The sequence below is a fragment of the Fundulus heteroclitus genome, unplaced genomic scaffold, assembly GCF_011125445.2.
Source record: "Fundulus heteroclitus isolate FHET01 unplaced genomic scaffold, MU-UCD_Fhet_4.1 scaffold_83, whole genome shotgun sequence".
NCBI classification, from domain to species: Eukaryota; Metazoa; Chordata; class Actinopteri; order Cyprinodontiformes; family Fundulidae; genus Fundulus; species Fundulus heteroclitus.
The window spans coordinates 498947-571035 of record NW_023397285.1 but is presented as its reverse complement, the minus strand read 5'-3'; positions in this window follow the sequence as shown (position 1 = coordinate 571035).

Here is a 72089-nt window from a genome sequence, read left to right as displayed (position 1 = left end):
TGTCCGACATCCTTCTCACAAATCTGGAGATCACTATCAGTCATTTTTGAAAAAAACTTAGAGTCAACAGGTGCAGCTAAAACATTTGGTCTCACACTTTCAATTTTAGCTGGAAGTACAGACTCCACTGAAGGCAACTGTGAAACACTGGCTAAAGCAACAGGTTTACGATGATTCTGTTTACTCCTATCTGGTCTAGTTTTGACATTAAGAGGACACTCATTTTTCCAATGTCCCTTCTGGCGATAATAGTTACAGTTTGAGTCTGCTTTAGATTTTAGTGTAGGTTCCACTCTGGTCTTACCAGAGAACCACTCATGATGAGATTCTTTGAAGCTATGGCCATTCCAATTGTAATCCCTCACAGCTTTATGGGTCAGAACGTACTCATCTGCCAAGACAGCGGCTTTAGCAGCAGTTTTTACCTTTTGTTCATTAACATATGTGGCAACCCGGTCTGGTATAATGTTTTTGAACTGTTCCAACGCCAATAAATCACAAAGGGATTCAAAATCATTCACACCTTCAGCTGATAACCACCGACAAAACTGGGTGTTTAGTTCTCTGACCAGATCTATGTTAGTCTGTTTTTCAGCCTTTCTGCAGTTCCTAAATTGTTGTCTGTACTGTTCAGGAACCAGTTCATAAGCCTTCAAAACAGCTTCTTTAACAGATTTGTATACCTTTCTTTGAGCTGAAGTTAATGAAACATAAGCTTCTTGGGCCTTACCCACCAACACACTTTGCAGCAGAATGGAACAATCTAGATCACTCCACTCATGGTCCTCTACCATGTCCTCAAACAAAGAGAAAAAAACATCAGGATTGTGTTCATTAAACTTAGGTAACAGCTTCAACATACTAACCAAGTTGTGTCCAGTAAACCCATCACCACCTTGAGACACATTAAAAGATCCACCACCACCTCAACTTCAAACGCTCAGCTTCCAGAGATAATTTCTTAACCTCCAACTCATGTGCTAGCCTTTTCTCTTCTTGTTCACGTACTAGCCTTTTTTCTTGTAAAGCTAATTTTCTCTCTTCAAGCTCATGTGCTAGCCGCAATTTTTCCAACTCGAACTGCATTTCCATCTCAGTTCTCCTAGATTGAAACTGTAACCGAGACTCTTGAGATACTATCGGACCTGATGAGTCATCATCCAATTTTGAGGCACCAGTTAAAGAATCCGTACCCTGGGACGGTACATCTGTCACATCAGCATCTGTAAGAGAAGCAGTAAAGACATTTAGTTGTAAAAGTTTGTCTTCTAAAAAATTCCTCAATTGAGGTTTCCTTAATCCTTTTGCAGCTTCAGTGTCAATTTCAAAGTGTTCAGCTACTTGATGCATCTGCTCCTTAGTAAGCTTTTCCAAAAGTTCTAAAGTTGGGGTAGCCAAAAAAGAACACAAAGTATCCATTTTCAAACAAAAACAATCCAGCAAACCAACTTCCAAGACAAACTAGTTATTCTTTTTTTTTCTTTTAACCAACTATCAGGAAGTGCATGACTGGTACGACCAAATGGCAAATCTCCATTTACCTACAGCTAACTAATTGACAAAAACCCTGACTAAACTTAGCCTAGTCTTCAGGCCTTCCTCCAAGAGCCAAGGCACTTGAAGCACCAAAATACCGCTGGCAGCAAATCCCTCCAGGCCAAAACCTCTCAGGCAGCAAACCACGGCGGTGCCCTCAGCCCAGAGTCCAGCCCAAAAATAACAAACTAAAATAATAAACAGGGATGTCTAAAAATGGAGTTGCCAAACAACAAGCACAACATAGCACTTACCCAATATCAAACAGAGACTTCTCTCTCTCCCCATCTGACAAAAGTACAAAAAATCCTCATGGACCTCCAACAACAAACATATGGAACATGAAAAATTTCCAAAATCTAGTAAGTTTCCAAAACCTTAAACTAGCCCAAAAAAACCTACACATAACCTGCCACACAGGAAAACCAAAGTCAGGGGCATGTAACTGCAACCTGAACACAATAATGAGGCCAATCAAGCATAATTAGTCCACATAAATTGGACGAGCCCCCACAATGTTACATCCACCAGGCCCGTTTGGTGGGGTAACATTAATGGAGACCACACAAGGATTTTATGATTCAATGAAATTGGAATTTATTAAATTATATTAAAGAAATAAAACTTGGAAGAATGAATAACTGAAATGAGAAACCAAAATAGATTAATACAAAACCTTTAACCAACTAGAAATAAGCAAATGTCAAAACAAACCTAGCAAAACCCAATCACAAGATACAAACCAAACGGGTTCTAAGGAGGGAGAGGGAAGGAAGCTCTCTCCTCTGCTGCAGCACGGCCACTTTTTAAGCTGCAGAGAACTAATCAAGGGAAAACACAACACCTGCAGAAGGCCGGTCTCCAGGAAAAAGGCAGGGAACCACTGCAGCCGTAACACTTAGCTAAAGAAAAAAAAGAACTGTATTCTTTCTCTGGCAAAAAAAGTTTTCATTTTAGATTATAGTAAAGCTTCATGCTTCCTTCTGCTGTCCAACTTTATGTAGATGTTTAGGGCATGTGTCCAATGATATCAAACTTAACTATCTTAATCCTCATAGAGAACCATCGGGCATTGTCAAAGGGAAGAGGGTAGACAGTAAGAAGTCTGAACATCAGCATTACCCCCTCGTCCTGCAGCTGCATCAAGTGACCTTAAAGAAGGTCAACATCAACAAGGCTGCAGGTCCAGCCATGGTATTAGGTCATATGCTAAAATCATGTGCTAAACAATTAGCAGGGGTCGTTCTGGACATCTTCAACCTCTTTCTGCAGCTATTCATGATCCCTGCCTGCCTGAAGTCCTTTGTCATTGTGCCTGTTCCCAAGAAAACAGCCATCACCTGACTTAGCAACTAACGTCCTGTTGCTCTGACCCCTGCCATCATGAAGGGCTTCAATTCAGTTCAATTAAATTGTATTTATATAGCACCAATTCATGAAACATATCATCTCAAGGCACTTTGCAAAGTCAAATTCAATCAGATTATACAGATTGGGTCATATTATACAGATTGGTCAAATATTTCCTATAAAAGGGAACCCAGTTAATTGCATCAAAGTCTTGACAAGCAGCATTCACTCCTCCTGAAGAAGTGTAGCAGCAATCCCTCATACCGAGCAAGAATGAAGTGGAAAGAAAAACTCCCCATTAACGGGAAGGAAAACCTCCAGCAGAACCAGGCTCAGTATGAACGGTCATCTGCCTCGACCGACTGGGGGTTAGAGAAGACAGAGCAGACACAACAAGACAGACAAAAAAGCACAGAAGCACACATTGATCCAGTAATCTGTTCTACATTAGATGGTAATAGTGGGTGATCTGTCTTCCCTGGATGATGTCACAGCTAACAGAACGCCAGACCAGGTGTACCTACTATGAAGAAAAACGAGAGAGAACAAAAAGTTAACAGCTGAAATGACGACAAGCAATGCAAAACTGGAGAACAGTATAACTCAGTAGTGAGAAAAATAGGCCCTGATGTCCTCCAGTAGCCTAAGCCTATAGCAGCATAACTATACAGGTAGCTCAGGGTAACATAAGCCACTCTAAATACAAGCTTTGTTAAAAATAAATGTTTTAAGCTTAGTCTTAAAGGTAGACACGGTGTCTGCCTCACAGACCAAAACTGGGATTTGGTTCCACAGGAGAGGAGCCTGATAACTAAAGGATTTGCATCCCATTCTACTTTTAGAAACTCTAAGAACCACCAGTAGACCTGCAGTCTGACAGTGAAACGCTCTATTAGGAACATGCGGGGTAATCAGAGCTCTGATATATGATGGAGCTTGATTATTCTTTATACGTGAGGAGAATTTAAAATTATATCCTTGATTTAACAGGAAACCAATGAAGGGAAGCTAAAATTGGAGAAATATGATCCCTCTTGTTGATTTTCATCAGAACTATTGCAGCAGCATTTTGGATCAGCTGAAGGCTTCGAACTACATTTTGTGTACTTCCTGATAGTAAAAAATTTCAATAGTCCAGCCTTGAGGTAACAAAAGCATAGAAGAATTTTAAATTCTATTCTTCGAGAGGATTCTCCTGGAATACACCAAAAAAGCTGCCCCTTCTGGCCTGGGCATTCTGCAGTTTGCCTACAGGGAGAATCGTTCCAGTGAGGATGATGTCTCATTAGCACTTCACTCAGCTCTAACTCATCTGCAGTATCCTAACACCTATGTTAGGATGCCATTTGTGGACTTTAGATCAGCCTTCAACACTATGCTCCCTGACATGCCTTCTCTGAAGCTCCACGGCCTGGGATTATCTCCACCACTCTGCTCCTGGATCAGTGACTTCCTCACCAACAGGCCCATTATTGCAAGGATTAGAGAACGCACATCTGCCCCACTGATCATCAGAGGGTCCTCAGCCCTCCTCTCTTTACCCTTTTCAGTAAGGATGGGTATTGTTAAGGATTTATCGATACTACTAATCGTAACGATACTCCTTATCCATTCGGTACTTATTTTTTAATCACACAAAAGGGTAAAAAAAAACAATGATCACTGACTGGTTAACTTTTTTAAACATTTGGAACAAAAACAATCAAAATAAAAATACTAAATAAATATATTTTATAGAAATAGAGCAATAAAAACATTATATAAATAACTATGTATAAACAAAAGGCTAAAACACTATAACTTGAATAAAAGGTATGTTGTAGGAGAGAGGAATATCAACACTGACAAGACAGAAATGATTTAAAGAACTCTGCATATGCTAAAAAGGAACTCTATAAAATAATTTCAAGCGTTAGATAATATTTTACCTGAATCCATACTACATTTATACATGTTTTTATATTATCAATTTTAACCAAAAGATAACAAAAGACCTCTTGTTTCTGTCTGTCAGGGTTCACTTTTTGCCTGCCTCACCCTGGACATTTTCTGGCACTTTCCTCCTTTCATACACCCAGTTTCCACCCTACAGCTGATCATTGTCTCCTGATGGAATCAGTCTGGCTAATTAAGCCGGACTGATTCCACCTGCCGCTCTGCCTACTTAAACACTCCCCAGTCAGCTCATCCTCGCTGGTTCGTCGTCATTGTTCTTTCGTTAAACACTAGTGAAAAGCTCTCACATACACTAGTGAAAACATTTACCACTTATATAATCTACTCAAAAGTTCTCATACAAAGTATTGAGAACTGTTTGTATAAACTGGTGAAAAGCTTTACCTTTCATGCACACTACTGAAAAGCTTTTATATACACACTATTGAAAAGCTTTCATACACACACTACTGAAAAGCTCTTATATACACTATTGAAAAGCTTTCATAAACACTACTGAAAAGCTTTTATGTACACTACTGAAAAGCTTTTACATACACTACTGAAAAGCTTTCACACACACTACTGAAAAGCTTTTACATACACTACTGAAAAGCTTTCACACACACTACTGAAAAGCTTTTATATACACTACTGAAAAGCTTTCATGCACACTACTGAAAAGCTTTCATACACACTACTGAAAAGATTTCATACACACTACTGAAAAGCTTTCATGCACACTACTGAAAAGCTTACATACATACTACTGAAAAGCTACGGATTTCAGTTGAAACAGAAGGCATTTCAGTGAAACAGGAAGGAATGTCATTAAACCGGAAGTTGTTTTAAACAGAGGTCATTCCGGTTAGCTCCGTACATTTTGTGCAATCTCTGGCCGATATTTTATCAAATAAAATTATTGATTACTGCTCAGTAGTAATGGGTCCGGCAACACCGATGCGTCGGCGCATGCGTCAAGCTCATAGACCAAAACCCATGTCGATGCGCGTATCGCTATGGGAAAGTCACGTGATCAATACAGGAACTGTTTCGAACTGACTGACGCACCAAACTGTGTTTATAAACAGTGTTCTGTTCCCTCTAAGCTGCGTGTGCGCGTGTGCATTCGCGCACAGCATCTGGATTCAGCACGCACAGCAAAGCTATGCTGCGCGGTAAATAAAATCCAAGCTGAACTGTAAACAAAATAATAATAAACCAAGTATTTTAACCATTTTACAACTCTGGTGAGATGGTGTTCCGCAGTCTCCCTCTGTGAGCGGCAGGTGCTGATCGGAGCGCACCACTGATGGGTTGGGCAGACGCCTTTATGGTTGGGCAGGTTACGCTGTGCGTCTTTGTTCTGAGCCTTGCGTCAAAAAAAACGGCTGATCTACCCTGAGTGGAAAGCTGCTACTCTAAGTAGTTCTACATCACTCTGTCATACTCCGCGTTTCTGATTTCAGAACAGATGATATCAGTCAGGTAATTAAACACAGCGTCCGATCAACCATGAGTTGAACGTGAGCACGAGCATGAAAAAAAGCCCGATCAATGGGACGCAAATAACGCGATTCACCATGGCAACGACAGGAAATAAACTTGGAACTGTGCATGTCCTGCGAGTAGAATTAGAATTTAAAGAAAACATATGGACAATATTAAACCACAAGAAAGAATGCTGTTACTGCTGAAAACCACAAGAGAGAATTGTTGAAAAAGTCAATGCATGCGCGATATGAAAGTTATGTGATGGAGAATTACTGTTTTCTCACACTTCTCTCGTTCAACACTAAAGAGTGTGTGTTTGTGTGTGTGAGGGGGCATTGAGTACTAAAAGCATTGAAAGGACATGGCAGCAAATCATGATGAAGTACAGTTTAACCAGGTAAGGTTAAGTTAGAAGTTTTATGTTCTTTAGTACTCAACTAAAGCATTAATTGGCTATATTCAACATATGCAATTAATGATGGGATGGTGTGTGTTATTGAAACAACTGATATGCTCATCTTTTTGCCATTGTTCACCAATCCTTGTAAAATGAGTTGACACTGATTGTCTTGTAGATGTTTAATGTGTCAACCTCACTTTATATTAACTATATAGGCTATATGGAATGGAAAATTAGAGCTGGAAGTGCCAAAATTTGATACAGAATAAATTATTTCTTTCATTCTGCGTAGTTATTTTATTAATCTTGTGGGTCTCTGACTATGGAGCACCTTTAAAGTGTAACTGAGTAACATTTTTGACAGCGCAACATACAGTTGCCTCTGAGAGATTTTCTCTGTCTCCTACGTTATTAAAAAGCTGCCGTTGAAATAAAAACGAAGAGCAGCACAAAGAAATTGTTCAGTAGGTTGATTTTACAGTAAATATCTTATTTATAGCTCCTTTAAATGACACTTAGAAGAAACTTGTCTAAAGTAAGCCTCATTTTGATTTATCTAATCAGGCATTTTATATCAGACAATGAGTTATTTAAATTTTTTATTCTGATTTGAGCTGATATGTACACACTGATTTATGTGTATCTAAGACTCAACTCAAACTAAGATCTAGATTTCTTTTGGCATTTTTCTACCTTAAAGACATTTAAATATAAAGATATTCACCATTGTATTTTGCAAACAAGTTATAATTTCCAAGACATAGTTATACTTTATTCACCCACATATACCCTTGAAACCCTGTGTGGCTACAAAGTAATCAATAAGCAGAGTTGTAAGCCCAATATTATACTCTGTATAATGATGGCAATAAAGGGATTGAGGAGAGCAAAGACAGGGACATGAGAGTAAGAGAAATGAGATAATAACACAGAAGGCAAGACGGGGGGCCGGAATTCTAAAACATTAGGAGTCTACTGTCAAAGTCACCTTCATTACAATACAGTGTTCATAATGTCTTTGTTAAATTAGCAGTCTACTTCCTACATTTAAAGAAATAGAGGGGACATTTTTTTGTGAAAAAACTTGGGTTTTTGTTTTCTGTTCATAATGTCTTGATCAAGGTTATTTTTGGTCATAGTCATTTTAGAATAGACATTTGCTAATTATTGGTTAAAATCAAATACAAAACTAACAATAACAGCATAGATTGTCATGATTTTGGCACTGTTGTCTAGTCTCTTTCATGTCACACACCTGTTTAGCTCCACCCATTCCTCATTACTTCAGATCTGTTCCACCTGTCCTCACCAGTATTTAACCAGCTCCTAGACAAGAAAACAGTGCCAGTTTATTTCGACCGTTGTGTGAGACTTATTCCAGCGTTTGTTATTCTGATTCCTGATCCTGACCTGTTTGCCTTTCGACCTCTGAGCCTGCTTGTTCCCGTCTGATTCTGTTTGCCCGATCTGACCTCTGCCTGTCCTGACTACCCGCTGGATCTCTGACCTCTGTGTATCGAACCTGGAACTGTGACCCGACTCTGTCCTGGATTATCCTTCGGTACCTCACTGGCTCTCTGACCTCCCGGCTCCGACCTTCGACCAGGTCCCCGACTTCGCCCTCCCGGTTATCCGTACTGGATTAACGACCCGTCGCCTAGGATCTACTGGATCGGAACTGGACATTAAGACCAGGGGCCTGTTTCAATAAGGAGGTTCAACCAACTCTGAGTTAAAACTTGAACTCTAAGTTGACTTAGCCTGAGATGGGAAACTCTGAGTTTTGGGTTTCAGAACAGCTGAAATGAGTTAGTTCAATCAACTCTGAGTTGCCTGACTCTGAGTTAAGCGCGTGCACCACTACTATAAAAAGCCATTATCAATGGAGCACAGATATTACGAGTCACCATGGCAACAGCGTCAGACAAAAAAAGGTGTGCATATTTCTCACCAGCAGAACTGGTTAATTACTTTTATACAGTGTTGGGTGTAATGAATTAAATTACTAAGTCATCTAAATACTGCAATTAAATTAAAGACTATAAAACAATAGTGGATTTAATATCAAATTTTAAAAGGTATATTTTTAATTTAACTTACTCCCTCTAGTTACACACTTTGGTCAATTTAAGATTAATTCATGCAATTGAATATTGTTTATTTGAAAGCATTAGAAGTGCAGTTTCTTGTCTCTCCTTGTATTGTTCAAGTGGTTGAGGTTGATTTGGGATTTAGAAAGTAATTAATAAGTAAGTAAAACAAATTGGTAAGTAGACCAAACTTTCTAGAGACAGTAATTATTACATTAATCTAATTAGACTTGTTGAAGATAAAATTTGTAGTTAGTAATTAAGAACTATTTTAGAGTAACTTACCCAACTGTTATAATATCAGAGGTGAAACTAGAAGAACAGTATTTTATTAAACCTTATTTAATTTTCATGGATATGTGCAATTCTGCAGGCATCAAAAGAACATGGCAGCAGCTGAAAATGAAATATAAAAACATATTTCAAGCAGGTAAGCCTTGAGCACATCATAGGAGTAGAGTAGCTACCTGGCTGTACAAACATTTGACATATTAAATGACTAAATGGCATTCAGTGTAGCATTTTTGACATAGGTCTAAATGTTCATTCTCATTTGACTTCTACTCAGCCAACAGAAAGAAGGCAGAGGCTCGTAAAACAGGGGGAGGACCTGCACCACCACCCCTGACAAATGCAGAAGAGATGGCCCTGAGCCTAAATGCTGGAAGGCCAATGGCTGAGGGAATTCCTGGAGGGACTTCATCAGAGCCAGTCACTTCAGAAGATTTAAGTGCCTTCATAAAATGTAAGAGGTCTACCTACAGTGTTATTTTTTTTTATATAGACTAAATGTGATATTTCCATTTATATTACTTTGAGTTGGGTTTTTTGTTGGTCCCAACAGATTCGGATGGTAGTATCTGCCTCTTGGAGCCTCCTGTCCCAACAGTACCCCATACAGTTGTCAGTAGCCTACTCCATACACCATCAATTATGACAAATAGTATTATAAAGTGTACTCTATGAAATGCTCATCTTCACAGGATGATGGGGATGAAGAAACCGTTTCTGCTGCCACAGACAGGCCTACAGAGGTAATTCTAATATTATATGTCTACACATCAAACGATCTACACATTCACATTTATATGTGGAGTATCCTATAGAATCCAAGTTTATATCTATAAATGGTCATTCTTATCTCTACCCCCCAGAGTTATGGAAGAACGGCAGGAGGAAGGTCCATCAACTTCTGGTGCACAGATGGACACAGTTCAGGGATTTACAGTAAATGCCACAGTTTCATTCTGAATTTTAGACTGCATTCATGATGTAACTATAATCTAATGTATTTTCAGTTGCCAGTTAAGGAGTTATATAGACTTCTTCAACAGCAAAGAACTTGCATACTTGGACCACCAGATCCAAAAGGCAGATCTGGAAATCGACATTCTGAAACTAAAGCTAGAGGTGAGTGTATGGTCACAGGTGAATTCTAGGAAGTATTAAAACTATTTTAAAATCTTTCTTTTTTTTCTTTTTTTTAGCAAATGAAGAACACCATATAAATTGCTGTGATAGGATAGAGATATTACAAAAAATCCACTCTGGGCCTTAAAATCCTTTCCCGACGTAAATGTAACTCCCTACGAAGTAATACAACCTCTTCGTCAACAGGATCATCCATAAAAGGTCATGTCATTTCATTCCCTTTGATGCGCTCTGCGTGACTGAAATGTGCGCAATGAATATGTCCCCAAAGAATCAATGAGGTGTTTAAACACCACTTCCTCTTTAAAAAAGGGGAGGAGACCAAAATAAACTCTGGGTTTTCTGAAGAAAACCTGCTCCTGACCAGGTTAGGTTCACAGAGTAAATTGCCATGGTAACTGACTCTGAGTATAAGTTACCTCTCTTTCAGAAACGGGCTTGACTTACTCTGCTTTCTCAGGTTTAACTTACCTCCCTTTCTGAAACAGAAAACCCAGAGTTTCCCTCATTTCAGGGTTAACATACTCAGAGTTTTCACTTAACCTCCTTTCTGAAACAGGCCCCAGGTTAGTGACCGACACGTTTGTGTGCAAACACTCTCAGATAAGGGTGGTCACTAACCTGCTGTCTCCTCCTGCAGAGGATCCCGCTGAGAACGCTGACATCTCCCGCTCCGGGTCTGATTTCAATAAACTGTTAAACTTGAACTGTTTGTCTGCCTTGAATACTGAGTCCACCTGTTATGAGCCTGACATAGATGTATTATCCTTGTTTTTTTGATAGCTCTGTAGTTTATTTTTCCAACTGGAGTTTCTTCAAAGCACCTTTAACACACTGCTCCATGATAAAGTTAAACAGATTAAGAAAGCTACTATGATGTCCTAACAAAGTGCAACATTAAATGTGCTTTGTTGTTTATTTCTCAGGATATGACTGACTTGACATATATATGTATATGTATAGCACAAATACACGGCTTGTTTCTGCTAACAATGTTTTCAATGTTTGGTGAGTAAAGTCTGTTAAATCAAAGCACAAATTTTGCTTTTAGGACTAGAGTTGTTCGCTTCGGCATGATTTGGATGACGACATGGCTAGACAGGGCAAAGGCTAGCGGGGAAGTTGTAGTCAGTTCGGAGGTCATACTCAGGGACACAGTCCGCAGGGCAGAAAGGCTAGTAGTCTGTGGGCCGGAATCTGTAGGATGACTTTTCGTATGAACTGTCAGGGTGCAACTTTCTTCCACCGGGATAAGTTGCTACACATAGTAGTGATCTCAAAACACAAATGTTCCCACGATTTCACTTGCACATTAATAAGTTAAAGCCGATAAAAAATCAGAACTGTTGCGTGCCGGTCCAAGAGATCACGTGATTTGATTTCAGCTAATCAGCTAATTTCAGCTAATCAGATCGCTGTATTGTCAGCTGAGCAAGTTCAACGAGTTCATCATGGCTGTGCCTGTAAAGGGTTGCAAACATTTGTTTCCAGACGAAGAAAGCCCAATAATAGCATTTCCTGGCGCCAGTTGGCAAAGATTTTTATGGCAAGGAAAAAGAAATAGCCCAGACCATCCATCATTCATTTTCTAATACGCTTATCCCTGCTGGGTTTGTGAGTGGTACCGGTGCGATCTCCAGCTGTCAATGGGCGAGAGGTGGGGTATAACATGGAAAGGTCGCCAGTCCATCGCAGGGCAGAAATAGCCCAGACTTTTGCAAAGTCTGGGCTGGAGACTTATCTGGAGAATTATAGGCCATTCTCCAATCTTCCATGTATCAATAAAATTGTTGAAAAAGTTAAATAACTTCCTTACAATGACCAACCACTTAGATTTTTTTTCAGTCCGGTTTCTCCGCTCACCACAGTACTGAGACCTCCCTCGTCAAAGTGTTCAATGACATCCACATAAATACAGACTGTGGAAGAACCACATTGCTAGTTCTCTTGGACCTCAGCGCAGCATTTGACATTGTTGACCATGAAATATTATTAAACTGACTGGAGAGCTGGGTTGGACTCTCTGGTCCAACATTCAATTGGCTCAAATCCTATCTTAAGAGCAGGGACTTCTTTGTGTCAATAGGTAACTTCTCATCAGAGTAGAAGAAAATCACATGTGGGATACCCCAAGGTTCAATCCTGGGACTCCGTCTATTCAATATCTATATACTCCCACTAGCTGAGGTAATAACAAGAAACAAGATAAGTTACCATAACTATGCAGATGATACATAGCTCTACATTACCATGTGACTTTGAACCCATCCATACACTGAACGGGTGCTTAGAACAAATCAATGCATGGATGCTCCAAAACGTTCTCCAGCTGAAAATAAACAAACAGAAGTTATCTTTGAAGCTAAGGAGGAACGAACTAGAGTCAGCATGCAGCTTCAGTTATTACAACTACAAACTAGTGATCAGGCATGAAATCTCGGTGCAGTGATGGACTCAGACCTGAATCTTCACATAAAAACAGTTACAAAGCCTGAAGAACATTTACAGGATTAAAGGACTGATGACCCAACGACATCTAGAGAAACTCGTCCATGTGTTTATCTTTAGTCTCATTGATTACTACAATGGTGTTTTCACATGTCTGCCCAAAAAATCCATCAGACAACTGCAGTCTGCAGCTGATCCAGAATGGTGCTGCTCATGTTCTCACTAAAACCAGAATGTTAGCGCACATTACCCCAGTTAAAAAGTCCTTACACTGGCTACCTGTAGCTCAGAGAATAGAGTTTAAAATACTTACGTTAGTTTATAAATCTCTGAATGGCTTAGCACCAAATTATATTAAAGACCTGTTTTTGCTGTATCAACCCTCCAGACCACTCAGATCTTCTGGTTGAGAAGCAGCATTTAGTTCCTATGCTCCACAAATCTGAAACTAACTTCCAGAAAACTGCAATTCAGCTGAAAAAAAAATAGTTCCTTTAAATCAAGACTGAAAACCGACCTGTTTAGAGTTGCTTTCGGCCCAAAATAACAGGACCATTGACCAATCTATTTAATGTGTATTGATGTTGTCATTTGATGCAATATAATCTTTGGTACTGGTCTCAAAACCAGTGACTGTTTTAATGTGTTTATATTTTTATGCTTTCATGAAGTTAAGTTCTAATTTTCAATTATTGTGTTTATATTTTCCCAGTGTATTGGTTGGCTATAGAGGAGATAATGTTAGAATTTCTGATGAAGGTTATACTACAACATTTTTTGTTGCCTTTTCGATACTGCTGATGCTGGAAGACATATCTTGTGTTTGTACTACATTCTCAAAGATTTAAACTCCTGAATCCATACTGATAATGTTTTTTTTCCAACAAATTCATGCCTGCAAACATAAGGGTGCTTAAATATAAAGTAGATAGACTCAACATTGACCACAATCCCTTATGAAACTAAAGGGAAGTAGATAAAAGTAATTCAGGAATATGAAATTACATTCAGCACACGTGCATCCAGTAAATTCTGGAGTCAACAATAGGCAGTCGACACTATGTCCCACACAACAGCTGGAAACAATAGAGTAATATGCTTTGGGGGAAGGCCAATGCAGATTTCTCCTTCCACTGTATATTACTGACAGGAAAATGTCAACTGTGCCATTCAATCTTCTAGCCAGCAATCATTTAGTAATCATTCCTCTTCAATGCCTGGTAGAGGCTGGAAAAAAGGATGAGGCAAATCAACAAAAGAGAGAGACACTGTGTGTCACTAAAGCAATAAATGGAGAGATAGCAATAAGAAAAGAAGATATAAGGGGCGGGAGCAACAGCCTGCCATTGGTAGTTGATGCGTGTATGGCTTTGACAGGAGACAATGAGCCCAGATGGCAACTCTTAGTTTAACTTTGATGGATATTTTACATTCAGCGAGAAGACTGAGAAAATTACTGTATCACCTACAGATATTGTTAGCAATCATTTACTGCATTATACTGCTCTGAATGCTGAAGAGGTGTGGTAGTATCTAGCACGGTTGTAGTCACATAACATTCATAAAAAGAATGATTATTTATTAGGGGGTCAAGGGAAAATCCACTTAAAATAAAGATGGTTTATTCAGGACAGGAAATGTGTTATTATTTCCCCCCCCCCAGTGTCCTGTCTAGCAATGTGGCAATAAGAATTGATATCTTAATGCCAAATAGAGCTCGACAGATTTTACTTTCACAAGTGGAGCAAACAGCTTTCGCCATAATGCTCTGCTTGATTTGTGCATGTAAATAGCTTTATTGTGATTCCTGCAGGGAGAATTTCAAATTATATGGACACTACAATGGGAAAGTAGGAGAGTAAAAGAAAAACAAGAAGAGAAAAAAGAAAGAAAAAAAAAGAAAGAAGAGGTGAAAGAATAAAGAGATAAAAGGAAGAGAATGATAAAACGTCCTGTCTGCTCCATCACCTGGAAAGAGACACAAAAAGAACAGCACAACCAACAGACATAAAGCAACAGATACAATCGTGTAACACCTTGATACCATTGCTAACTCATATGTATTATTATTTAAGCTGACATGTGTAATGTGATACCTAAAAAAGAAAGTAAAAGAAAATAAATAAAAAAAATTATAGCCTTTCTGTATATAAGTGAACATTTAATAACTGGGACCCAGCACCTGTGGGAGTTTGTGAAAGTGCACTAGTTTAGGTGAAAATTTATCCAGAAGGAAATAGTTCGATAGTGATTGTGGAGAACCGAAGACCCACCTTCCCCGAGCGCAGAGGCAGGAGTCAGGGGACCCGTAACCCCGGACTCCCAAAGGGGCCCCCAAAGCAATGCGCCCGAGAGGGGCCTTCACAGGAAATCCGCAACCCCCCCACCCCCGAGGAAAGAGGAGAGACGACCCCGAGGAAATCCCCCAGCCACCGCAATGCCGAAGCCCCCAAGAGCCGCGGGGACGAGCCCATGGGCTCCGCCGGCAGCCGGCCGCGCTGAAGTGGTCCTGGCCATGGGCCCTGGACCAATGTTGCAGACTGAAGAAACTCATTTATTTCTCAACGCCCAAAAGTTTGACATGGAGATTCATAAACAAAACAAAAACTAGACATTGTCTCTTCGCCTAGCTGGATCTGGCCAGAGAATTTCATCAACATCGCAGGCAATGTTGTCATTAGCAAGACACCTTGGAAAGAAACGTCTTGAATGACGAATCCATCCTTGCATTGCTGCTACCTCCATCTGGTCACAGGCCTCCTCCATGGCTTGGATGAGGGGTACCTCAGCCTGGAGACGGAGATCATATACCTTCCACCGCCATGCCGAGAAAAACTCTTCTATAGGGTTGAGAAATGGAGAGTATGGTGGAAGATATAGGACGGTGAAATGCGGATGTTGCTGAAACCAGTTCTGAACCAGAGCAGAGCGGTGGAAAGACACATTGTCCCAGACAACAATGTATTGCATATGATCGATTTGATTTGCTGCTGTTATGTTGTGCAATTGGTCCAAGAATGTAAGTATGAGTGCTGTGTTGTAAGGGCCCATATGGGCATGGCGGTGGAGGACCCCATTCTGTGTAATGGCTGCACAGAGTGTTATATTACCCCCACGTTGCCCTGGGACATTGACTATAGCCCTGTGGCCAATGATGTTTCTTCCCCTCCTTCGTGTTCTCGTCAGGTTGAACCCAGCCTCATCTACGTAAATGAACTCATGCTGGATCTCCTCTCCATCTATTTGTAAAACTCTCTGAAGAACAGTGTCAGGCACAATTGTGTTCAGTGTAGCTCTAGTATACATATTACAGTACAGTAAAAGATTATGAGACAGTATGCAAGATCACAATGCTTAGGTGAATACATACCTCTGCATAATCATGCCGCAGTCGTTTCACCCTTTTCGGAATTGCGCTCGAAAGGCACGCGATAAATTGTCTTCATTTGAATACGTTTTTTTATTAGGATGCGTGCCAGTGTTGATGTTGAGACCTGATGGACATTGTTGAAACCGACGTGGTTATTGACAATGTTAGCTTGGAGCTGTTTGAGGGTTATAGCATTGTTGGCCAAAACCATGTTTACTATCTCCCTCTCTTGCTGTTCTGTGAACATAGGAGGCCTTCCCCCTCGTCGTTCCTGACCCTCAATCCTATGTGGAAAAAAAACAGTAAACAATAGTACAGTAATTTCATAGGAAAAGGTAACAGAAGTGCTGATAGTGATAGTGTTCTTTCTGAAAAAAAATGTCTGTAATTTTCCGGTAAAACTTATCTTTCTTCAGATTTAAAAGTCTCAGTCTCAGTGGAGCTCACTACCAGGGAGGAAAGCCTTCCTTGATCAGTCGTGTTCCGGCTGTATGTTTAGAGTCTTCTTAGTGCTTTACTTGTTTAGCAAAACTCGCTAATAAAACATCCATAACTTGCTGTCACTCTCTACAGTTTTGGGATCTCTCCATAATGACAAGTGAGCCCTGGCCTCACTTGCCTTCCCTGACACTGCACGTCACTAATATATATATATATATATATATATTATTAATTTTTTTAATATATATATTTATTGTACTTTAATTTTTGTCCTAGTGCCCAGGTATCCTAGCCTCGTGAGACCATCCTGATCTCGCGAGCTTTCAAGGTTTCACTCGCAGATCAGTCTGGCTACTCTCCGTTAAAGAAAATTTGGAGCCGTTCACCAAACGAACGTCCAATCAGCGTTGGCTTTGAGGCGGGTTGAGGTGTGACGCAACGGGAAGCGCGACAGTTCAGTCTAAAGAACATGGCGGCTTCAGCCGATGAAACTAGCGTTAGCGTGGCTATGGAGCAAGTTTTATCGGAATTACAGAGTATTTCTTTGCTGAGCTAACGAGCCTTTACCTGCAGCAGCAAGAGTAGCTTGGCTTGTGTTTTCGTCGTCGCTCATGTATCTGTCCAGCTCAAGCATATGACGAGTACGTCATATGCTCCGTTGATCTGATTGGTTTATTTGGCCCGTCTATCACCAACGTAGGCCAATCAGCTAACCAGTATTTTCGTCCCTTCCCAAAATTACTTCAACGGAAGGTTTCCAGATGGATATGCGAAGCAAATCTATCTGGCGGCTTCAGGTTACAGGTATCCCTCCTGACAAGAAGGATTTTAAGTTTTGTTTTTGTTTTGTTTTTTACCAGTCACACAAGGACAATACACTTCAAGATGTAGACCCTTAAGTACACTAAATGACAGAAATACATGTTCCATAGTTTTTTTTGCATTTTTTAAATGTCCATCCAAAAACAAACATAAATCCCTTCCCCACAAAAAAATGTCCATGTTTCCTCCCAAGTAGGCAGGCTCCAACACAAATTGCTCCACAGCAAGAGAGATTAGGTGATGGAAATCTGGCATCTGTGACGTCATCAGCTTCCGGGAAGTTTGAGGTGACGCTTTGGCAGGGCAGGAGCACAAAAGTCTTATTGATTGTTTGGCTTTTATTTAAGTGATCCGCAAGAGGAAAATCCACCAGCAAAGAGGTTAGACGGAGAGAGAAAAACGGTGCAGCCAGCTCTGTGCAACAAGCAGGTTGTCACAGACACATCATGATATATTGTATCAAATCCAGACAAATATAAATTTATTTATACAGCAGCACTCACTCTGTCCACACTTTGGTAGGTGAGGGTACAATGACCTGAGCAAATTTTACTTGCTCACAGTTCTCTCCTGTTTCCACAGAAACAGATCTGCAGATGAATTCATGAGCACAAACCCCAATATTGCCAGGTAATCAGGCACTACAACTACTACCAATGAAGTAAACACAGTCCAGTAATTATGAATATGGTTTGCTGTTGATGTGACACCTGTGTCACATCCCATGTGTCTCTTTGAATTGGACAGCTGTGCTAACAGTGACAAGCATGCCAAAGTCCACTAGCGCACACATACACACACAAGCACGCTCTGAACACACCAGAAAGAATCACAGGTAAATTTATGTACATAAAATTTCAAACTATATTGCTATTCTTCTTTGTCATCACCTTCTTGAGAGCCTCATGTCTTCATCTTTTTTTTCCCATTCATCATTTTTAATCTTTGGCACGCTATAATGTGGAAAAAAGACCACTGTAACCCTTTTTCATAGGAGGGAGCAGGGTGCAGTTCTGAGCTCTCTCGCCATAACATCCAGGGGAGTTTTTTTGATAGGGGAGGCATAATCCAAATACACAATTTGTTATGAGAACAAGCTGCACCAACTTTTCCGTCAGCTTTAAAGTACTTTCATCGCTGGCTCCACGTGGCAAATCTAATATTCCAAATTTGTTGTACTCGTTTCACGTCCAGATTTTATCTCATCCCCACTTTGAGTTCAACCACGAAAGCCTGTCTGCGTTCCAGCACATCCAGCTTGCGGCTCTGCTCCTCCAACTTACGGGTCTGTTTGTTCACGGCCTTAGTGATCGCGTCATATGCAGCCAGTAGCCTGATCAAGGCCATAATTGCTACCGACATCCACTGAATTTGCAGATGCATCAAAAATCCACCAAATTCCAATAGCAGAAATCCAAAGTATCATGAATCGAAACATGTATACGTCTTCCACGTCCTCGACTGACAAAATCGGAAAACACACAATATTCCATTTCCTCCAGGAATCTAGGGTGTATCCAACAAAATGTGTCCCATCAGGACAGGACGGGTCCCCTCTTCCCTGCCTACCCGTCGAAAAATTTGATCAATAGCATTGAGAGACCAGCTTACTAGATCCATAGTTTTCAGCAAGACAAAAGCACAGCAGCAACAGCAGCAGGAGGGGGGTGGGCAGAGCCGGAGCAGAGAGCAAAGCGACCGTCTCCGAAGAGAGAGAGAACAGAGAACTAAGCAGACTGGATTCCAATAAAATAAGCTTGCAACTTGAAATAAAGAAAATCGCTATAAGAGGACATTATAGCCGATTTACCCAGTACATGCATTTAAATTAAAAGTCGGAAAATTACTACGATTCCACAATAAGCATTCAATTAATGAAAAAACATTGTTCACAAAGGATTATTTTGGTGTTTTTGTCTAATTAATCCGTTTCACAGACTCATGCCAGAGGGTTTGCATACATTGTACATGTACGTATATTGTTACGAAACGAACGTTCACGTCTTGACTTAAATATATATCCTAATTTTTTATTTATATAATGATTTAAGTAGAACAATGACTAGTGCAAAATTAAGTTGTATTTACCGGAGATGAAGTGTAGACTGCAAATTCTGTCGTGGTATGATGGCTCCCACAGTCGATTGAGATTGTCTGCCTGCGTCCTGTTCATTGAAATTATCCATTTCATTTTTCGTCCTTCGGTAAACGAAAGAAACGTACATCTGACGATTTGGAATGCCTCTGTGTGCAACAGGGAGCACAACAAGTCGTAGGTATTGTTTAGATTCCAAAAATAAACTAAAAGTGCGCTCTAATTCACCCGTTTTGTCATGTTAGTAGACGAGAACAGTACTGTTTTTGCCTACCAGCGGGACCCTGATGTAGAGCGGATGTAGCTCGTGACGTCACTCGTGAACTGGTCTATACACCTATCAATGTGTAGCAGGGACAAAGATTCCAGGAGCCCCAAAGCCATTCATTTTGGCAATGCTGATTGGTCAAATATTTATAAATTTTCCCTAGCAACAGTTTACGATTGGTTATTTCACTACACTTGTTGGGCTCCTTGAGTGACAGCCCCACAAGTGTAGAAGAAGAGAAATTATACGTTCTGTTGGTGGAAATGCACTGTTAAATGAGAGCCAATTGGTAGAGTCAGTTAGTAGAAGTGTTTTAATAGTTTTCATTACATGTAGCCACTTACTATTAGGTAAAAACTGACATTAATAATACTTTTAAAATCTATATATATTTTGACTTTTCCCCTCCACATCAAGGGAGGGCAGCGCCCGAGCGCCCCCTATGGGCCAGCCGCCACTGCTCCAAACCACTTCCACATAGACTCGCGCTCGATGCACGTTATTATACATCTGCCTTCATTGGCTAAATTGTGGCCTTGGCTGACCCTGGACTGAACAAAATTAGCCCCAATGTGCCGCAAACTGAGGAAGCGTGGCGAGACGTCTGTCAATCATTCTGAACCAAGAAAAACATTACATGAGCAGGGCTGTGAAATATCTGCCTTGTGGAAAGACCCTGGGATTTTCCCAAGACTGTTTAGCACGGGATTTGTTGTAAATTTGACAAAATATGATAGCCTTCATTTTTAATTTGTGTTCATTGGGTAGTTTAATTTTTCTATTGTAAACACCAGAGAGGGCTTGATCCTACAAGCCCACTTATACCAACCGTCCATGGACATGTATATTATCTATCTATCTATCTATCTATCTATCTATCTATCTATCTATCTATCTATCTATCTATCTATCTATATATATATATATATATATATATATATATATATATATATATGTGTGTGTGTGTGTGTGTGTGTGTGTGATATTTTTATATTGGCATATTATTCATTGGTATGCTGATGATCGCAAAATCTATGTGCCTTTGAGATGCAGTGATGTCTGGTCCATAAAACGTTTTTGAAATTGTCTTCATTGTATTAAAACTTGGATGGTCCAAAAGTTTCTGAATTCTAATGAAAAAGACTGTGATACTAGTGTTTGGACCTAGTAGTCCATGTCCAACCCTCCCCTTGATCTAGACCCCATGGTAATTTAGGTTAAGCCCTTAGTTATGAACCTTTGTTAAAATGAACGGATATTTTAAACTTGACAATCAAATGAGGGCCTCAGTTAAGTCTGTTTTTTATCATTTATGGAAAATAGCAATGTTAACACCTATGCTTACAAGGCAACAGCTGGAAACACGAATCCATGCCTTCATTCCACCATGGATGGATTACTGTAAGTCACTTTATCTTGCGATCAGCCAGTCCACCGTTACATAACTGCAGCTGGTTCAAAATGCTGCGGCACACCTTTTACCGGTATATAGCATATTACCCCTGTCCTGGCCATGCTTCACTGGCTGCCTGTTTATATTAAAGTTATTTTCTTTCTTTTCAATGTTTTAAACAGCCTTGGTCTAGCTTACTTAAAATGTAAATCACTCCCATACCAAGAAGGCTTACTATGCACGCATTGTGAGCAGAATGTCCACACACGTTTTTCCCTTCATAGTTTAACTTACCTATTGCCTACATTTCTTGTGACAAATTGTTTCATTTCCCATACTTTCTTCCAGTCGAACGAAGCAAAGGAATGAATAGTAGCTATATAATAGTAGTTGTTTTAGCAAGTGGATCTGTAAAATCATTTAATCTCCTATGAAATCACTCACTGAATTGTTGGATGTAGTTATTAGCGTTTAGCACCTTCCCCCAAACTAATCCAGATTAAACATTTCAAAAACTGTCAAAAAACCTCACTGTTCTGATCTAAGCGGTGCAGTGCTCCAAAGCCAGTAATCATGTGGTCCGAGTCCTGGTCGCGTTTGGTTAGCCAAGTCTCGGTGAACACCATCACGCAGCAATCTTTGTAATCCTTAAAGAAGTGGGCATTTCCATGGAGTTCGTCCAGTTTGTTTCTTAGGGATTGGACATTACCGCAGGATCATAGAGGGCAGCAGAAGCTAATTGAAATGCATTTTCCTAAATCGTCACCGGACGCATCCATGCCTACCCCTTTTTCTTCTTGTTTTCCCCTCAGATTCCTCGTAGGTGTTTCCAGTTCTTCGGATGAGATCCGGAATCTGTAGCATAATCAGACAGCCTGACAAAGTTAAGCTGCAGCAACTCACTTCTGCTGTACTGCCTCCTGGAAGAATAGGCAGAGATAACGTCCAGGTATAACAGGAGGGATAGCAAAGATAACGATGCAACACAAAATAAATCTGTATTGCTTCTGTCAAGAGCACCATGCACAGTTAAGATCACTTGGGGTGTTGTTATCCCCGACAAAAAACAAACATGAAACATTAAAACATTGTCTGCCAAACTTTTTCTTGCCAGTCCACCCCACTCTTCCCAACCGTGAATAGTTAAATGAGTATATAAATCTGAATATCCAAATCCTTATTTGTTTTGGTCTCATTTTAAGAAGTTCAGTCCTTGCACAGTTTTTATTTAACATGTATTAAACTTTAAGAATTAAACAAACTTTGTTCTGCACATGCAGCTCAGATCCTTATGAGTCATCCCCAAATGGAGAAAGCTATAAATCAAGAGAGTCACACTCCGGTATGGTTTGGTTTTATGCCTTAGTGAGAAAATTGTCAGATGTTTTATTTGTCAGTGTAAGCAATCCTTATGTGTTATGGGGGTTTAACTAAACTATCCTAGGAAAAGACACATATTATTAAAACTGGGGCATATATACCTACCAAAAAAAAAAAAACATTCATAAAATCTGTCAGTTGCTCCTTGGATTGCATTGCAGACACTTTATTGGTTGCATTGACATAAAGTACATATGTTTATTTGTTTTGCCATTGAACTTTTAAAGCACACTTTACTTTGTTATTCATTCATTGGTTTTCTTTTTTCAAATCAAAGGAGACTCACATCACCAGCCCCATATTTGTTATAAAATATGTGTACATTATCTTACTACTTCACAAAGCTATTCAGAAAAAATCACAAAGTCACCCTTTGACATGTGATCATTGCTTTATTTATCTATTGAATTTACAAAGCAGATTGCACCCAACGCATGCAAAAGCAAGCTCTATGATCAAGTCCAGCAGATAGAAGAAATTTGCACTTTTTGGAAATCTAAATTAGTAAGAGACTGCACATTGTAAAAGACAAGTGAATGATGCAGTACCTTAACTGATTCATTTAGAGATAAAAAAACATAGATACAGTCACAACCTGTTATTATTATATTGCGGATAAAAAAGGAGATTGTGTTGCCATTGCAGGTGGTGACTTTGCACTTGTTAACCAAACCAATTCTTTAATTGGAGAAATTATTAACAAAATAATCAAGTTGACCTCATAGAAAGAAGATGCGTTCAAGTGACTCAAAGTCTTCCGAACAGAAGTGTTGAGAGCACAAATTTGGGTCCTTTGGAAGTTGTCTTCTACCAACGGCTTTTCTTTGTTTTTCATATGGGAAGTGAAGAAGACTCACCTCACTTTGTCTGCTGCGTTTTGTTTTGAAATTATAACCAACAGCGACACAGTGTTGGCACTGTCAAATGCAATATGATAAACAACTTGGATCAATCTGTAGGTCGAGGAGGAGCGAACTGTGTCATTAACCTAGCATGCATTGCACAGGTGAAAAAATGGCAACCTCTTTGGGTGAAAAATATCACAAAGGATCTGTGGTGTGTCTTTGCATTTGGGGCCAGTGGGGCCTGGCCCCATCAGATGTCGCTGTGGAGCTCTATGTTCACAATAATCAGCAATACTGGATCGTTCTTTATAGAGTAATATTGTAAAAAACATTTTTGTCTATATATCAAGTCTGCCAGAAAGCTGACAAGCTCAGTGGGCTTGAGGTGCCTTGATATTGGGGCCCGCCCGCCAGAGTTTGTTTAAATAACCAACATCTGAAATTGCAGTGCCCAACACACTCCCAGTAGACAGCCAGGGGGTACAAATCCTACGGCCCCAAGGTCAGATTGGCCAATCAAAATACTGGAGTTGCACACGTTACAGTACATTCTGCCGGAAAGTGTGCGACAATCTAATGTTAGTTGGCCTTGCAGGCTCATTGAAGGATTGATGTGAATCTTTTCTATTAAAAAAATAACGTTAATAGTGTGCCTTTATTTGTAATTTTATGTATAAAAATTTTATTACATTTAGCTTAAAATGGATTTGCTAGTGCGTTTCTATATGCACATTTATCTGCTTCATTTAAAATTGATCAAACTCAGGTTGTATGCATGACAAAAAAATTGTTGCTGCTAATAGGTATCCAGTTTTTGTGCCCCTCCAGTACAAAGGATGTACAATTTTTTAAGTAAATATGTTATGCAATTACACCTGTTTGATTATGAAAATTATTATCAATTATAATTGGTAAATATAATTGAATAATATATCATTCAAAATCAAAGGATAACTATATCCTTAGAGTATTCAGCCAGACAAGCAGAGCTGAAGTAAAAGGAAATTTATTAACAAATAACGAACAGTCAAAACTTAAATGGGCATCTAGCCAAAAACGTGTTTTATGGTGGAGGATTTCAACATTCATGTTCAATTCAATTCAATTTATTTATATAGCGCCAAATCATGAAACATGTCATCTCAAGGCACTTTACAAGTGTTGACACAGAATGTGATAACCTTGGTGTAGCCTTTAAAACTATCCTAGATTCAATTGGTTTTGCTCAAAATGTGCATAAACCGACGCACTCCTGGCTCCATACTTTAGACCTTGCGCTGACATATGGCATTGACTGTGAATAATTAACAGTATATACTCACAACCCTGTCCTATCTAATAATTTTTTAATAACATTTGAGTTATTCTAACTGAGTTCTCCACCCCCAAAAGAGGGTTCCATTATAGTAGATCTTTATCGGACCTTGCTGCATCAAACTTTAAAACGTCTGTCCCCCCTTTTAATATTGTCAGTATTGCAGAAATACCCTGCAGATAGCAGCAATGTTGTTTCTTCCCATTCACAAATAGATGTCTTTGTTAACGGTGTGACTTCATCATTGCCTTATGCATTAGACAATGTAGCTCCCTTGAAAAAGAAGGTTATTATTCACAGGAAGCTGGCTCCCCAGTTTAATTCAGAGCTGCGTTCTTTGAAGCACAATGTTAGGAAATTGGAGAGAAAATGGCGCTCTACACACCAAGAGGAATCCTACCTGATCTGGAAGTACAGTCTATTGTTGTATAACAAGACCCTTTGCAGAGTTAGAGCGTTCTTGAGAAAGTAGTTGCTAATCAACTTTGTGAACATTTACAAAGTAATGACCTACTTGAGGAGTTTCAGTCAGGCTTCAGAGCTCATCATAGTACTGAAACAGCTCTGGTGAAGGTCACCAATGATATTCTCAAGGCCTCAGATAATAGACTTGTGTCTATATTTGTCCTGTTAGATCTTAGTGCTGCATTTGATACAGTTGATCACAATATTCTCCTACAAAGACTTGAGCATACTGTAGGGATTAAGGGGAAAGCATTAGGCTGGTTTAAATCTTATCTGTCGGACAGATTCCAGTTTGTTCATGTTAATAATAAATCTTCTTCAAACTCTAGGGTCAGTTGTGGAATACCACAGGGTTCAATTATCTTTACTATATATATATATATATATATATATATATATATATATATATGCTTCCGATTGGCATGGGATTATTTCCACTGTTATGCTGATGACACTCAGCTATATTTATCTATAAATCCTGATTAATCTAATCAATTACTTTGACTGCAGTCATCTCTTGATGACATTAAAAGCTGGATGACTTTAAATTTCCTGCACTTAAATTCTGACAAGACAGAAGTTGTAATTGTTGGACCAGAGTCCTCAAAAAATAAACTTCTTAATCAATCACTTAATCTGGATGGCATTAACTTGGCCTCTAGTAATAAAGTAAAAAATCTTGGTGTTATTTTTGACCATGACATGTCATTTAAATCCCATATTAAACAGGTTTCCAGAGTTTCCTTTTTACCTCAGGAATATCGCCAAAATTAGAAACTTCTTCTAACATATAAAGCCCTTAATATTCAAGCTCAATCATATATCAGAGCTCTGATTGCCCCGTATGTTCCTAACAGAGCACTTCACTCTCAGACTGCAGGTCTGCTGGTGGTTCCTAGAGTCTCTAAAACTACAATGGGAGGCAGATCCTTTAGCTATCAGGCTCGTCTCCTGTGGAACCAACTCCCAGTTTTGGTCCGTGAGGCAGACACCCTGTCTACTTTTAAGACTAATCTTAAAACTTTCCTTTTTGACAAAGCTTATAGTTAGAGTGGCTAATGTTACCCTGAGCTACCTCTATAGTTATGCTGCTATAGGCTTAAGCTACTGGAGGACATCAGGGCCTATTTATCTCACTCTACTGATTTCTACTGTTCTCCAGACTACTGTTCTCCAGACTACAAAACACTGTCTAGTTTTGAATTGGTATCGCTTTATCTATTGGTTGACCCACATGCCAATCATTCTGACATCCTTGTGTAATGCCAGTGTGCATGCACATGTCCACTTGCTGGCTGCGCATGCGCACTGCTAGTGGTTCTGTATGTGGTTAGCTAAGGCGGGGGACATTGAGTCTGAGTGGACCATGTTCCGCGCCTCTATTGTTGAGGCGGCTAATCGGAGCTGTGGCCGCAAGGTTGTCGGTGCATGCCGCGGCGGCAACCCTCAAACACGCTGGTGGACACCAGTGGTGAGGGAAGCCAACAAGCTGAAGGAGTTCTATCCAGTGTTGCCAACTCCTCAGTAAGGAAAGTAGCTATTGGCTGTGCTAAAAGTCGCTAGAAGTCGCTGAATGACGTCATCGCCTAATTTGCATAATGTGCCACATGATGTGATGTGCATGTTATTGACGCTGTGGGAGAAATAATGTTGTTAGAGACAAAAAGTGAGTAAAAACACTCAGAATATATATAGAGCTACTTTTTTCTGTCCATTAATGTTTAATTATTTATTATTTTTTACTTATTTTTATTTTTTATTTATGTTTATTTTACTACAGTACTAACCCTCCTCCTTTACCCGGGTTTGAGACCGGCAAAATGAACCATAAAGAGACACTATGACGGAGTTACAAAAAAAAAATTTTTTTAACGTTTTCTTTTTTCCCTTGTGGTCCACCAAGGAGCCTAAAAATCACGGTAAAACACGAACATGTGGTTGTGTGAATCAAATGCCGGGTATTTATTTAGGATAAAATATTTCAAATTCAGTTATTTATGATCAACCTGCGCCGTCAATCCCGGCGCATGCGCGCTTCATTTGCAATCTGGACGCTGAGGGTAAACATGCTGTGGCTCTGACTGCAGCGCTGAGAGGGACTCCTGCGGTAGCGGGAGAACGGGGTTGGGAGGGGGGAGGCGCCCCACGGCAGCACGTGCCGCTGGAGGACAAGAGTATGAACGATACGTGCTTTCACGTAAGAGTCTCCAAACGTCTTCCATTGCAGAAGCAGAGCCTGGGGACTCTGGGTCGGGTTCTCCCATCTCTGGTGCTGAGGTCACCGAGGTTGTTAAAAAGCTCCCCAGTGGCAAGGCTCCGGGGTTGGATGAGATTTGCCCTGAGTACCTTAAGGCTCTGGATGTTGTGGGGCTGTGTTGGTTAACGCGGTTCTGCAGCATTGCGTGGACATCTGGGTCAGTTCCCCTGGATTGGCAAACTGGGGTGGTGGTCCCCTTATTTAGAAAGGGGGACTGGAGGGTGTTTTCCAACTACAGAGCAATCACACTCTTAAGCCTCCCTGGTAAGGTCTATTCCGGAGTTCTGGAAAGGACGGTCCTTTGGATAGTTGAATCTCAGATTCAGGAAGAACAGTGTGGTTTTCGTCCTGGTCGTGGAACACTGGATCAGCTCTACACCCTCAGCAGGATCCTGGAGGGGGCATGGGAGATTGCCCAACAGTCTACATGTGTTTTGTGGATCTGGAAAAGGCATTCGACCGTGTCCCTCGAGGGGTCCTGTGGGGGGTACTCTGGGAGTAAGGAGTACTGGGCCCTTTAATAAGGGCTGTTAGGTCTCTGTATGACCGGTGTCAGAGTCTGGTCCATATAGCCGGCAGTAAGTTGGACTCGTTTCCGGTGGGAGTTGGACTCAGTCAGGGTTGCCCTTTGTCACGAGTCTGTTCATAACTTTTAAGGACAGAATTTCTAGGTGCAGCCAAGGTGTTGAGGGGATCCGTTTTGGTGGCCTTAGGATTGCGTCTCTGCTATTCGCGGATGACGTGGTCCTATTGGCTTCATCAGGGCGCGATCTACAGCTCTCACTAGAGTGGTTCGCAATCGAGTGCGAAGCAGCCAGGATGAGAATCAGTGCCTCCAAATCTGAGACCATGGTCTTAAGCCGGAAAAGGGTAGAGTGCCTTCTCCGGGTTGGGGAGGATGTGCTACCTCTAGTGGAGGAGTTTAGTTATCTTGGGGTCTTGTTCAAGAATGAGGAGAAGATGGAGCGGGAGATTGACAGGCAGATTAGTGCGGTGTCTGCTGTGAAGCAGGCGCTGTACCGATCCATTGTAGTGAAGAGAGAGCTGAGCCAAAAGGCGAAGCTCTCCCTTTACTGGTCGATCTACGTTCTTACCCTCATCTATGGTCATGAGGTTTGGGTTGTGACTGAAAGAACGAGATCCCAGATACAAGCGGCCGAAATGAGTTTTCTCCGTAGAGTGTCTGGGCTCACCCTTAGAGATAGGGTGAGGAGCTCAGTCATCCGGGGAGGACTCAGAGTAGAGCCACTGCACTTCCACGTCGAGAGGAGCCAGTTGGCTCAGGCATCTGGTTAGGATGCCCCCTGGACGCCTCCCTGGTGAGGCGTTCCCGGCACGTCCCACCGGAAGGAGGCCCAGGGGAAGATCCAGGACACGCTGGAGGGACTGTGTTTCTCGGCTGGCCTGGGAACGCCTTGGGATTCCCCCGGAGGAGCTAGCCCAAGTGGCTGGGAAGAGGGACGTCTGGACCTCCCTACTGAAGCTGCTACCCCCGCGACCCGACCCTGGATAAGCGGAAGACGATGGATGGATGGATGGATGGATGGATGGATGGATGGATGGAAAAGGAGAGAACAAGATAACATCCTCGGAGTCTGCTTCTAAACCTGCAGAGAGAGCTATAAAAACACCAGTAAAACCAACCAAACAAATTTCACAGGTACAAACAACCAACGCCTTGATAACATCATTGAAAAAGTCTTATTTAATACAAAATCTACAAAGTGACAGCCAAAGCTAATTATAGGATTTTTCGGTATAGAAGTGAATCTGTAAGCACCTGGATCCAAGCACATGCAGGTGTTTGAGAGAGTGCACCTTTATATGTAAGGTTTATTCCATAAGAAAAATGCTGAGTAGTGGTAAGTAGCCAAAGACCCACCCCCCAGAGCGTCGAGCCAGACATCTGGGAGACCGGAACCCCAGACATCCAAAAGGGCCCCCAGAAGAAAGGCAAGGCAAGGCAAGGCAAGGCAAATTTATTTATATAGCACAATTCAGTACAGAGACAATGCAAAGTGCTTTACATGATTAAAATATTGGAAAATAAAACAGAATAAAAGCAAGTAGGGATAGTGTAGAAACAAAAAAGAACATTTGAAAACAGTAAAACATTTTAACTTGAACATTCAAAGGCAATTCTAAACAAATGTGTTTAGGAGCCCAATAGGGACCGACACAGTGATGGCTGCCTCCCCCATCCAAGAAAAGACCAGAGGAGAGACCCAGGAAATCCCCCAGCAGACACATTACCAAAGCCCCCGGGAGCTGTGACGACAAGCCTGCAGGCTCTGCCGGCAACCAGCAATGCCAGTGCGGATCCAGCCATGGTCAGAGAGACCTGAGGCCCGAGGGCAACCCCCCCCCCTACACACACACACACAGAGGGCCCCTGACAGAGACATGGAGCCATGGTCCCATGAAGCAGCCACCAGGAGTCAGTCAGCACACACCTGAGAACCCAACCGCGGACACAGATGACCACCAGCGCACCAGCGGGTCATCAGAATTTAACAATTGCACTTTTCTTTAAATGAAGTCTAAAAATCACTGCACAAAAACAACCTCACTACTTCATTACATGTGATTAATGAAGGACAGACTAATCTATGTAACAGGGTTCATATCACTTGCAAGAGGACTAATATCACAGCCCTCAAACTCTGATAAACAGTTTTTTTTATTTTTTGCATGTTCTAATGTGGAAAACTGTAAATACAAATTCTGCTGTGCATGAGTGTCATGCTAATTGCTAATTTTCTTCAATGTTCTGTACATCTTAAGCTAGGTCTGCCTCAAACATAATTTATCCATGGTAACACATGGTGACAATAAAGTTTTCTTGAATCTTGAATCACCTCAAGTAAAAACAGATTCACCTGAGAGCATTCATTTGACACCGCTAAAAATAATTCAAGACACAGCAACTGGTGCATGGAACTAACAGAAAATGTTCATTGTTAAATTTATTATGAAATATTTGATATATTTGATATAATATATTTGATATATATTAAACAGATAATATATGTTGCTTAATATATTTAAACAAAACGAAAATTTAACAATAGAAAAAAGGGAAAAAAGAGAGGCAGAAAATCACTTTACTGGCTAAGATTCATTCACCAACAACTTGTCTCTGTGCAAGGTCTAGCCAGAGGACTTCCTACAAATCACAGGCTATATTTTTCCTTGCCAAACAACAGGGAAAGAACCCTTTGGTGTGCCAAACCCAGACTTGACAAGAATCAACAGTTATATCATCACAGGCATGTTCTAGTGCCAACAGTAAGTTTTCACTAGTATAGTGCTCTTGGCCATAGACCTTCCACTGACATGCAGTGAAAAACCCCTCTATTCGATTCAGGAAGGTGCTGTAAGGTGGAAGGAAAACCGTGTTGATGAACCACTCGTATATCAGGACAGCATGGTGAAAACTTACATTTCCCCAAATTATGACAGATACACTGCTTGCTGATCCCGATCATAATACCCTGTAGACCACCCAGAAAGTTCAGGAGATGTTCAGTGCTTTGTGGCCCCAACTTTGCATGCCGGTTTACATACGTGTGTTCAATTTTGAGTTGCTTGATTTACTTATGGCTGTACAAAGGGTGACATTGCCACCACACTGGCCAGGGATTTCCACAATGGCACATTTGCCAGTTATGTTCCAGCCTCTCTGCTTCTTTTTCGGCAGATTGAATCTGGCTTCATCTATGAAAATGTGTTCAGGGGGCCTTTCAATTGAAAAATTCTCTGTAAAAAGAAAAAATAGTTGAGCACAATACTGTAACTGACATAAAAAGACAACTTTGCTTTAGATTTCTACACAATACAAAATGGTTTACGATACTGTAATACAGCAGTTGCACCCATCAGTCTACAGTAACAGTTGGCCTATGAGCAAAGAATTATCTGAAAATGTGTGTAGGTTACACTTACTTGCCCATACTGGTATCTTAGATCTATTACTCCCCTAGAGTTGTGCTCAAAGGGTACTCTGTACACTTGCTTCATACAAAGTCAGCTGCGCGGAAGAACACGGTCAATAGTGGAAAGAGACACATTACTCTGTGCTGGATTTATCGGATTCTGCTAGCATTATTTTCAACCACCATGTCAACAATTATTCTTTCTTGTTGTTGAGAGAAAACAGCAGTCTTTCCACTCTCAATTGGCCATCTTTCAATTCTACAAAGGGGGAAATCATCAAACAAATATATACAGGTAGTAAAAATAGCATTTTAATGAACAGTACAGTATACCTACAGTACATTATTCTTTATGTCAATTACCTGTTCTCATCTCCCAATGTCATGATGATGCTGGCCACAGATAATCTACTCAAATAAGGCTGAACTCTTTGTCCTGCTTCTCTCATTGTTAATCCATGAACAAGGACAGGGTGTACAATAATTGCCTGAATTTCATCAGTGATTATTGCTCTCTGTCTTCCTCTGCTTATTCCTAGTCTTCTTCCTCATTGTCCACTACCTCTCATATGTACTCCTCTGCCTCTAGCTATGTTGCTGTCAATCGTAGCTCTTCGCATGTGTCACTTGTGCTTTCAGACTTGACTTTTGTCTTTCCCAATTGCTCTGATCACATCATTAGCTACATGTGTTCAATTTTGAGTCGGTGTGTCAAACATGACCGTTTTGTTGCAGTTGTGTTCACATTTTGCTGTGTTTAGAATTGTACAACACAAGTAAATCACAGTGTGAAATGTGTTTAGTGACTGAGAATGTGTTTAAGGTTTTGCAAATAAGAGAGATGGGTTTTGTACATTATATCTAAGTACCTGAAAAGTGTTTGACCAGTGATTACAAAAATTGTTTAGGGAACTGACTTTTAAGAATGGGGTTTGGTGTTTTAACTATTGTGAAAAATTGTATATAGATTAATAATAAAACTCAATAGGATTTAAAAAAATGTTTTAGCTTCAGTAACATGAATGATTACAGTTTTTTCTGAATGCTTAAGTGCTAATCGTGATTCTTGTAGCACAATTTCTAAAACTATTAATACGTATAGCAAAACCACTCACTCAGTTTGCAAAACTAAAAGCACAAACACTGCATTGCAATCAGTTTGCAATTTTGTAACACACATTTTGCTAAACTGTAGGCACAATTCACTGCACGACACTCTTTTTGCAGAACTTTAAACACAACTCACTGCTTACACTCAATTACCAAATTTCCAACACACTGCTAGCAAAATTATACACATGTATGGCTATCATTGACACTATTTTGCCAACTGTCTGGCACACTTTCACATGTGAAAACTGTATTAGATAATTAGTTCACTTTCCAATCAGCCTAAGCACTATAAATAAGCCACAGGTAAGCTGTCTGTGTGGAGTACAATGGATAGAGCCGTAAGAGTGAGAAGAGTGAGAATCAGAGGAGGCCGAGGGAGAGGACATAGAGTTGAAGAAGCAAGAGGGTTAGAGGAAGTTAGAGGAAGAGGACAAGGAGGAGCAAGAAGAGGACGAGGAGGGGAAAGAGGAAGGGTAAGAAGAGTAAGAAAAAGAATAACTGATGACATCAGGGCTACAATAGTGGATCATGTCATCAACAATGGGATGACCCTGAGGGAAGCTGGCCAACGGGTTCGGCCTAATTTGAGCCACTACACTGTGGCAAGCATCATTAGGACATTTCGAAATGAAAATCGGTAAGTACTTTGTAGCACTTCCATACTCTAATGAAAACACAACAGTATCATACATGCAAAAATACTAAAATTGTTACTTTACAGAATTGCTAGACGTCCAGATGTTGGGGGCAGAGGAAGAATGTTCACTCCAGAGCAAGAGACCCATATAGTGAACATGGTGATTGCCAATAATGCAATAAGACTGCACGAAATACAGCAGCGCATAATTGATAATGACACCATCTTTCAAAATATTTAAGTCGTGTACTTACGCGCCACAGAATAAGAATGAAGCAAATTTACAGACTTCCTTTCGAGAGAAACACAGAACGTGTAAAGCAACTGCGATATGACTATGTGCAGGTTAGCTATAGTGTCATTGGTTCTGAATTTGGAAGTGCATACTGTAGTGCTGTGCATGGGCCTGATGTGATGCATTTGTTTTGTCTTGTCCAGAGAGTGATGGAACTAGAAGCAGATGCCATGGGACATGAGCTACTTTTAGTAGATGAAGCCGGTTTTAACCTCAGTAAAACCAGGAGACGTGGCAGGAACATTATTGGACACCGTGCCATCATCAATGTCCCAGGATAACGTGGTGGTAACATAACCATGTGTGCAGCTATAAGCCAAAATGGTGTTGTTCACCATCATGCAACCATAGGCCCATACAACACTGCACACATTAGGCCCGTTTACACTACACTTTTTTAACCGAGCCGAGTCGAGACCAGTCCGAGCTTGGATCAGTTAACCGAGCCAAGACGACCGTTTACACACCACACTATCCCGGTTCCTTGGTTGCTCCTCGCCTCCTAGTGGCGATCTGCGGTACTACCGCTCTCTGGAATTGAAGGCGGGCCCGAGCAAATCAAAATGGCGGCACTTTCAGGATGTTATGGTTAAACAGAGTCGGCTTTTGGGACGTGGATAAGACAAACGAACGTCTAATAAGGATTTACAGACGCAGGAAACAACAACAGACACTGAGGTTCATCATACTGCTACGCAGAATCATCTCTGGAAATCGTGTGACATGGTAAGGAAGCTAATATTATTATGAATGTCTGAAATTTGTCTGAATCGGGACGTGCAGCCAGACACGCGGGAAAACCCGCTGACAGTCAGCTGACTGTAAGGGGATGACGCGGTCTGCTCATGCGCTCTTCGTTATCAGAAAACCGGGATAAAAAAAAAACAGTCCGAGACCTGCTCAGGAACTGGTCTGCAGTTAGCGCAGTCCGGTTCAGTCTGCTGACCATTTACACACAAGAGTTATCTCGGTTACGGAGCTCAGACTGGTCTCGGCTTGGTTAAAAAAGTGTAGTGTAAATGGGCCTATTATTGCATTCCTGGACACCTTACATGACATACTCACTGCTAAGAGACCAGAGCATACCCGATATGTCATCATATGGGACAATGTTAGTTTCCATAGGGCTGCTTTGGTCCACAACTGGTTTACAGACCACCCATTCTTCATGGCACTCAACCTCCCTCCATACTCTCCATTCTTAAATCCCATCGAGGAGTTCTTCTCTGCCTGGTGCTGGAAAGTGTACGACCGTCATCCTCATCAACAGGTAGCCCTTTTACAGGCAATGGAGGAGGCATGTGGAGATATTGACCAGGCATCATGTCAGGCCTGGATACGGCATTCAAGGAGATATTTTCCCTGGTGCCTTGGACTGGAGGATATCGCATGCGATGTGGACGAAATTGTGTGGCCGGACCCAGAAAAACGACATGATGTAGGCTGATCGTTTTTTTGGTTTTTGTGAAATTACTATTTTGAGTTCTGAGTTTGTCTTGGTTTTGATGATTGTGAATAAACACCAATACTTGAAGTTTGGATCCTTGTATGTTTACATGACACTATGACAAAGGTATGACCTCAAATTGACATCTGTACACAGAGAAAGAGAAAGCCAGATGTGTTTTGTATTCATACCATCAGTGTGTAGTTGGTACATTGTGTGCTTAGTACGTGATGGCTTGTGTTTACTGTTTGATACGAAAACACAATTTTTACGAAGGTGTGAAGAGTTAATCTAGCTGTATTCGTATTTGCAAGAGAACTACAAAGTTTTCATAATTGGGTGAAAGGTTTTCTTATTTGTGTGTAGAGTTTTGCAAAAATAGCCAATAGTTACAAGAAATGTGCTTAAGCAATCAGACAAAACTGTAATTCAACTTCTGAAATATCAGTGTTGTGCAAGCTAAAGGCATCCATTACAACAAAACCGATTGTCAGCAATATGTTGAAGTTGAGCCTTTACAAAAAGGTAAGGCAGGGTTTGTGCTTGTTGGAAGGGAAATGTGTAACTGAAATACACACAATTTTACTCCAGCTGGCAGCTTTTATCGTCTATTACTGCTTTCTGTTTCCATACCCTTTTAGTGCGTTTATCCTTTCAACAGCTTTTGCACAAGCCTATTTTTGCCAGCATACCTAATTTTTTGTATCTGCAGAATTACCACAAGAGCCTTTTTGAATGTGCTGCCTCTCCCCTATCCAGACTGTTCTGTGCTAAATAGGTAGTTTGACTGACATTAAAAAAACGATCTATTTTGAACTGAAACGTTCGTTGGTGCCAAGCCCCTATCATGCAGACACAAGAGTAGAGCTACTACTGAAAAGTGACACTTAAGCAGAAGAGCTCTCAATCTAACATAAAAGCATATGCAGATGTAATGCAAGTACAAGTTAAGGAAAGAATTAATTCCATTGAAAATGCTGAATCTGCCATTACCCTTTTTAGGTGGAGAAGAGTGCACACATTTTTACCATTCTAGTGGTAGTCATCATAGTCAAATAGTTATCATACAGTTACATTGTGTGTGTGTGTGTGTGTGTGTGTGTGTGTGTGTGTGTGTGTGTGTGTGTGTGTGTGTGTGTGTGTGTGTGTGTGTGTGTGTGTGTGATCAGCACCATGTGCCATTTCTATTACAAGGCACCATACGCTTGAAAATGACAATTTAATTTAATTGAACACACCAAGTGTTTAAAAGTTTAAAATTAATTATTATTTATTAAAGATGTTTCTTTCTCGCAGATTGATTCAGAATTGATGTCATGTTTCCATGAATGTCCAGAGACAAATAAACTGTTTCGACTGGCTACTGGGATGTTTTAATCTGCAGTAAGAGGAGAGCACCTAGACATTTTTCAATTGATTGAAAGATGGATGGACGGTAGCACAAAACCTGATTTGGGAGTGGTAGCCTAGGGTGCTTGTGTCCAGAGAAGGCTGCAAATTCCCTTGTTCGAATACCACAGAATGCTCCCTGGGTGCCACACGGTGGTAGCCAACAGCTCCCGAAGAATGGGTTCATTGCACAGGACAGATTTTATTGGAATTCACAAAGCTGTGATTTGACACATAAATGTGATAAGATGATTATTGTTATTATTATAATGATGATAGACAGAAGGACTGATAGAGGATAAAAAACTTTAAGATAGGGCACTGGTATGGAAATAGAATCAGAATCAAGTTTATTGCCAAGTAGGTTTGCACTTACGAGGAATTTGACTTGGTGTTGATGGTGCAGACAAAACTAATATATATATATATATATATATATATATATATATATATATATATATATATATATATATAGTGTGCGATTAGCAAACAAAAACAGAGAGGGGGGATCATTTCAAGTGTTTTATAAATGAACATAACAAGGTTATGTGGCCTGCATGCTGTCTGGCTGGAGACAGCATGTAACCTGTCCTGGGCGGGAGGGTTGAGAAATCGGCTGCTGCTTCTTGTCTTGTGACGCTGCCTGCAAATCTTCATCCACCAAAGTTCATCCTATAACATTACCATGGCTGTTTGTCCCGTCATCTAGTCTTGACCTTTTCGTGTCGAAATATGACAATATACTTTGGGAGTGGGTATTAGTTTACTTTAACCGTTTCGATCAGAAAACGTATTAATACTCTTTAAAAACAGACAACAAAAAATTTAATTAACAAATGTGAAGGACACAAGACAGGTATTTATATTAGGGCTGTTAAACGATTAAAAATTTTGATTTGAATCGATTAATCACATAATGTCGATAGTTAACTCGAGATTAATTGCAAATTAATTGCATGTTTTATCCTTTTATTTCTGAAAGTGTAATAGCCTGTTTGGGCATTTTAATATGTAATTTTGCAATAAATGACTAATAAAATACATGCTTGTACAAAAAATATTTTTATTTTGTTATTTTTCAAGCACTTTTGAGAATTGGAATGAAGACATCCTAGTGCCAAATGTTAAAACGAATAGGTTTTATTGTTTTTTTCACTCTCTCTCACACACATCTAATTCTGAGCTTTCACACCAAAAACAATAGTTTTGCTTGCTGTTTATATCCATATTCATACAGTTTAAGCCTGGAAAAAGGTTTTAAATTTCCCGGTCATTCCAGTCTTAAACTTTACTTGCAACTGGGCAGGAGCTTAATACCCTGAATGAGACTGTTTAGCAACTGTTTAGTAACTCCAGGTCCTTCGTTTGTATTTGACAAACTAAGGCTGAATTACGTTAACAGAAAAAAACAAATTAATTAGCATTAAAGTACGTTTTATGGGTTGGGTTTCTGCAATGTTATCAGCATGTTAAAAACTTATCTTCAGAACCAATGTCTGCTCAAAATGGTGATCTGCACCAAGTAATCTACTTTCAGCAGTTATCACCGGTTATTGCACCGTAAACTGCAGAAAATTAGTGCAGAGTTGCTCTGTCTACCTTTACTACCGTCTGCACCTATGGCGGAGGGATATTTCAGCTGGATACAAAAGTGTCTAGTGCAGGCAGGTCTCTTAACAACTGCTGTTTCATCACTTATTTTAGAGCCCAAATAAGCGATTTCACTTTCAGAAACATGCCCAAAAAACGCAACCCGTGACTTATGAAATTTACAAGCGCCTTTAGAATAAAACAAGTCCAAAGTCGCATGAAATAAACAGTCTGTGCAACAGTGAGCACAGGTCTGTTTCGCTACAGTCTCTAGCGCACTTGAAACTATGGAAAGCGCTGAGGATAAAAGAAACACAGTCCGGAGAGCACGGCGGGGAAAAAACATTAGGGAACGGTGTGTGTGTTTTGACATGCAATTAACTACTGGACTCAATGATGGAGGAGTAGAAGTGCACCATCATTGTCCTTGGCAGGGTCTCTTAATAATCGCTGTTTCGGCACTAGAGCCCAAATAAGTGATTTCACTTTCAGAAACTTGGCCAAAAAAAAACGCAACCCGTGACTCATGAAATTTACAAGCACCTTTAGAAAAAAAACAAGCCCAAAGTCGCTTGAAACAAACAGTCTGTCCAACTGTGAGCGCGGGTCTGTTTTGCTACAGACTCTAGCACTCTTGAAACTACGGAATGCGCTGAGGATAAAAGAAACAGTCCGGAAAGCATGGCAGGGAAAAAACATTAGGGAACGGTGTGCGTGTTTTAACGTGCAATTAACTACTGGACTCAATGATGGAGGAGTAGAAGTGCACCATCATTGTCCTTGGCAGGTTAAATTTCTTCAGCTACCGCAGGAAGTACATCCTTTGCTGGGCTTTCTTGGTGAGGGAGTTGATGTTCAGCTCCCACTTTAGGTCTTGGGAGATGATAGTTCCCAGGAAGCGGAAAGACTCCACAGTGTCAGTTGTGGAGTCACAGAGGGTGATGGGGAAGCTGGGGCTGAGTTCTTCCTGAAGTCCACAACCATCTCCACTGTTTTTACAGCGTTGAGCTCCAGGTTGTTCTCCTTGCACCAGGTCGCCAGATGGTCAGCCTCCCACCTGTAGGCAGACTCGTCACCATCAGAGATAAGTCTGATGAGAGTGGTGTCGTCCGCGAACTTCAGGAGCTTGGCAGACTAGTGACTGGAGGTGCAGCTGTTGCTGTACAGGGTGAAGAGCAGAGGAGAAAGAACACAGCTGTGCGGGGAACCGGTGCTGATGAGCTGTGAGTCAGAGACATGTTTTCCCAATACACACTATTCACACCATTATCAATTTCAATAAGTTTCCAGACTGTCTAATAATCGTGAGTAAAGTCAAAGATTTTGGATTGATCTATTATTATAGAGCCATATTCTTTGTTTGCATTAAGTCCAATATCTGCTTTAGTGATGAATGATAAATTGTTTTTGTAATGAACAGATAAAAAAAAACAGTAAAGGTCAACAATTAATTATAAATATCAAAATAGACTTATGTTAAGCAACAACTTAGCTAACAAAGACATGAGTACACTGTAATTCAGACATCAAACTGATAGCTTGGCACCATAAGGTGCTCAACCAGCCATGCAGCTGTCACAGGTTTAGGTCTGGTGGCTCCACAAGGGATACCGAATTCACCTAAAACAAACAAAAAAAAAAACAAAGCTGCCTGTGAAAACATCTAATGTGCTTCCAGATATGTTTTTTGTTTGCTTGACAATTACTGAAATGTAAGCATCTGTGAAAGACACCTCAAAATGCTCCATATTTTGGAAATAATTACTCATGCTATACTCATGCGTGATAGATCAAACAAACTTCACCCTTGTGCTTACTTTTCCTGTTACTTGTCCAAGGCAGAACATAATTAAGACGTGGGAAATCACTTGCCATTAAGATGGCTTTTGATGAATAGCATCACTTGCTAGAAAGAGCTGAACACCCCATCATGTGTGGACTGATCATGATAGGGTTAACTTTAATAACCCTTTTATCCTGGAAAGAAAACCAACACAAACACAAGTTTAGACTCGTCCTGTAGAAAGAGGGCAGAGAAGCCAGAAACGTGCGGCCTGTTCCATCACAGTCTTGGGTCCGTCTGCGCTGGGCTACCTCTGTCTTTCTGCTTTTATTGTCAGACATCAAAGAAGGGACAGGAGGATTCAGGAGTTCACAACATGGGGGTTGAGAAACAAAAGAAGGGACAAGGGTTTTTTTACAACATGGGGTTGGCACACAAAGAGGTGTAGGATTAACATATACAGCAATACATTCCTTGTCTGGGAGAAACATCTGTTTCTTCCTGTGTGAAGTTAGAACAGTTGAACATTCCTTAATAAAAAGAAAATGATTACATTCACATTTCTTTAACAGATCACAAAAATGTGTCCTATCTTTAAGAGGCTAAACCTCTAAACTGAAGGCAATATTGTCGGTCACTTTTTTCACATTTTAGATTTGTCATTTCTTATGAATCTGGTTCTAAAAACAATAAATCAAATGTATTTTCCGGACTATAAGTCGCTCCGGAGTACAAGTTGCACCAGCCATAAAATGCATAAAAAAGAAGGAAAGAACATATATAAGTCGCACTGGAGTATACGTTGCATTTTTGGGGGAAATTTATTTGAAAATATACAACATCAAGAACAGACATGCCATCTTGAAAGGCAATTTTAAATAAAAATAGAACGGAGGCAACAACAGGCTGAATAATTGTACGGTTAGCTTACGCTACATGACACAACTGACAACATGTCTTCTATGTTAACATAACATATTAAAAGCTATTCAGATAACTATAGCATAAATAACATGCAAATAAGTTAACCAAAGCGCCTGTGTCACTCCAAATAACTAAAATCCAGTGAAATCTTCATCCTCTGTGTCACTTTCAAATAACTCCGTTAACTCCAGAGGTAGAAGCTGCGGCACTTCCGCTTCTACGTCACTTACGTCTGATTCAACACAGGCCTAGAGCGCCCTCTTGTGGTTTGGTGTGAAAATAACAGGTGTAATGATATACCGGTAAAAATGTGTAATAATTTTACACATAAGTCGCTCCAGAGTATAAGTCGCACCCCCGGCCAAACTATGAAAAAAACTGTGACTTATAGTCCGGAAAATACTGTGCTGTCTGTCAGGGTCCAGCAGGCAGCGCCTGGCATGCCGCTGCAGCCTTTTTTTTCCTCTCCCTTTTCTCTTGCATGTGGCCTCAGTTGACAGGGGGGCATGCCGTACAGCTGTTTCGCATCCCACTGGGCAGTGGTGGTATGCCTCAGTTGGCCACTGTCTAACGACAGCATTCTCACAGCATTTCACTCCTTACCCTGCCTCTCCTGTGTCTCAGGTTACCTCGCGCTCCTGAACCCACTCCACAGCTCCTCTCGCTCTCCATGCCTTGCTCCAAGCCCCACCGAGAAACCCTTCAGCCCTTCAGCCGGTAGCCAGCCCGCTCAGTCTTCAAGCCACCCCGTGGGATTGCTCCACCTTCCACCAGCCCGTCCTCCTGCCACATCACCACCTGCTCCACCAGCCCGCTGCAGCATCAATACCGGTTGCACTCCGTAACTGGAACTTCTCTCTACCACCTCCCTGGCGGCATTATCCCCCTAGAGTTGTAAGAGTTGCTGCTCACTCTTGGTCTCGCACTGCAGCCGGCGTCTAACCTCTCCCTTTTTCTGGCCACAGTTAATGTGTGCGCTCACGCCTCCGCATCCCGTGAGGAGGTCTGGTCGACATTTCCCTCGGCACTCTTGGACTCGCACCGTAGCCAGCATTTAACCTCTCCCTTTTTCTGGCCACGGTTAATCTGTGTGCTCGCGCCTCCGCATCCCGTGAGGAGGTCCGGTCGACATTTCCCTCAGCCCCGTTGATCCTCCCCCCCTCTCCTCTCAATAGACTCTGCAAAACCTGCACTTCTTCTCCTGTATGTTCTCTGCATGTGGGCTAAAGCCATTAAAACCATGACAGAAGAACATTCTGGCCAGCCTGTCCCAGCGTAAACATTCAGGAGAACGCTTGCCGGCGAGCAAGAGCAGCTTCATACTCAGGGGCTTGCAGTATGTGCGCTTCAGGACCAGCTGCAGGGCGTAAGTGCCCAACTGGCCCAGATATCGGACGTCCTTCAGACCGCTCTACAAAACCCATCTCCGCCGATTTCCACCAGTGCGCCTAGCCCGAGCCCGGCGCCTCCCACGCCCAGTGTCCACACCCATGATACTGCCCCTCCCAACCCGGAGAAATTTTCAGGGGAAGGAGGTGACTGTGGAGGATTCCTTTTCCAGTGTTCTCTTGTTTTTAATCGTTCTCCCCACGTGTACCCACTCTTAGATGGGCTGAGGCCCGTTTACCCAACTGCCAGGAATTCGGGTGCTCTTTTAATGAATTCCTGACAGACTTTAAAACTGTGTTCTCTGGAGGCATGGATCCGGCTGAGCAGTCCCGCCGGCTGTGGGCACTTGAACAGCGGAACCGTTCAGTGGCGGACTTCACAATTGAATTCCGCACCCTGTACACAGCTGTGGGCTTGGAATTCCCAAGTCCTCATAGCTGCGTTTTTTCAGGCATTAGACAAACACCTCAAGTATATGGTAACCTGCCTTGAGAAGCCAGGGTCCCTGGACAATCTTATCTCCCTGGGCCCAGTTGGACAACCGGATTAGAAATAGAAAATGGTCGTGCCCAGAGTGGGCAACTCCGGTAAGGGGCTCCCTTACCCGTACCTGCCCCAAGTCGCGCCACAGCCGCTGCCCCGGCGGTTCCTAAACCCATGCAGGTGGGCAGAGCCCGCTTAACACCAGGCGAACAACAGAGTTGTCTAGAGGCAACCTGTGTCTCTACTGCTCCATCCCCGGATCACTTTGCCACTTGCCAACAGGGCCAAAAGACCGGGTCCGTCAGCAGTAGTGGGGAGGCCGGCGGACTAAAGTGAGGATCAGCTAATCAGTTCCCCATGCCTCTGCCTTCCAGCTGCCGTCCATACTGCTGGGGGCAGTTTCTGTCTGCTCACTTAAAACAACTTTATCGGAACTCATTCCCATTATCTCAGACCCTGGACTATCTTTGGATGTAAGATTACCTCACCACACACTTTGGATCCTAACCCCCTTCCCTGCTCCAACCAACTACAGACAAACCAACCAGTAAGCAGAAGCCTCCTGTAAATACAAGCTGACAACTGTGGTTCCAATCCCTTTGTTGAACCTTGGTATTTTTTTAAAATAAACATTCTTATCTTTAACGATCTCCTGCGTTGTTCTCCATGTGGGTCAGAAAATGACCTCCCAACATGACAGAAAGATGGTTGTCACATAGTTCTGGGAAAGTGGAAATTTAAATAGAGGGAGTTGACTATTTTATACTAACGCAGTCCTCTTGCAGCAAGGTTTTTGTGAGACAAAATAATTCAATCTGATTATCAGAAATCAATTAATTAACTAACAGACCCTTTGGTGGGAGAGACCTTATATTTAATAAACCACATTTAATTATTTATTTTGTTTGGTTAAAGTTCAGTCGTAATATTATTCTTTTTATGATTTGCTTATTTTAGATAAGTTTTTAATCTGTTTAGTTTTGGCCATGGTAAACACACTGTCTCAATAGGGAAATGGGTGGGTACCAGTACAGAAGCTGCAGAGAGGTGTGTTAAACTAGAGTACTGCTTCTTGGTCTGGACCCTGGTTTGTCAACATTGTGGAGAACTAATAAATCTGGACAAATTCCTGGAAGGAAGAGCTGCAACATCCAAAGTGGGATGGATGCCATCTCTTCAGATCAGACCAGGTTTCCCCCAGAGAGTTCACCAGTTGTCGATGTAGCCTACGTAGCATTCAGGGCACCACCTGGACAGCCAGTGGTTAAAGATGACATGCAGCTAGACATGTCATCACTGGTCAACTCAGGCAAGGGACCAGAGAAAATTGCGGAGTCCAACAATGTTTTAGCAAAGTTACACACTGAAGCAACACTAACTTTAGTGACCTTCGATTGGCGTAACCGGGTGTCATGACCACCAGTGTGAATAACTGTCTTACTGTATTAATCCCTAGCCAACAGTTTCAGATAGGATTCGATGTCATCCGTTCTGAACCCCGGAAAACATTTGACTATGATTCCTTGTGTCTCTAATGCCAGGTTTTTGTCTATGGACCTGCCAATTACCAGAATCAGCTTTGCAGAGGGTGTGTCCCTGAGAGGGAAAAATCTTTTAGAAATGCAGGCGGGTTGGTGGTGACCCAGGGGCTGAAATCTAGAGCTCTGCTTCCTGTGTATTGTCGCCAAGCTTGCCTGAAAACCCGGCTGCTCGGGTACTATTAATATCCGTGGCTTTGGCTCTGCACTAGCTAAGGGGTGGCTATCTGCTGTTTTTTCAAAAGCGCGGAGCTGGGCCTCCAATTCTGACACCCTCATCTCTAAAGCTACAAAAATACTACATTTATTAAACGTGCCATTTTCACTAGAGGAGGAATGGGAATAACTGATCATCAGACATACAAAGGAGAAAAGAGGGGGATACTTAGAGATGGAGAAGCTGTCTAAGGATAGCTAAGGAAGTCATTGTAGGGCTAAAGCTAGGCTAGGGTAGGGCAGTCTGATTGCAGTTCCTGATGAATCTATGGTAGGAGTTTGCGAATCCTAAAAAAAAACGTTGAAGCGGCTTACAATAATGACTAAAGCAAGAGCTTCTACTGCAAGAGCGTTGATGAGTCCAAAAGGCATTACTAAATACTCAAAGTGGCCAAGAGGTTCTGACCACGTAATATGCATCGTGGAGATCCAGTTTAATCAATTATTAGGAATTTTGGACCAGTTCAAAAGATGCAGAAAGAAGTGGAAGGGGATATTTGTTTTTATCAGTATTCAGGTGTGGACCCCTGTAATCAATGCAGAGGCTGAGAGTTCCACCTTTTTTCCCACAAAGAAAAAAAAACCTGCTCCTACAGGAGAGGTTGAGGTACAAATTATCATGGCAGCCAAAAACTCATTAATGTACTTTTCCATGCTCTCTCTCACGTTTAGACACGTTATACAATCTAATCGGAAGGGAGAGAGCCTTATATTTCCCAAAAACCACATGAAGATCATGGTAATTAAAGCTGAGAGAGGTTTTACGGGTTCTCTTCTTCCTCGAGGCTGCGAGAAGATGTCACTGCTGACTGCAGGCAATTAGACATGCAGTGGTTGCTCCATGTCTCCACTCTGTTGTTTAATCCAAAACTATAGGTGATTGTGGAGAAGTGAACAGATGGAAAATAATTTCTTCAGTATGGTTGCCAGACACAAGAAGTTTTACTGGTTCAGTCTTATGAGTGATAATAAGAGTGATTGAGGGATATGGTTGGCTTAGCAGAAGGGAGCAGGGTCATATCATGCCGATGTTATTTGAAAAGATGCCCACCAGCTCGTTCCTTACCAGAGTGGGGTGGGGGGTGCACCCTTTTAACTGTTTAGGGCAGGAGGAGATAAAATGGCCATTCTCAGCACAACATAAGCAGACTCTTGTTTTCATATGGTGCTGTGTTTCTTTGGTTTCCAGATGTGCAGAGCTAGAATTCCTATGGAAATCTGGAGAATAAGTAGGGGAGGAGGGTAATACCTCCAATGCTGCCTCAGCAGCACCTACCCATACACACAGAACCATATTGGACCTGGTTTGCTCAACTCCCTCCATTGCCATTAATGACCTCTCACTTACCGACCTCACCTTTTCTGACCATCTGGCAATTATCTTGGACATTACCATCCCCATTCCCCCTGCCAAACAAACACGGACTATAACCTACCAGAACCTAAAGTCACTCACTCCTACTCTCTCTCTTTCTCTTTTTCCACTGCAATCTCCAGCATTTCTCTTCCCTCTGATCCCACTATCACTGATTTTGTAAATGTATATGTAACCCGGATAGTAATAATATAAGAGATGGCAAGGATAAGTTCATTAGGCGCCCGCCTATACATTGAAAATGCATGGCGGAGGCCTTATACTATGCACCTAATAAGGGTTTCTTTAAAATTCCTTTTTATTCTTCCGTCACCGTTAATACAGCCCAAACCGTAGGCTGTACCCCCACAAACTATATATCAAAATGTGCGTCTTGACGCCGCGAAGTGTGCTATTTGTACTTGACGCCATTTAAAGTTACCGTGGTGACAAAATTAACCAAAAACCACTTCTCAAAACCACTTCCTAGACACAGTTGACCTCTCCATAATGCAGAGTTCAGCATGGCACTTTTTTGGTACAGTGGTTTAGGTGTTGGGTTGGTGCACCAAAGGTCGCAGGTTCGCAACCCGCTGCGGGTACCCGATACTTTTATTTTTTTTACAAGTAACAAATAAATAATTTGAACAACTGATATAAATGAATGAATGATGAAAAAATTGCAACAGCAAGAACTACTGCTCATTAGCAGGCGCAATATGGACTTTTCAGCTCTGCAGCGTCTCACATCATAAAACGACAAAGTTTTCCTGAACGGTAGGTTTTGATGAAAACAAATCCTATACACATCACACACATTGCGTCATAAACAGCTGCCAACCCTCGTACCTGGCTGATCGGTGCAGCTTCTCTCCAGCACTTGTTATTTAGAAGTTTTTTTTTTAATCTATTTTTCACCAGACTTTTTCTTCCAAAACTGCACCGCGTTGCTGCGCAATAGCACACATGAGTTTCTGGACCTTCGGAGCTATAACAGTGATACATTTATCGCCGGTATTCCCGTCATCCTAGAGATCTCCAGAACACTGGATCCTGCCGACTTCTTCCAGCTGGGCGGAAGTGCAACTCAGCTGGCGACCGGAACGTAAACAAAGCCGGCGTGACCGCGGAGGGGGATGCGTGCTAGGCTAAAGGTAACACCACACTGGCTATCTTTACAAGGGTGACCAGACATCTATTTTTCACCGGACTTTTTCTTCCAAAATTGCACAGCGTTGCTGCGCTATAGCACACATGAGTTTCTGGACCTTCGGAGCTATAACAGTGATACATTTATCGCCGATATTCCCGTCATCCTAGACATCTCCAGAACACTGGATCCTGCCGACTTCTCCCGGCCGAGCGGAAGTGCAACTCAGCCGGCGACCGGAACGTAAACAAAGCCGGCGTAACCGCGGAGGGGGATGCGTGCTAGGCTAAAGCTAACACCACACTGGCTATCTTTACTAGGGTGACAAGACGTCCCTGATTGCCGGGCACTGTCCCCATTTTGGACCACCTGTCCCCGGCTAAAGTTGTCCCCAGAAATGTCCCCGATTTTACCGAGGGGAAAATGTTGCGCGTAGACTGTTATTACGGTAGAGCTGTTGCGTGCAGAAACAGGTGTTATGGTAGCTGGTTGTGCTGCTGATAATATAAAGATGAGGAACAGAGCACACCACTAGACGGGCGGTAATGATCCTTTTGGATGTGGTCAGCACCCATTAAAACATGAAGAAGAAGAAGAAGGGTGCACCACTTTTAAAACAGAAGAAGAAGAAGTGGAAGTTCGTTGTCATAAACGGTGATGGGGAGCTGCTGTGTTATGGTAAGTGTGTTAAACGATTCAGTTCGTTTGGATCGGGCTGATCCTGTGATAAATGTTCGTGTCCAGGTTAAAAAATAATCAATAAAAAGTAAGACAAGACCACGAGTTGCTGCTCACCTGAGTAAAAGACACTCAGATAAAATGTAACGGAATGATTGTAAACTCTTTGTAAGGCGCTAATCTGGTACGCGGGTTCTCCAGGGCTCAACAAGGGTTCATCTAAAGATGTTTTAGAACTGATTGATGACCTTTAGTTTATATTTCAGATAGTTAGTTATAAGTAGAGTTATGTGGTTTTATGCTTTTTGGATACAATCCGGGTTAGCACCCGAACATCCCTTTCAGACAGCTTCCCCGTGCGTCCACAGTTAATCCTGTTAGATGTGGTGCGTCCTTCTTGGTGGTATGCTGACATTAACCTGGACACTGTGGCTTTTGATACATCACAAACATTTGCTGTCTTGGTCACAGATGCAAGGCAAGGCAAGGGAAATTTATTTATATAGCACAATTCAGTACAGAGACAATACAAAGTGCTTTACATGATTAAAATATAGCAAAATAAACGCAAGTAGGAATAAAATGTAGTTAGAAAATAGAATAAAAGCAAGTAGAGATAGAAGAACATTAAAAACAGTAAAACAGTTTAACTAGAACAGTCAAAGGCAATTTTAAACAAATGTGTTTTTAATCTTGATTTAAAAGAACTCAGGCTTTCCACACTTTTACAGTTTTCTGGAAGTTTGTTCCAGATAAGCGGAGCATAGGAACTAAATGCTGCTTCTCCTTGTTTAGTTCTGGTTCTAGGTATGCAGAGTAGGCTGAAGCCAGAAGACCTTAGTGGTCTGGAAAGTTGATACACTGATAACAAGTCTGTAATGTATTTAGGTGCTAAGCCATTTAGGGATTTATAAACTAACAGAAGTATTTTAAAGTCTACTCTCTGAGATACAGGGAGCCAGTGTAAGGACTTTAGAACTGGGGTTATGTTCTCTACTTTCTTAGTCTTGGTGAGGATGCGGGCAGCAGCGTTCTGGATCAGCTGCAGCTGTCTGGTCCACCCTTTAGGCAGACCTGTGAAAACACCGTTGCAGTAATCAATTCTACTAAATATAAACGCATGGATTAGTTTTTCCAGATCCTTTTGAGACATTAGTCCTTTAATCCTGGAAATGTTCCTCAGGTGATAGAAAGCCGACCTTGTAATTGTCTTTAGATGCTTTTGGAGGTTCAGGTCTGAGTCCATCACTACACCCAGATTTTGGGCCTGATCAGTGGTTTCTAGCTGAAGCGACTGAAGCTGTGTGCTAACTTTTGATATCTCCTCTATTGGTCCAAATATTATTACTTCAGTTTTGTTTTTATTCAATTGAAGAAAGTTTTGACACATCCAGCAAGATGTGCACCAACAATTTGTCCTCCCTTGAACTCACCCATGTCACCCATAATGTTGTGTGCATTGCAGTATTTTGAGCAAAACTGTGCTCTTACCCTGCTAATTGGACCTTCACAATCTGCTCTTATTGGTTCAATGTGCAATTAATGATGATTGGCCACCAGGCTGGTCCAATTTAGCCATGAAACCTCCCACACTAAAATGAGAGGTGTTTCAGTTTCATTGTCCAACCCCTGTATATAGTGTATTTCACTTACTGAATTGAGTTACTGAAATAATTGTCTATACTTTTATTTATTAAGATTTAATTCTAGTGTTTATGTAAGGCAGAGGTTACAAATGTAAATGTTACAACCTTTTGTTTGGACCGTTTTTGCCTTTTCTTCTTTCTATTAGAAACGGCTCTAAGAGAAGAGGTGGAAACAACGCCCCCAAAATGACGCTTGTGGCCAAAAAGTGTATTACGTCAGTAGTGGTTTAGGACTACTGTAGCAAATGAATGGCAAACGTTGACTGTCGGCTGTCGCCAATTAGCTCATTAGCTGCGTCTCAGATCGATATATGCAGTTTGCATCTCTGCAGACACAAAGTTTTCCCCATCGGCAGGTTTTGATGACGACAAATCCTTTTCATTCAGAAGATTTGATTTAACATCCCCAAGCGATGAGAGCCTACGACCAAGGAACTAAGAAAGCTTTGCCTTTGACGGTTATGCGCACCACCAGGCGGGCGCCTTCTTCAACTTCTTCAGAAGTTGAACGATTCTAGTTTATTATATCCTTTTATTTCAATTAACGTTTCAAGGGTCATATTCAAATTTTCAGCCTCACGGTTGGTGGTCACAATATTTGTTTGGAACTCACTGCCTCAAATCATCAGGAACTTAGACTCATTACAGAACGTTAAATCACATCTCAAAACATCTTTGAGTGTCCAAAAAAAACACTATATGAGTTTAAGGTATTATTATTACTGTTATTATTATTTGTTGCTGTTGTTGTTATATTGTCATGGCCTTAGATAGTGGACCTGGGTCAGTACTTGTCCTGTTAGTTCTCAGTGCTGCATTTGATACAGTTGATCACAATATTCTCCTACAAAGACTTGAACATACAGGGGGTTAATACAGGGAAATACTCCATACTCTGGTCCACACCCAAACAGATTCCAATTTGTTCATGTTAAAAATAAATCTTCTTCAAACTCTAGGGCTCTTGTGGATTACCACAGGATTCAGTCCTTGGGCCAATTCTCTTTACTATATACATGCTTCCAATTGGTATAACTGTCAGACAGCATGAGACTATTCTTCCACTGTTATGCTGATGATACTCAGCTATATTTATCAATAAGTCCTGACAAATCCAATCAATTATTTTGACTTGTGCTTTACTTGATCACAACACCTGGATGACTTTAAATGTTCTGCTTTTAATTTCTGACAGAAGACAGAAGTTGGCAATTTTGGACCACAGTCCTTAAAAAAAGAAACTTCTTAATCAATCACTTAATCTGAAAGACATTAAATTCGCCTCTGCTAATAAAGTAAAAAACCTTGGTGTTATTTTTGACCAACACATGTCATTTAAAACACATATTAGACAGGTTTCCAAGGTTCACTTTTTTGACTCAGGAATATTGCCAAAATTAGAAATATTCTGTTGAGGAGTGATGCTGAAAAAGTAGTCAATGCATTTGTTATTTTAAGGCTGGACTATTGTAATTTTTTACTATCAGGAAGTCCACGAAGTCCAGTTCAAAGCCTTTAGCTGATCCAAAATTCTGCAGCAAGAGTCCTGAAGAAAATCAACAAGAGAGATCATATTTCTCCAATTTTAGGACCAAGGAACTAAGAAAGCTTTGCCTTTGACGGTTATGCGCACCACCAGGCGGGCGCCTTCTTCAACTTCTTCAGAAGTTGAACGATTCTAGTTTATTATATCCTTTTATTTCAATTAACGTTTCAAGGGTCATATTCAAATTTTCAGCCTCACGGTTGGTGGTCACAATATTTGTTTGGAACTCACTGCCTCAAATCATCAGGAACTTAGACTCATTACAGAACGTTAAATCACATCTCAAAACATCTTTGAGTGTCCAAAAAAACACTATATGAGTTTAAGGTACTATTATTATTACTGTTATTATTATTTGTTGCTGTTGTTGTTATATTGTCATGGCCTTAGATAGTGGACCTGGGTCAGTACTTGTCCTGTTAGTTCTCAGTGCTGCATTTGATACAGTTGATCACAATATTCTCCTAGAAAGACTTGAACATACAGGGGGTTAATACAGGGAAATACTCCATACTCTGGTCCACACCCAAACAGATTCCAATTTGTTCATGTTAAAAATAAATCTTCTTCAAACTCTAGGGCTCTTGTGGATTACCACAGGATTCAGTCCTTGGGCCAATTCTCTTTACTATATACATGCTTCCAATTGGTATAACTGTCAGACAGCATGAGACTATTCTTCCACTGTTATGCTGATGATACTCAGCTATATTTATCAATAAGTCCTGACAAATCCAATCAATTATTTTGACTTGTGCTTTACTTGATCACAACACCTGGATGACTTTAAATGTTCTGCTTTTAATTTCTGACAGAAGACAGAAGTTGGCAATTTTGGACCACAGTCCTTAAAAAAAGAAACTTCTTAATCAATCACTTAATCTGAAAGACATTAAATTCGCCTCTGCTAATAAAGTAAAAAACCTTGGTGTTATTTTTGACCAACACATGTCATTTAAAACACATATTAGACAGGTTTCCAAGGTTCACTTTTTTGACTCAGGAATATTGCCAAAATTAGAAATATTCTGTTGAGGAGTGATGCTGAAAAAGTAGTCAATGCATTTGTTATTTTAAGGCTGGACTATTGTAATTTTTTACTATCAGGAAGTCCACGAAGTCCAGTTCAAAGCCTTTAGCTGATCCAAAATTCTGCAGCAAGAGTCCTGAAGAAAATCAACAAGAGAGATCATATTTCTCCAATTTTAGCTTCCCTTCCTGTTAAATCAAGAATAGAATAAAAAAAAATCCTTCGCTTACATAAGACCCTTAATAATTAAGCTTCATCATATACCAGAGATTTGATTACCCTATATCTTCCTAAGTGTTTTGTGCAAGGTGCTGGGCCCAAAATTCAGAAAACCAGGCATGGGGAAAGGAGCAAATGACAGTTTATTAGGTTCTTGGGGGAACAAGGAGAGGTGGCGTCTCCGGAAGCAGGGGCAGGTTGAGGAGGAAGGCAAGCTCATGGGAGTAGCAGCTGGAGATGTGGGAGGTGGGTGGTGTGGCTCGGTTGCAGGAACCTGGTGTGGAGCTGGATCCTGGGGAGACAGAGCACAGGTTAGGTCGTTGTTGAAAATCGCCTAAGGCAAATAAGATTGTTTTCACTAAAGAAGGATGCTGGCCAATCTACCAACTAAGCACTGACAATCTGGCAGTGAGCACACAGAGGCCAGGCTTTAAATAATGCTCCAGACGAAGATCAGTCTCAGGTGTGTGCAGCCAGATCTTCCACAAACCCCACCTATCGAAGAGAGGGAGAACACCCAAACCACACCCACACAGTCTCAAACACCACACTAAGAGGGCACTTCACACATACTGCAGGTCTACTAGTGGTTTCCAGAGTCTGTAAAAGTAGATTAGGAGGCACATCCTTTAGTTATCAGGCTCCCCTCCTGTGGACCAACTCCCAGTTTTGGTCTGTGGAGCAGACACCCTGTCTACCTGTAAGACCAGGCTTAAAACTTTCCCTTTTGACAAAGCTTATAGTTAGAGTGGCTTAGGTCAGTGTTTTTCAACCACTGTGCCGTGGCACACTAGTGTGCCGTGAGTGATCATCAGGTGTGCCTTGGAAAATTATCCAATTTCACCTAATTGGTCTAAAAAGATTTTAAAAAAATAAATATTTTATTATCTGCAAATAATATGCCATTGTCGAGTGTCTGTGCTGCAGTAGTGACTGGCAGGCTTAATCATTTAATAATTCCATATTGCTAGATGGCAGCAGGTAGAAAATTGCATTGTATGTTAAGACAAGAGAATTAGTGATGCATGAATGTGACAGGTAGTGGAGAGAGCATTGTGGCTAGCAAGACTGTGATGACGGTGATGAAGAAGTTTTTGAAAAGAAAAAAATGCTGACTACAATATGGGCCCTGGACAAAATTCGGACCCAGATAAAGACCATAGTATGAGTAGATGTCAAAAGAAGGCATATAACATGAGCTCAAGGCAATACAGTGAGAGTTACATTTAATTTGGATTTACTTTTACTGGGGATGTTCGAAGTTGTGGACATTCAATTATTGAGTCAACATTGTTCTGAGTTCTTCTGTGATTGTAAAACAGTCATGGTGCATGGTTCTAGAAATATTTTGGAGGTCTTAAAAGGTTACCTGTAGCCCAAATTTTAAAACAACACCTTTAGGGACTTTTGAGTCTTTAAAAAATACTGATTGTGTAACAAGTGCCTATTTATAGAAGTAGGGGCCAACGTTAACTAGGGCGGTGGTCGGGAAACAGGTGGCTTCAGGCTACTAGGCTGCCTGACCTGTCCACTGCAGAAGGGTGTGGCCCTAGGACGGAGGTGGTTAGTAGATCAGTCGTATCCTACTTATCTAGCTGAAAAAGGTCTCACAGGAATTCTAATCAGGGTAATACTCGTTAGATTCAGAGGTCTTTAGAACCCCAGCTAGTCTAAGCTTCAACCCAAAATAGGAAGGATGTGGGAAGTGGGGTTTTAGTTCAAAGCTGTAATTGTCAAATGACACCGACCCCGTTGTGCTTGGTATGTGGTAAAAAGCTATCCAACAGTGCTATGGTACCAAGCAAGTTTAAACGCCATCTCCAAACGAAACACCCTTGGCTTTAAAACAGGAATGCAGACTATTTTGTTTGCCTGTGTAAACACACAGAGAAACGGACAACATTTATAAGAAAAACCACAAAGGTAAATTAGAGAGCCCTTAAAGCTAGCTACCACGTAGCTGAACTTGTAGCTAAGTCAAAAAGAGACCCACCTGCAAAGCCATTGTAAATGAGATGCTTAGACCTGAGGCGGTTAAAGAAATAGCCAAAGTCCCTCTCTTAGATAACACAATTTCCAGACACAAGTACGGATAAAATAAACAGATTGCGTTCAAAGGTGCACCTCTGGCAACATGTGGAAAGTGGCAATCTTGAAATGTTCCCACTCACCAAGAAAGGGCAAAATGTTCAACCATGTCAACCATGGTCTAACAATGAAGGAGGCTGGGCAAAGAGTGCAGCCAGATCTGAGCAGATACACTGTAGCATCCATCATCAGGACTCTCCAAAATAAGAATAGGTAAGAAATCTTCTCTCACTATAAAATTGCAGTACTGAATATCAATACAGTACTCAATGAGCACAGTAGTACAGTATTGCCCGTTGGCTGTTCTGTAGGACTGTAAAAATACTGCAAAGTATGTTTCAAGTATTTAGGAAATGTATACCTACTTTGTATTTACATTATCTTACTATTTGTTTGGCAGAACTGAAAGATTGCCGACACAAGGTGGTCGGGAACGTGCTCTCCTGAACAGGAAACTGAAATCATAAACATGGTCCTAGAAAACAATGCCATAACATTACAACAAATACAAAGAAAAATAATAGAAAACATTGACATATTTCAAAATATTGATAGGGTAATCTTATCAACACTGGACCGTGTCCAGCGCATTTGAACGCAATTAATAGAGTCAAAGAATTGCGAGCAAACTATGTGCAAGTGAGTCCCACAATTGATGCATACACTCAACACTGTATACAATAAATTATACATATTTCAATATTGTAATCATAATTATTCTACTTCACAATAGTGACCACTCCATTTCTATTTCCGATATTGTTGTGTATTTTAGAGAGTCCTTGAGCTAGACGTGGCTGCAGTGCAGCACCAGTTCATCTTTATTAATGAGGTTGGGTTCAACCTCACAAAAAGACGAAAGAGGGGAAGGAATGTCATCGACCAGCATGCCATTGTTGAAGTCCCTGGCCAGCGCGGAGGGAACATCACAATGTGTGCAGCGATTACCCACTACGGCATCATCCATCACCATAATACCCTTGGCCCCTACAACACCACCCATCTGATCACAATCCTGGACACCCTACACAACACACTCAATCCACCAGATCAGGTAGATGGTCCAGAGCAGCTCAGGTACGTTGTCATTTGGGACAACGTGAGTTTCCACAGGTTGCTCTGGTTCATAACTGGTTCACTACTCCCACCCAGGCTTTTTAGTTATCTCCCTCCATATTCTCCATTCCTCAATCCTATTGAGGAATTGTTTTCTTCCTGGAGATGGAAAGTGTATGACCGAAGTCCACAAATGCGCATGCCTCTTCTTCAAGCTATGGAGGACGCATGTGGAGATATAGCAGCTGATGCTTTTCATGGCTGGAATCGGCATGCTAGCCGATATTTCCCCTGCTGCTTGGCCCAGGAAAACATTGCTTGTGATGGGGATGAGGTGCTGTGGCCAGACCGCAACAGAAGAGAGGATGCAGCTTAGTAGTTATTTTTTTGGTTTTTTTTTTTACTCTAACTGTGTACAGTAAATTTTTCTGTTGTTTGTTTGTAGTGTATGTGCAACTTTGTGTTGGTTGGGAATGGAAAGTACAGTGTGTACATTGTTTTTGTGGGACAAATAAAATATATTTGTTACTGTGTATTTGTGTGTTCTAAGTATAAAAACAATATTCTCAAACAGTTTACAACACACTTATGTATGTACTGTCTGTGTAACACTGAACAAAATGATATAGGAACAAAAGTCATTATAATGACTGGAGAAGTGTTTTCCATTGATCATAGTGTTTTACATTGAGCACATCAGTGTTCAACTGGTTCTTATGAATGTCTATTCATATGATGGTTTGTGTGTGTCATTTGAAAAAATACAATTTTGAGAAGAAATAACATTGTTTAGTATGTAAAGTTTCATTTTGCAGGAGAATTGAGGAGTTTTGCCCATTGTGTGTGTGATTTGTGTGTAGAGTTCTGAGAATATGAGTGTAAATAATCAAGAAAAACTGTAATATAGGCGGCCACAGAGTATCATGTGTTTGGTTTATGGTGTGCGTCGTGATTTTTTTTCATCCATCCATTTTCTAACCTGCTTAATCCCCCATGGGGTCGCGGGGGTTGCTGGTGCCTATCTCCAGCCTTCACTGGGCAAGAGGCGGGGTACACCCTGGACAGGTCGCCAGTCTGTCGCAGGGCAACACAGAGAGACAAACAGGACAAACAACCATTCACACACACACTCACACCTAAGAACATTTTAGAGAAGCCAATTAACCTAACAGTGATTTTTTTTCAATGAAAAAAAAAATGTACCTTGGCTCAAGAAAGGTTGGAAAAACACTGGCTTGGGTTATCCTAAGCCGTCTCTGTAGTTATGCTGCTATAGGCTCAGGCTTCTGGAGGATATCCCAATGTATTTTTCCCACTCTGCACAGTTCTCCTAGGCTACATTCACACTGCAGGTCTTGATAGTTAATTCCGATCTTTTGCTGAAATCTGATTTTTTGAGGTGGCTGTTCATACTACTGTTAGAGCAGCACGCTTGCACTCATAGAAGGATGCAAGTACCCGGTTTGATCCCCACTGCCTGCACTCTGGGTCCCTGAGCAAGGCCCTTAACCCCTCTAGGGCCAAAACCAAAATTTCCAGGGCGGGCGGGCGAAACGAGACCCTCCATTTCTGTACAGCCCCGTACAGCCCCAATGCCCAGGTATGCGCGGCGGCGTTCCGAAGCTCGCCGCGGCCGGGCCGGCCCCCTTAAAAATCGGCGGGCGGGCCGGGCAGGTGCAGAGCGGATCCCCGCCCGCCACGCCGCCGCCGCCGTCCCGCCGCCGCGCACGGCGGCCGTGCGGCGGCCCCCCAAAGAAGGCCCTTTTCCGCTCGCAGCGCGGGCTCCATCCACAGTGTGGCGCCCGGGGGTAGGGTCGCAAACCGTACGCAGGCGGAGGGGGGGGGCCGTACAGCCCCGCATTGGCCGAGCCCGCGCGTCCGTCGAAGTGGCGCGATTTTGGGAGGGGCCAGGCGGCCGAAACATGGACCGGCCGTACAGGACCCACAGATTCCCTTTGCTGCTGGCGTCGGGCCTTCGGCGCCACCAACCTGTCGGAGCGGGGATGGCGCCAGCGTGGCAGGGGGCGGGAAGGGAAAAACGGGAAAGGTTCACGCATTGGCCGAGCCCGCACGTCCGTCAAAGTGGCGCATTTTTGGGAGGGCCAAACGTCCGAAACGTGGACCGGCCGTACAGGACCCATAGATTCCCTTTGCCGCTGCCGTCGGGCCAGAACTAAAAAAAAATACGCCACTTATTTTAATATAATGTTAAAATTATTATTTAACCCATTTGCAAATATAGATTCCAGACCCCTAATGTGAAATAAAAAATTAATCTCCCACTTCCAGGCTGGGGGGGTCTTAGTCACAGACCTCTCCCCAGGAAGAGGGCCTCTTGCTGGGTAAGAGTGCTGGAACGATGACCCCCCTGCTGGAGCTCTGACATGCATAAGGCAACATCTCTAAATGTTTGGTAGGACAGGTTACAGTTTGTAACGGTGGTAGCCACATGCTGAACTTCATAAGACAATGTTATATTTATTAAAAATAACCTACCGCGATATGTACACTTTAGATGTACGGCAGCTACCGTGTTATGTACACTTTAGATGTACGGCAGCTACCGTGTTATGTACACTTTAGATGTACGGCAGCTACCGTGTTATGTACAATTTAGATGTACGTACGCTACAGCGTTATGTACACTTTATATGTACGTACGCTACCGCGTTATGTACACTTTATATGTACGTACGCTACCGCGTTATGTACACTTTATATGTATGTACGCTACCGCGTTATGTACACTTTATATGTACGTACGCTACCGCGTTATGTACACTTTATATGTACGTACGCTACCGCGTTATGTACACTTTATATGTACGTACGCTACCGCGTTATGTACACTTTATATGTACGTACGCTACCGCGTTATGTACACTTTATATGTACGTACGCTACTGCGTTATGTACACTTTATATGTACGTACGCTAATGCGTTATGTACACTTTATATGTACGTACGCTAACGCGTTATGTACACTTTATATGTACGTACGCTACCGCGTTATGTACATTTAGGACCTAAAAAAAACGCCACTTTTTAAAAGATAATGTTCAAATTATTATTAAATCTGTTTGCAAATATAGCTTCCAGACCCTTAATGTGAAATAAAAAAAAATAAAAAATTAATCTCCCACTTCCAGGCTGGGGGGGTCTCAGTCACAGACCTCTCCCCAGGAAGAGGGCCTCTTGCTGGGTAAGAGTGCTGGAACGATGACCCCCCTGCTGGAGCTCTGACATGCATCAGGCAACATCTCTAAATGTTTGGTAGGACAGGTTACAGTTTGTAACAGTGGTAGCCACATGTTGAACTTCATAAGACAATGTTATATTTATTAAAAATAACCTACCGCGATATGTACACTTTAGATGTACGGCAGCTACCGTGTTATGTACACTTTAGATGTACGGCAGCTACCGTGTTATGTACACTTTAGATGTACGTACGCTACCGCGTTATGTACACTTTATATGTACGTACGCTACCGCGTTATGTACACTTTATATGTACATACGCTACCGCGTTATGTACATTTTATATGTACGTACGCTACCGCGTTATATACATTTTAAAAGTAGGGCAGCTACCGCGTTATGTACAATTTATATGTACGTACGCTACCGCGTTATGTACACTTTATATGTACGTACGCTACCGCGTTATGTACACTTTATATGTACGTACGCTACCGCGTTATGTACACTTTATATGTACGTACGCTACCGCGTTATGTACAATTTATATGTACGTAAGCTACCGTGTTATGTACACTTTATATGTACGTACGCTACCGCGTTATGTACACTTTATATGTACGTACGCTACCGCGTTATGTACATTTTATATCTAGGGCAGCTACCGCGTTATGTACACTTTATATGTACGTACGCTACCGCGTTATGTACAATTTAGATGTAGGGCAGCCACCGCGTTATGTACACTTTATATGTACGTACGCTACCGCGTTATGTACAATTTAGATGTACGTACGCTACCGCGTTATGTACACTTTAGATGTATGTACGCTACCGCGTTATGTACAATTTAGATGTAGGGCAGCTACCGCGTTATGTACACTTTATATGTACGTACGCTACCGCGTTATGTACATTTAGGACCTAAAAAAAACGCCACTTGTTAAAAGATAATGTTCAAATTATTATTAAATCTGTTTGCAAATATAGCTTCCAGACCCCTAATGTGAAATAAAAAAAATAAAAAATTAATCTCCCACTTCCAGGCTGGGGGGGTCTCAGTCAGAGACCTCGCCCCAGGAAGAGTGCCTCTCGCTGGGCTAGAGTGCTTGACTGGACCCCCCCTTCTGGAAGTCTGCCTTACCATAGGCATAATTTGAGCTACTCCTGTTAAATTCGTATCCACGCCATGCTGGAGACAGAACTCAAAAAAAATACGCCACTTATTTTAATATAATGTTAAAATTATTATTTAACCCGTTTGCAAATATAGCTTCCAGACCCCTAATGTGAAATAAAAAAAAAAAAAATTAATCTCCCACTTCCAGGCTGGGGGGGTCTCAGTCAGAGACCTCGCCCCAGGAAGAGTGCCTCTCGCTGGGCTAGAGTGCTTGACTGGACCCCCCTTCTGGAAGTCTGCCTTACCATAGGCATAATTTGAGCTACTCCTGTTAAATTCGTATCCACGCCATGCTGGAGACAGAACTCAAATAAACACGCCACTTATTTTAATATAATGTTAAAATTATTATTTAACCCGTTTGCAAATATAGCTTCCAGACCCCTAATGTGAAATTAAAAAAAAAAAAATTAATCTCCCACTTCCAGGCTGGGGGGGTCTCTGTCAGAGACGTCTCCCCAGGAAGAGTGCCTCTCGCTGGGCTAGAGTGCTTGACTGGACCCCCCTTCTGGAAGTCTGCCTTACCATAGGCATAATTTGAGCTACTCCTGTTAAATTCGTATCCACGCCATGCTGGAGACAGAACTCAAAAAAAATACGCCACTTATTTTAATATAATGTTAAAATTATTATTTAACCCGTTTGCAAATATAGCTTCCAGACCCCTAATGTGAAATTAAAAAAAAAAAAAATTATCTCCCACTTCCAGGCTGGGGGGGTCTCTGTCACACACCTCTCCCCAGGAAGAGTGCCTCTCGCTGGGCTAGAGTGCTGGAACGATGACCCCCCTGCTGGAGCTCATTCCAGTGAGATGCTGACCGATCGTTGCCCCGGGGACAGGTTTTGGCAGCATCTCATCCACAAAACCTGCGCTGTTTTGAGAAAACTGTAGGAAATAAATGAGTGATAAGCTAAGTTAAGCTCTTACCACTACTCACAGACATTTTGACACATATTTAAAAATTCCACCTCCAGGCTGGGGGGGTCTCAGTCACACACCTCTCCCCAGGAAGAGTGCCTCTCGCTGGGCTAGAGTGCTGGAACGAGGACCCCCCCTGCTGGAGCTTATTCCAGTGAGATGCTGACCGATCGTTGCCCCGGGGACAGGTTTTGGCAGCATCTCATCCACAAAACCTGCGCTGTTTTGAGAAAACTGTAGGAAATAAATGAGTGATAAGCTAAGTTAAGCTCTTACCACTACTCACAGACATTTTGACACATATTTAAAAATTCCTCCTCCAGGCTGGGGGGGTCTCAGTCACACACCTCTCCCCAGGAAGAGTGCCTCTCGCTGGGCTAGAGTGCTGGAATGATGACCCCCCCTGCTGGAGCTTATTCCAGTGAGATGCTGACCGATCGTTGCCCCGGGGACAGGTTTTGGCAGCATCTCATCCACAAAACCTGCGCTGTTTTGAGAAAACTGTAGGAAATAAATGAGTGATAAGCTAAGTTAAGCTCTTACCACTACTCACAGACATTTTGACACATATTTAAAAATTCCACCTCCAGGCTTGGGGGGGTCTCAGTCACACACCTCTCCCCAGGAAGAGTGCCTCTTGCTGGGCTAGAGTGCTGGAACGATGACCCCCCCCTGCTGGAGCTCTGACATACATCAGGCAACATCTCTAAATGTTTGGTAGAGCAGGTTACAGTTTATATTTATTAAAAATAACCTACTGCGATATGTACACTTTATATGTACGGCAGCTACGCCGTTATGTACACTTTAGATGTATGTCAGCTACCGCATTATGTACATCTAGAACCGAAAAAAAAAACGCCACTTTTTAAAAGATAATGTTCAAATTATTATTAAATCTGTTTCCAAATTTCCCTTCCAGAGTCCTATTAAGAAATTAGAAAAATATTTCAAAGTACAAGATGTTTATTTGCTTTAATGTAAATGAAAATATGATGGCCGAGGTGAGATTCGAACCCTGCTCCTCTGGGTGGAAGGCAATGTTGTTATCCACTCTGCTACACCTATATATAGGGGGTAGAGAGCCGTTTTGTACTTCCATGTTGCCTGTACAGCCTCCCTCCTTGTGTACACCTTGACCCCTCCTTAACCCACATAATTACATAGGCCACGCTCTCAGCCAATAGCAAAAGCTGTTCCCCTCCCCCGGTAGTTGTGGTCGTGTAGTGCAGTTTCAGACACAACAGTGGAGCTTGATTTCCAATGAGTCCCACCTTTAGCCCGTAACCTACCGTGTTATGTACAATTTATATGTACGTCTGCTACCGTGTTATGTACATCTAGGATCGAAAAAAAAAACGCCACTTTTTAAAAGATAATGTTCAAATTATTATTAAATCTGTTTCCAAATTTCCCTTCCAGAGCCCTATTAAGAAATTAGAAAAATATTTCAAGTCTAAATTGTTTATTTACTTTAATGTTGTAAATGAGATTATGATGGCTGAGGTGGGATTCGAACCCTGCTCCTCTTGGTGGAAGGCAGTGTTGTTATCCAGTCTGCCCTTGGCCCTCTGTGTTGTCCTGCTCTAACTCTACTCCTCAGGTGTGCCTAGTTGGCTGAGGGGGTGTGGCCCACACCTGCAGCTCGTTGCAGGCGGCTTCCTCTGGCTTCTTAAGCAGAGCGCTGACAGATGGAAGACGCCAGAGCCTTAAGCAGTGGTGGTACGATGTGGCCTCTGACCCAACTCCTGAAAACCTGCTGGTGAGTTTTTTCATCTTTGAACTTTGACTAATTTTGGATCTCCCTGTTTTTGTCACAGTTTTTGGTGCTTCTGGATCCTGCTGGTTCTTCCCTCACTCTGGTCAATCCATCTGTCACCCACTTCTGCCCAGCTTTATGGTAAGCAGTGCAGCTTCTAGTAGTTCTCCTGGTTCACCTTTCAGAGTCACTTACTCTTCTTCTCTTTGCAGTCTCTCCAGCCGTGACGTTCTGACCCTGCCGAGTTGTCCATAGTCCCGTCCGTTATATCTGCCTGTTTCCTAAATAAACATCTTAAAACTGTTTCTTTGCTTCCCGATCATATCTGCATGTGGGCTCGTCATCTGAAAACCATTACAGTACCAAGTTTGGTACACTTCTTTTTAGGAGGCCCTGATTAAGGCCTCATTAAGGTCAAAAACCAGCTGCTGGAAGACAAAATATAGAGCTAGATGGGCTCCAGTGGGCTTGTTTTGATCGTCTCTATGTACTCTTTCGTTTGGTACCAAGTTTGTGAGGCTACGATGCTGCTTTGCTAAACAGTGGCACAGAACACTGGTTTCTAGGAGGCCCCATTGAGGCCTCCTAAGCAAGGTGAAAAACCCAGCTGCTGGGAGACAAAGGAAAAAGCTACATGGGCTCAAGTGGGCTTGTTTCGATCGTCTCTATTTACTCTTTCGTTTGGTACCAAGTTTGTGAGGCTACGATGCTGCTTTGCTAAACAGTGGCACAGAACACTGGTTTCTAGGAGGCCCCATTGAGGCCTCCTAAGCAAGGTGAAAAACCCAGCTGCTGGGAGACAAAGGAAAAAGCTACATGGCCTCGAGTGGGCTTGTTTCGATCGTCTCTATTTACTCTTTCATTTGGTACCAGGTTTGTGAGGCTACGATGCTCCTTTCCTAAACAGTGGCACAAAACACTGGTTTCTAGGAGGCCCCATTGAGCCTCCTAAGCAAGGTGAAAAAACAAGCTGCTGGGAGACAAAGGAAAAAGCTACATGGGCTCAAGTGGGCTTGTTTCGATCGTCTCTATGTACTCTTTCGTTTGGTACCAAGTTTGTGAGGCTACGATGCTGCTTTGCTAAACAGTGGCACAGAACACTGGTTTCTAGGAGGCCCTATTGAGCCTCCTAAGCAAGGTGAAAAACCCAGCTGCTGGGAGACAAAGGAAAAAGCTACATGGGCTCAAGTGGGCTTGTTTCGATCGTCTCCATGTACTCTTTCGTTTGGTACCAAGTTTGTGACCCTTTGTTGCTCCTATGCTGAACAGTGGCACAAAACACACTGCTTCTCTGTGTTTTGTGCATCTCTTTTTCATACTTCAAACGGTTGCCATTCTTAGACGCAAGCACCCAGAGGCACAAAAATCACAGACGGCGGTTGAGGGGTGAGCTAGAACTCATATCTAAAGTTTGGTATCACTGCGCATAAATAAACCTTTCTTCCTCAGCTTTTGAGACTCAAATACTGTCTTGAACCCTTAGGAAGTTGGCTGAATTTTTTGGGGCAAACAGGTTTTGTTGTTTTTTTCACAGGAGGCTGATTTTAACATATTTTGTAGGTGACCTTATGAGGAGCAGAACCTGTGATTTTGAACTCCCTGGGTGGTTCCACGTGGACACAGTGGGGGTCAAAAGGTGAAAATTTGCAACCTTTGACGGCACACAGCTCACACACGGTTTGTCTGTTCCAGCTCAAACTCGGCATACAGGAGCCCCTTTGAGGCATCTACCAACGGGTAAGAGCTCATACCTGTATCCCCTTCCTATAGCTACTTCCTTTTAGCAATGAGATAAGAAGATGTGGTTAGTGGCATGTTGTAGAGCACTTCCAGGAAATGAGCATTTACAAGTTTGGTCCAAATCCATGAGCTGCAAAGGCCTCAATTATCAAAAATCAAATATTGCTTGGCTGGTGGGATAGCTCCAGAAACAAAACGGGCCCAGATTTCCACTCTTGGCCATATGCTGCAGTACCATTTCCCACCACCATTGGTGCTATTGATATTTGGACAGGCCTGTACACCATCCCTCCTTCTGTACACCTTCCATTGTAAAGCAATGGAACCAGTTCTGTACAGCCTCCCTCCTTATGTACGCCTTGGCCCCTAAAAAACACGCATAATTAAATAAGCCACGGTCTCGGCCAATAGCAGAAGCTTCCCCACTTTTCCCTTCCCGCCCGTAGTTGGTCCGTGCAGTGCTCTTTCCGACACGTTGGTGGCGCTATGCTGGGTGGGCTAATAAGCCATTGTAAAGCAATGGAACCAGTTCCGGACAGCCTCCCTCCTTCTGTACACCTTCCATTGTAAAGCAATGGAACCAGTTCTGTACAGCCTCCCTCCTTATGTATGCCTTGGCCCCTAAAAAACACGCATAATTAATTAAGCCACGGTCTCGGCCAATAGCAGAAGCTTCCCCACTTTTCCCTTCCCGCCCGTAGTTGGTTGGTGCAGTGCTCTTTCTGACACGTTGGTGGCGCTATGCTGGGTGGGCTAATAAGCCATTGTAAAGCAATGGAACCCGTTCCGGACAGCCTCCCTCCTTCTGTACACCTTCCATTGTAAAGCAATGGAACCAGTTCTGTACAGCCTCCCTCCTTATGTACGCCTTGGCCCCTAAAAAACACGCATAATTAATTAAGCCACGGTCTCGGCCAATAGCAGAAGCTTCCCCACTTTTCCCTTCCCGCCCGTAGTTGGTTGGTGCAGTGCTCTTTCCGACACGTTGGTGGCGCTATGCTGGGTGGGCTAATAAGCCATTGTAAAGCAATGGAACCCGTTCCGGACAGCCTCCCTCCTTCTGTACACCTTCCATTGTAAAGCAATGGAAATAGTTCTGTACAGCCTCCCTCCTTATGTACGCCTTGGCCCCTAAAAAACGCCCCTAATTAAATAAGCCACGGTCTCGGCCAATAGCAGAAGCTTCCCCACCCCTCCGTAGTTGTGTTCGTGCAGTGCACTTTCCGACACGTTGGTGGCGCTATCCTGGGCGGTCTAATCCGTTGTAACGTACAGCTATCCTTCCTTTCGTACGCGCCCCCCCCTCCGACACCCCCCGATACGCTAAATCTAGAAGAGAGCGCCATCACATGGTGCACGGAAGGCGGCACGCCCGTACGAAACGCCGACTTGGACCAAGCGGGCGAAATGCTGGAGCTTTTATTGCGCGCTTACGTACACTACCTCGTAACGAACACATACATACAGATTGTATGTGTAAATCCGTACGTACGGTATTCAAAATCATTGCGGCTGTACGGCCGAAGGCGTCGTTTCGTACGATTTTCCCTTGACCCTAGATTTCTCCCCTTGCGCCGCACATGGCAGCCCACTGCTCCCCAAGGGTGATGGGTTAAAAGCAGAGAATAAATTTTATTGTAATGTATGTTGCAATGCCAATAAAGATGATATTACTATTACTATTACTAAATGCGGCCAGCATCAGACTGTGTTAATGGTTCAAGACTGCAAAGCGACCCGTATGCACAGATAGCAGAAGGACACGTCACACAGCAGTGCACTGTTTGCGGAAGTAATGGTGAATGTAATTGTTCCATACGGTTTTGTTAAAAAAACACCTTTGAAAAGAAAAAAACTTGAATACTGGCTGGTGTCTCTACTTGTTATTATTAGAAAGCTGTTCAGGAATGGGAGCAGACAATGTTAAGATCACATCATAGCAAGATAAGAAGAAAGCAGCACAGCTATTAACATTGGTCTTCTAGTACTAACTTTTACTACTGTGTGTTGATATGTAATTCAATTTCTGGGGGGTGAAAAGATTGGAATTGGGTGGCATTTCCCTGCAGGGTGAATATAGCCGTACTGTTCTCCATTTTGCATTGTTATTTCAACTTTTAGTTCTTTCTGTCTTTTTTCGCCTCATAGAAGGTACAGCTGGTCTGGCATTCTGTTAACTGTGAATGGGGTAGATCATCTGCCATTACCATATAATATTGAAAGGATTCATTAATCAATGTGAGTTTCTGTGCTTTTATGTGTTTCTTCTCTCTTTTATAACCCCCAGTCGGTCGAGGCATATGACCGTTCACACTTAGCGTGGTTCTGCTGGAGGTTTTTCCTTCCTGTTAAAGGGGAGTTTTCCTTTCCACTGTTGCTTCATGCATGCTCAATATGAGGGATTGCTGCAAAGCCATTGACAATGCAGATGACTGTCCATAGTGGCTTTACGCTCTTTACAGAGGAATAAATGCTGCTTGCACAATCTGCTGGCTTTCCTTATATTGGAAACTTTTTGACTAATCTGTCTGTAGATATTGATTTAATTTGACTTTGTGTTTTAGGAAAATCAAACAATAACTGACTTCCTAGACTTATTGAATAAGGAAACTGTGAAGTGGTCATGTTCCAGCACTTTATTGAGAAACAGAGCAGAGATTACATAGATGAAAGTAGTGACACCCAACGGTCTGGCTGCAGCCTGGTCTGCCCTGTTTTTGCCCGGCCCCCACTCTCGCCTCTTACTATACCTGACAGCAGCCTTGTCATGAGACAAAACAAAGACAGTCATATCCTAGACATTCACTATCCTGCACAGTAAATATGCATGCATTGGCCTTGGCAATCAGCGGATAGTAGAGCTGATATGCAGTTCTCTCGTCTCAAGTGCTCACATGTTTGAAGTGGCATCAGGTGATAGTGACTTTAGGAGACAAGCCATAACAATCCAATAAGATTTTGTAAAGGGGCTTGAGGTAACATGTATTGTGAAATTGTATTGTAACATGTATTTCAATTCTATTTTATAAATAGAATAGAATTGAAAAAAGTTAAATTGGACATTTTGTCAAAATCAGTTATTGTTGGAGACAACTTTGGCACTAAACTTAATAATAATAATAATAATAATAATAATAATAATAATAATAATAATAATAATAATAATAATTCAAGCAAATAAAATAAAAGAGAGAAAGTACAAATGCCTTTGCAAAAAAGTGTTTTCCAGAAAGTTTTTAAACTCACAGAGGAATGGGGTCTGTCTACATGTGATGGCAGCTCATTCCACATCCTTGAAGCGGTGACAGAGAAAGTGTGGTCGCCTCTAAGTTTAGGCTAAGTTTTTGGCACTTTAAGGAGCTGCTGGTCAGCAGACCTAAGGGAGTGAACAGGTACATATGGTTGTAGGAACTCAGAGAGGTAAAGGGATGCCAATCCATTGAGAGATTTAAAAACTTTTAAACAGACAGACTGGCTAGTTACAAGCTTAAAGACATGTGTAATGCTAATTAGAGGACACACTTTACTTTAACAAGTTGGGTTAATTAATTCATGGGTGAATTCTTTTCAACCTTTTCTAGGGGTGCCATCATTTTTGTCTAGGCCAGTTTTATTTGTTTTTTAATTATTCTGTTGAACCACAATTCAAAAGCAGTATCTGATGTTCATGGGTTCATTTTCAATACATTTTTATTTATTACTTTTGTCAGTTTCAAGTTATTTCAGTGACCATTTTTTTTGATTAACAGAGGGATGCCAGCAATTTTTTTCATGACTGTAATTTAATTTGTGTATATGCTTTATTATCTGTTTTTGGCATTTTGGGTGTGACAGTCTATACATTGTCCATACACCCTGGACAGGTCACCAGCCCATCACAGACAGCCCCCTAATATTTGTCTTTAAACACATAAAGCAAACAGACCCAGGAACAGACTTATAGAGATGTACAAAGATCATGGAACCTGCATATATATGTAACTTGCAAGATTTTACTAAGAGAGGAACGTGTTTAATAACCACTTGTTTGGGTGTTAGATGACCTAGTGTTTGTTGTTTTAGTATACTAGGCAAGGCTTGGTAAATTAATTACTTGCAATGAGATTGGACCTACAAGAGGAAAAATCACAAATTAATAATAAACAAACTAAGAAAAATAAACTGTAGGTTTTTGAGAATAAAATTTGTTGATGAGCTTTGTTTTCTCATTCTTCAGAATACATCTCCATCATCTATGAAAAACAGACAAACAGACAAGAATGATTTGTTTACTCAGATACTGTTGTGTTTTAAATAAAGCATTTTTTAAGAATACGTCAGAAAAGTTGTCTAAACTTGTAACAAGTGGCGTAATACATCTTCCTTAAGAGAATATAGGTATATGTACTGATACAATGATTGTGACAGCACAAGGCTTGCAGGTGTATGGGGAGACTGCACTCTTCATAATACACAAGGTTGTTTGACTAATATTTCAGAATGCCTAGCAAATGACACTGTCATTCTTTAATGGTATGTCCCTGATTTCCTAATAGAGTGGAACAAAGTTAGATGGATAATCTTTTATCAGCCATCCTGTCATGCAAAGTAAAAGTTATGTATATAATCCATCCAAAAAGACGCATAGCAGACTGAATGCTACATTGACATTTTACATTGTAGAGTAGACTCTTATCATTGATTTATAGTATCATAAAGAATACTGATATGTATATAAAAATAAGACTGCTTAGTGTCATAATATTTTTCTGGGATGAACCCAGACACAGCACGCACACACAGAGCTAGTTCTTAAAGGTGAGTTTATTGAACAGTGTGGAAGATGGAACCCAGAGTCTTACAACAGACGGAGGTGTAGGGTGCAGAAGCTGGCCGGCAGGAGAAGTGCTGAGAGACTTACCGGGAGGAACTCTGGAGCCGAAGACTTGAGACCAGGGGTCCGTTCTTCGTACGTCGCTAACTCAGTTAGCTGGATTTGATTGTTGACTATTTGGCATGATCTTGGATCGTTTGGTTCTTCGAAAGACTTCCTGCACTTGTTGTCATTGCAACATGTGCGCCAGCTTAAACCTGCTCGAGAGCAGGCTTATTTCATGTAAATAGTATTAGATCGCAGCTTTAGAAGCGGAGGAGATAGGGAAGTCTGTTGACCCATCTCCATTTTTACGACAGCAACCTGTTGCGGAAGGTGCAAGAATAATTTTAGAGCTTTTCGAATTATTCGCGTATTGCGCAATAGACAGGATCCTTTAGCGCAGCGCGACAGTGTAATTGTAGAGAGATTTTTCTAGGTGGCTGTTATAAACAGACAAACATCATTTAACAGTGGCTTTTAAAGAGGAAAAGTGGTGTTAGAGCCATAAATAGAAAATATTAAAGTTATTTGTATGATGGTTTGCTTTTTATTTTTATCATATTCGGTAAGATTTGTTCAGGCCATTTTATTGTGAAGTTTAGTTTTACTCTGAAAGGCTTGCTTCCAGTCGAGCCGTATATTGTATTAGAAAAAACTAGGGATGGATTATCTAGTCACGGAGCAATACAGTTTTACCGTGTAAACTGTGTATAACTTGGAAAAGGAAGAACTTCATTTTTTTATCGATAAATAATTTTTTGTTAAAAATCCCAGTTTTTAGGACTTCCGGTTGGTAGGCAAATGGAGTAGACGTGTGGTGAGAGCGCTCCGGCCGTCTCTTTATTTTTTCATACCACTCAGCTCTTATACCTTATAAGTTGTGTACTTTTTTTTTGTCATACATTTTTCTCTTCTTTTGCAACCTGACCTGTAAGTGGGATTAAGATGCTGCCTAAAGGACAGAAAACTACCGAAAAGGGGGATGCTAACGCTGGGCCTAGCTTAACACTCGATGCCATTAAAGAGCTACTTGAAGAACACAGCGAAAAGCTGTCTGAGGAGTTCAAGTCATCTTTTGATGCGATAGACTCTAAGTTAGACCAAAACAAAACGTCTTTGGACGATCATGACCAACGTATTTCTTCACTTGAACTTGCATCTGAAGACCTAAGCCAGCGCGTTATGGATTTGGAGAATGCCTGCTCCTCTCTCCGGGACGAGAATGCTAAACTAAAGGCTAAAGTTACTGATTTGGAGAACCGTAGCCGCCGTCAAAATGTACGCATCCTTGGACTGGCTGTATCTACTGAGAGCGGTCGCCCAACCGAGTTTTTCTCTCGATTACTTCAGGATGTTTACGGGAAGGAAATTCTACCGTCCCTACCTGAAGTAGACTGAGCCCATCGGTCGCTAGCTCCCAAGCCGGCCGCTGGAGAGCAGCCGCGACCTGTTATTCTCCGCCTGCACCGCTACCAGACGAAGGAGCTACTCATCAGAGAAGCACGGCGCAGAGGGAAACTCGACTGCAACAACCAACAGATCCGTATCGTTGAGGACTACAGCGCTGAAATTGTGAGTCAGCGAGCCCAGTACCGGGACGTGATGGCAGAACTGTATAAGCGGTATTTGAAGCCGGCTCTGTTGTACCCAGCCCGACTACGTATAACGCTGCCCGGCGGAGCCAGAAAGTGGCTCAGCACCGTCGATGGAGACCAAAGGTATATTGACCAGCACCCTGAACTATCCGGTCATTCGTGAGATGTGTTTGGATTTCAACAGGACCCAGAGTTACTTTTACAGGACTAATTGCTGCCTCCTCTACAACCAGCGTCACTCTAGGTGATATCGCTTCATCTTATTTTCATCACGCGAAGACGCTTAACATACGTGGGTGGTGTTGCTTTACGGTAATGTTCGAGTAGTTTGGGTACTGTTGGTACGTATTTTTCGAGCATCCCGATCTACATACAAACGTTTAATCATTTTCAGTTACATTCCACTGTTTTTTCGGTCCTGAGTTAAATATGCCTACTGTTCTCTATCCCTATTTAAAGGTTGCATTTTCCTCTTTTCTTGAGGTGCTATTGTTTTTCTGTTTATAGGCCGGGGCAGTAGCTTTACTTGCTTATTAGAACTTGGAAGAGGAGTTGATGTGAGATGGTTATGTTGCTGCTGCTTGTTTTAAGATAAGATAAGATAAGATAGTCTTTATTGATCTCACAATGGAGAAATTCACTCGTCACATCGGCTCATACAAGAAGGTGCAGAGTAGGGAAGGTGCATTCAGTTATATACAGTGAATCTTCATATCTACAATGGATCAAAAGAATACCAAAAAAAAAATACAAAAAAGGAAATAGGAATGTCTCATTTACATTCTTAGTGGTCTATATATATATAGACCATATATATATATATATATATATATATATACATACATATCTATATACTTAAATATATACATATATCTATGCGCCTACATACATACGTACCTACGCGTATGTACGTGCATATACATTGTATACATCTGTACATACATACATACATACATACATGTGGGCTGACTTATGTTCAGGTGGTGATAGCAGCAGAAGTCACTACATCAGGATTATTGCACGGGTTGTAGGACAGTGTATTAAATAGATTATTGCACCGTGGTTATTGCACATTAATTATTACAGTTATGGTCACAGTTGCAGTTACAGTGCAGCATTGTAAAATCTGATAGCAGCAGGAATAAATGACCTGCGGTAGCGCTCCTTTTTACAGACAGGATGTCTAAGTCTTGCACTGAAGGAGCTGCTCAGCTCCTCTACAGTCTGGTGCAGGGGGTGGAAGGTGTTGTCCATGATGGATGTGAACTTGGACAACACCCTCCTCTCAGCTACTTCCTCCACAGAGTCCACAGTGCAGCCTAGGACAGAAGTGGCCTTCCTCACCAACTTGTTTAGCCTCTTTCTGTCCCGCTCTGCACTGCCAGGAGCCCAGCAGACAACAGCGTAGAGGAGGGCTGAGGCCACCACAGAGTCATAGAAAGTTTTTAGCAGAAGCCGGCTCACTCCAAAGGACCTCAGCCTCCTCAGGAGGTGGAGCCGGCTCTGGCCCTTCTTATACAGGGCGTCGGTGTTATGTGTTCAGTCCAGCTTATTGTTGACGTGAACACCCAGGTATTTGAAACTCTCCACAGTTTCTATGTCCTGCCCCTGGATGTTCACAGGTAAGTGAGGTGGGGGTCTTCTCCTGAAGTTGATCACCATCTCCTTGGTCTTACTGGTGTTTAAGCACAGATGGTTCTTCTCACACCAGTCCACAAAGTCCATGATGACCGACCGGTACTCCACCTCGTTCCCCTCAGACACACAGCCCACAATGGCCGAGTCATCGGAGAACTTCTGAAGGTGACAGCTGTCCGTGTTGTAGGTGAAGTCCGAGGTGTAAAGGGTGAAGAGAAACGGAGACAGAACGGTGCCCTGGGGGGCCCCGGTGCTGCAGAGTGCCACCTCTGACTGACAGCCGTGCAGCCACACGTACTGAGGGCGGTCAGTGAGGTAGTCCATGGTCCAGTCAGCTAGATGTTTGTCCACCCCAGCGTC